This window comes from Sorex fumeus, unplaced genomic scaffold (assembly GCF_029834395.1).
Source record: "Sorex fumeus unplaced genomic scaffold, SorFum_2.1 ptg000029l, whole genome shotgun sequence".
NCBI classification, from domain to species: Eukaryota; Metazoa; Chordata; class Mammalia; order Eulipotyphla; family Soricidae; genus Sorex; species Sorex fumeus.
Window position 1 is genome coordinate 341,716 of NW_026606086.1, and position 63,621 is coordinate 405,336.

General features: G+C 56.5%; 1 protein-coding gene and 1 pseudogene across 1 annotated transcript; both read right to left on the minus strand.

The window, feature by feature from the left end:
- The window catches only part of LOC130024558 (CAP-Gly domain-containing linker protein 1-like), a 10,195-nt pseudogene extending 5,791 nt beyond the window's left edge, over positions 1-4,404 (minus strand).
- A 12,870-nt stretch (positions 4,405-17,274) lies between these two features.
- On the minus strand, positions 17,275-56,724 carry LOC130024562 (CAP-Gly domain-containing linker protein 1-like). The gene is given in 13 exon segments (XM_056115279.1): positions 17,275-17,315; positions 17,421-17,639; positions 31,661-31,727; positions 43,679-43,888; positions 46,206-46,913; positions 47,518-47,575; positions 48,687-48,790; positions 49,145-49,164; positions 49,167-49,341; positions 52,850-53,072; positions 54,221-54,345; positions 55,295-55,836; positions 56,572-56,724. Coding segments are annotated over 13 exon segments (2,577 nt in total). The 5' UTR covers positions 56,657-56,724.
- Between the last annotated feature and the right edge of the window lie 6,897 nt (positions 56,725-63,621).

Consider the following 63,621-nt stretch of genomic DNA (forward strand, 5'->3'; position numbering starts at 1 on the left):
ACACTCACTCCCTCCTCTTCCGCATCGAGGGTCAATGCACGGAGCAGAGGCAGCGGCAGGAAGCGCAGCCCCCAGCAAAGTCAGCCCCCCGGGACACACTCTCCATCGTGGGCCCGTTTCCCTGTGGACAATATCTCAGGGCACCCTTGCATATTCAGACACACTTTAGTGTTTATGACTCAGATAGACGTGAGGGGAGAAGCCACGAGGCCCAAGCTTTGAATTGAGGCACCGCAATGGACAGAAGTCGAGGCCACTCTGCATGTGGACAGCGGTGCAGAGGGACAGGAGGGAGCAGGGAGAGACGGAAAGAGCAAAGAAGCAAGATGAAGGGCCAAGCGTTCCCCAGAGTCTCTGGGCCCTGCTCTGACCCTCAGGCACCCCTTCAGCTACCCCACTTCATCCCTAAGGTGGCCTGAGGCCAGAGAGGAGCCCTGAGCACCCCAGGAAAGGCCCATCCCTGCTCCTGTCACCGGTGGTGGCTGGGAAGCCACTCGCCTGCCACCCGGAGCTGCTCAGCCCACGTGCTCCTGCTCCGCCTCTTGCCCCTGGGGCTGTGGGAGTCTGTGGGGGCCCGAGCACCCCGCAGTGGTGGGGGGCTTCTTACTAGTCCCGTGCGGCCGGGCCTGCTGCTCACGGATGAGGCCCCGGAGCTGACGGAGCTGAGCGAGGAGGCCGAAGGGCTGCGCTTCAGGCTGGCGGGAGTGGTGGCCATCACACGCCTCACAGCGGCCACCTTGCCCTTGGCCGGCGTCGTGGACGGGAAGCCGATCTTGGTGACTTTGTGAATGGGAGCAAACAAGCCATACTTGGGCTGACACTGGAAGTACCTGCGGACAACGAGGAGGGTGGGACAAAAACACCTTCGGCAAGAGACCAAGAGACACAAGCGCCGACCCAGAAGTCCACTGAGTCCCACAGTCTCACACCGCCACAAACGAACACGCTCCCACAGCCCCACATGCCCACCCACTCACACCCCGACAAACACACTCACACACGCACCCCAAACAACACTCCCACACTCTCACACTCCCACCCCAACAAACACACTCACACTCACACCGCAACAAACACACTCACACTCACTCCCCAACAAACATCATACCCTCCACCAGCCCACACTCACACACACTCACAACCCAACAAACACACACACACCCCAACCAACACTCCCACACATAAACACCACAACCAACACACACTTACACTCACACCCCAACCAACACTCCCACACTTCCCACTCTCACAGCCCAACAAACACACTCACACCCCAACCAACACTCCCATACTCTCACACTACCACCCCGTCAAACACACACACTCACACCCCAACAGACACTCCCACATGTCCACAGCCCCACACTCACACACACTCACTCCCCAGAAACACACATACTCACACCCAAACCAACACACACTCACACTCACACCCCACCGACACTCCCACACCCACACACACTCACACCCCAACCAACACTCCAACAGACCCACAGACCCACAGTAACACACATGCACACCCCAACCAACACTTGCACGCTCTCAAACCAACACTGATACGCTCTCACTCCCCCACAAACACGCTAACACCCCCACAAACACTCTCATGCCCACGCCCCCACCAACACTCTCACAGCCCCACACTCACACGCTCACATACACACTCCCTCATACATTGACACCCACACTCTCTCGCACGCCGCCCACCTCCACCACGCAAACCAAGGGCGATTCCAAGCAGCCTCCCTGGCATCTGAAGGGCGACAGCAGGCCCGGGGGGTTCCTGCGGCCCGAGCACAGCTGCATGTAGGGGGCCCCAGGCTGTCCCCACATCCCTGCAGGGTCCCCGAGTGCCAACGGAAGTGGCCCCGCCTAAGAACCAAGAGAAGTGGCCTGCAGTCCCCTCAGCGCCTCCCGGGCACCCTGCATGGCCCCAGGCTGTCTGGGGGGGCAGGGGGACCCACCTCGTTCCGGCCACAGCACCATCGTTCTTGCCCAGTGGCTTGTCCAGCTCTACGCCGCACCAATCCCCCTTGGCGAAGTCCGTCTCCCCGAGGAAGCGCACCACACCAGCCTCCATGCCTCCCACCTGCCGGAGGGATGGAGGGACGTGGGTCAGGCACCCTGGACTGCGCACAGCGCCCCCACCCCCGCAAACGAACATTCTGGCTTCAGAGTTGGGATTTCCTGAAGAAACCCCAAAGGTCAAGGTGCCATTTCCCCCCGCAACCCCTACAGGGTGAGCAGACACTGCTGCTCAGTGTCCAGGCAAGGCAGCGGCATTCACACCCACTCGCTGTCACTGGTGGCCTGGCTGACCAAACCCCCGGGAATCTCTGACCCAGGCCAGCCACCTGGTGTGGCGAGGGGGTCGCTGCCCCGTGGGTGTGGGAGCGGAGCAGTGGCAACCCCACCGCTGGAGAACAATTAAGCCAGAAACCAGCTAAAGGAAAGTGACTATGCTCGTATCTTAGCAGAGTTCGATTTTCCAGTTCTCCTTCACTATGCCTTGGCTTGACGCTTGGCTCCCGGGACACAGAGCAAAACAGAATCAAAGCGCTGGACAATGACGGGAATGCTGACAAACAGGGCTGGAGAACCAGGGGAAGGGCACTGGCTTTGTGTGCGACCACCCTGTGACGCCCCAAATAAAAACATCGAAAACCAGAGAAATAGAACCGATATCCAACTTTGTTCATTGGTTTGTTTTTGAGTCACAGTCAGAGTGCTCAGGGCTTACTCTTGGCTTGGTGCTCAGGGATCCCTCCGGGATGTGCTTGGGGGACTGTACATGGGACCAAGACTTAAACCCCGGGTCAGAGGCGTGCCAAGCATGACCCCTCCCCACGGCATGACCCCTACACCCTGTTTTGGCTAAACTGGTAAAACTGGCAGCATCCCCGCACGCATCCATCACGCTGGAAACTGCAGGACCAGGCGTCCCGGCTGCTCCTGCTTCCACCAAAACCGCGAGTCTGGAGGAACTGATGGACCAGACAGGCGAATGGACAGCCACCCGTGACCGCTGCCCTCGGCACTCACCAGCACCCGGTCCCCAAGCTTCAGCTCCCGCTCCCCTTTCTTGAGGGAGCCGGCCTCAGAGAGGTTGGAGATGGACTCGCTGGCCGTCCTGGTCAGGCTGCTGATGTGAGGGGTAGCCGGTGACTCCTTCGCGGGGGACTGGGGCACCTTCGCGGTGCTGGCAGGGGCCGGGGAGGCCGACAGGGGCGGTATGGCCCAGGCAGCAGGCGCTGGCTGCCGGCAGTTGGTCTCATCGTCGGCCTGCAAGCTCCTACTCAGCTTGGACGGCCGGGTGAAGATGCCCTTCAGCGGCTCACACTGGAAGTAGCGCACACCCGCCACCGAGCCGTCGTTCTTGCCGATGGGCTCGTCCAAGACGATCCCGGCCCACTGACCAGGGGCAAACTGGGTCTCCCCGAGGAACTGGATGAATCCAGGCTTGTTCCCGTTCACCCAGACTCGTTCCCCGACCTGGAAGTCGCCCACAAACTCCTCCTGCATCTCCGAGGAGGGGGCGATGGGGGTTTTCTCCCCAGGCATGGTCTTCTCAACGGGAGCAGCAGCTGGAACAGCAGAAAGGGTCAGAAGGGTCAGAAGGGACAGGAAGGGCCTGTGCAGGTCCAGTTAAAGTGTGCTTGGGGGAGAGGGACACCCAGCAGTGCTCGGGATACTCCCAGCCAATGACGGGGGCTGCTTGTGGCAAAGCCTGGCTGGGCCTGCCGTGAAGCGGACATGCTCACCTACCGCAGCATCCCAGGCCACAGTCATACTTTGGGCAGCTCAGGGGAAATCTTTGGATACACCCCCTGATACTACGGACCAAGCCAGGTGAAAGCTCGAACCCAGTGTCTTATTTCTGCTGTGTCCACTGGCCCATCTTCTTTTTATTTTTGGGGGGGAGCACCCCAGCCAGTGCTCAGGGCCTATTTCTGGTTCTCCGTTCAGTGTTACTCATGGTGAGGTTGAGGGTGGAGAGTCACATGGGGTGCCAGTTGCCCTCCCCACTGTACTGTGGCTTTGGCCGGCAATGAGGCCCTCTAGTCCAGGTGAGTCCACTTCCCTAAGCCTGTCCCCAAGCCCGGGCAAGGGAGCTAGCAGTTAAAAGGGAGCGGGTTGGTCGCCTCAGCTGTCACCGGTTGCCGTGACAGTAAACTCACAGAACGTGACACTCGTGTGTGAGAGCTGTCCCCAGAGCCATGGACTTGTCTACAGCTCAGGGAGCCCTTCCCGGGCGAGGACTCGGGATGGGGTTCCCGGGTGGGAATGAGTCTCCCTTGGCCTGGACTGAGCGCACTTACCGGCCGAGGGTGCCTTCAGGGCCCAGATCCCATGCTTGAGGATCTTGGTGGGGGACTTCAGCCCGCTGGGCCTCAGCAGACTCATGGTCAGGCGGTCAGACGCTGCCGCGGCCACTACCAGGCCCCGACCATCGAGCCCACTGTGGGGCCTTCTGAGGCACACTCGTTCTCAGGACTAAATCTCTGAAGAGCAGAGGAGAGAGTCTGTCTCAGGGGAGCGACCACAGCAGCTTCCGGAGCCCAGAGAGCTGCCAGTCTGGCACTCGCCACCCCGAGTGCGACCCCCAGTCTCCCGCACAGCCCCCTGAGCCCACCAAGTGTCATTCCTGCGCAAGAACTCAACCCAAAACAGACAAACAAACAACTGCCGATTCAGGGCCAGAGAGCAGAAGGGACAGGTACTTGCCCTGCGGGCAGCTGACCATCACGCCCTCCCTGCCATCACTCCCACCACCAAACACATTCAGGAGCCAGAAATCATCCCTGAGCACCGCGAGTGTCACTGACCCCCTCCCAGTCCACACACTGACGAGCCGGCAGGCGACTCAGCAGTGATGGCTGGTCTTCTGTGTGCGTGTGTGCGTATGTGTATGTGCGAGAGGCCCGGGGTTACATGTAGAAGCTAAGGCAAGCAACAGGCACACTTTTTTCTATGGGCTGAGAACTGCCAGGGAAAAGGGCCCAGCAAGACTGCGCCATGGGGGGCTGGAGAGCGATAGCACAGTGGGAAGGGCATTTGCCTTGCACGCGGCCGACCCAGGTTCGATTCCCAGCATCCCATATGGTCCTCTAAGCACTGCCAGGAGTGATTCCCGAGTGCAGACCAAGGAGTAAACCCTGTGCATCACCAGGTGTGACCCAAAAAGAAAAAAAAATTGCGCCAAAGGGGAGCGAAGGAGTTTTCGGCGTTTCCTACGTTCCTTGTGACGCTGCCCAAGTTGGATAACCACAAGGCAGTATTAACTCCATTTCTTAACCCACAGGACTGAGGCAGACAGGTAGATGGGGGAAGCGTCCCCATGGCAATGGAACTCCGAGGAAGTCAACAAAAGCTTCATGGCCACCAAAAGACCACCTGAGGGCACGGAACCCAAAGTCTGGTCAAAATTAACCCACATTAGGAGGCCCAGATCAGGCTGGACCCCCCGAGGGAATAGGAACAAAGCCCAGGAAAGGAATTTCTAAGAGGACCATGGACCACTCAACTCTACCCCCTTGGCAACCACCCTAGCAACAGACTCTAGGTAGCTAGAAACTCCCACCAGGGGCAGCCTGGGGAAATCCCTAGATTAGCCACCTTGAACTAAGGGAGGGCCCTCATGTGTGCCCGAGCCCAGGTACTGCTCTTGCCTACGAGGTCGGTCATGTGACGGGCTTCTCCCCTCCTGAGGTGTGGACTTTCGGACCTAATGCAACCTAGCAACATAACATGTTCAGTGGCTTTCTGCACCTCTGGAGAAGCCGCACTGTCTCTCGAGCGTGTTACTCCCTCCCTCCTTCCCCTTCCTAAAGGCCTCCAAATAAAATGTTTCTGCTTCATGCTCATCTCCTGAAATGCTTTCCTGCGAGGAGGACAAAGGCCCGGGGGCCTGAGGAGGTCGAGGATCGACTCCCTTGCCCTGAAAAGGGCAACCCCTCACTCCGGCCCAAGACCCCGGGAAGGCCTAGTGGGCGTCATGGGGCTGGCGGGGCTCATTGCACTCAGCAGTGCCAGCGCTCCAGCCAGTCCCGGGGGAGTGATATCTTCTCCTGTGCTTCTCATCAGCTCCCCATGAGGGCCCACTGACTTCAGAGTCATTCCATATTTCAATAGAGAAGTCCACAAGGGGCAGAGAGGCAGGACAGTGGGGAGGGCACTTGCCTTATATCCAGTTGTCCTGGGCTCGATCTCCGTCAGCACAGGGACGTTAGCCGGCCAGGTCACCCCTGGGCACAGCCAGGTATGGCCACCCCACCCCACCCCGCCCCCACCCCACCCAAAAATATATATATATATAACTAGTAAAAAAACTTAAACTAACTAAAGATTCAAAACTATCATACACTAAAGAACTGTTAGAGAAAAAAGCCGCCCCCACGCGGGCAGAAAGCCCAGAGACTCAGATTCACCTGTGTCACACTGCACTCGCAGCTTCAGTACTGAGCTCTGCCAAACAGGCTCGTGCCAGTCTCGTGTAGAGACTGAAAATGGCAGTTGGAGTCTAGAATGTTCTGAGGTAGAACTAGAATTCAGCAAGGAGGAGGGCATTATGGGCCATTCTTAAAGGGGCAGGCGCCACCCTTCGTGATGTCAGTGTCTGGCTGAGGCTCCGGAGGGCTGCCCTTGCAGACGTCAGCACTACATGGTCAATGAGCCTCTGGTCCCTGCGGGGCCCAGTTCTGGATCCCCGGGCCCTGTGAAAGTGGTTTCAGAAAACTTTTGACAAATGTTTGTCAGTTACAGATCTCCAACTGAGGTCATTCAGCATCCCCCGAGTGGGACCTGGACCCAGTGACCCTGCCCAGGGCCCCCCTCAGGAGCCGGGCCAGGAAATCTGTGAGCCGGGGGGGGGGGGGGGCGGAAGGGCAGAGCGACAGGGCAGAGGCCCTGAGCTCGACCCTGACAGCCCTGCTCTCTGTGACCCCAGTGCTGTGAGCAACACCGGCCGCACCGTGGCCAGGGAGTAGCCCATCCCACTAAGGCCGGAGAGCTGTACAGAGGAGTATGGCCTGGCCTGCTCCGGATGGGAGCACAAGCTGAATGAGTGCGGGTCCCCTCGAGGATGAGTGAGCGGGAACCGGGGAGTGGGGGGGAGGTGGTGAGGGCGGAGTGACCTAACCTGGGGGCTGAGGACGGGACATCTGACAGTGCTCAGGGCTGACTCTGATCCAGTCATGGGAGCTCATCCTGGCAGGACCTGGGTGGGAAGGGACGTACAGGGTGGGGTGGGGTCAACCACAGGCAAGGCAGGCTCTTTGGCCCTGGGCTACCCTTCCGGGCAAGGATACGTATTTTCTTTCTTTCCTTTTGTTTTTTGGGACACTCGGCAGTGCTCAGGGTTACTCCTGGGTCTGCACTCGGGAATCACTCCTGGCGGTGCTCAGGGGAACTATGGGGTCAGCCATGCACCAGGCAAGCGCCAAGTCTTCATGTCAAGGTGCCCACGAAACACAGTGTGCAACAAGGGACTCTGCAGAGAACATCAGGGCCAGCAAACGCTACTTGGAAATCGATCAATTCTGAAAATAACACAAAAAGATGCAAAAGGAGGGTCTGGAGTGAGAGCACAGTCGGGAGGGGTTTGCCTTGCTCACGGCTGACCAAGATTCGATCACCAGTCCTGAGCACTGCCAGGAGTAATTCCTGAGTGCCACGTCCGGCGCTGCGGGGCAGAGCCAGGGGAGGGCCGTCAGGGTGAAATCAGCACTCGAGTCACACAGCGTTCGTCATTCACGAGATGGCATGAATGCGTGCGTTTATTCAGAGCATAAGTACAGACTTAAGTATGTTTCCACAGCCCACCCAAAAGAAGGAAAGGGGATGGGACGTGGGAAAGTGGATGGGACAATGAGCAGAGCCATGCACTGTTGGTCAGCCACCTGGTGACCCTTTCGGCATAATGCTATTGGTCAGAACGACCTGCTTTGATATAGCTTTGACATAACTGCAAAGATTGTGCTGTTCCTCATACACCATTTACAAATCATTTATGAGGGTGCATTTTCCCCAAACTGAAACCTCCTGTACTGGGAAGTTGCCCAGCTTTGAGCAGGACAAAGGGGGAATGAAAAATCAAGCATTCTTTTACTTGGTCAGTAGGCAACACTGAGCATCACTGAGTGTGACCCAAAAAGCCAAAAAAAAAAAAGAGAGAGAAAAAAACAGCGCAAAAGAAAATGTGTTTGAGCCTCACTGTCTCCCTGAGACTTGAGCACTCAATGCTGTGTGTGAGCCTAGTAGAGTCTCCGGCCTGAACAAGCCCCCACCCCCCCACCCCCATGCTCCTGTGTTTGGACCCTGACCCTAAATCCTGTGATGGGACCACGTGTGTCCATGACAAAGACGCTAGCAGGCTCACGCCCTGGAACGTCCCTGCTTCACACAGGCGTGGCACACGGGTCCTGGCCTGCTAGCGGCCGGCAGTGATTCGGCAGGAAGCAGAAGTGTGAGCCTGAACGTGGGTCAAGTCCGTTCCTTCAGCTTGGAGGGGAGGAATGTACAAGAGGGGGTTTTGAGCACTGCCTCACAAGCAGGAGGTCCTGAATCCAAGCCCCCGGGGTCAACCGTGCACCTGGCACAAAGCCGGCACAAACCCGGAAGCTCTGCTGTCCCAGCACCACGCAGGAAGGGGGGTGACCCCAGGGGAAGGGCCACCGAGAGAGGAGGGGGACACCACAGAAAGGAGGAGTGAACACAGGGCAGGAGTTGAGGGCTGCAGGGCCGGGAGCACCGGGAAGAGAGCAGCCCTGGGGAGCAGGAGGACACGCAGGCGCCCTTGTCACTGGCCACTCGAGGCAGTCGCACAAGCCGTGTGCAGACCCACGAGGCTGACAGGACGCCAGGGACGGGGAAACCCCAGCAAGGATTTTTCTTTAAGTTTTGGGCCTTGGGGCCAGAAGTCTAGTACAGCGGGGAGGGCATTTGCCTTGCACACAACTGACCCGGGTTCAATCCCGGCATCCCATAGGGACCCCCGAGCACCTCCAGGAGTAAGTCCTGAGTGCAGAGCCAGGAGTGACCCCGGGGCACGTCCAGGTGTGACCCAAAAACAAAACAACAGCAGAGCAAGCGGAAGGGCACGGAAGCTCCGAGCCACGGAAACACCGAGGTTGGTGCCCACTCGCCCCCGCCCCCCGCCAGGTCAGGCCTGCCTGCGATCAAGGTGCCCGAGTGTCTCCAGACAGGATCTGCCTCAGCGGCTCGGTGCGTCATCTCAACCTATCACCCAACTCGACTGGGATTGACTCTGGTTATCTCCTTGTCTAGTTATCTTGGGCATCTCAGGGGCCAGCCGCCAATCTCCGTCCTCCCACCTGGCCAGGGCGGGATCAGGTGTCAGCAGCTGGGCCCTGAACACCCCACCTGCCCGTCCAAACACAACGCGAGCCCAAAGGCCAGGCTCGCCCCCAACTCGTAGGACACAACCAAGCTAGGGGCCCCGGAGAGCACTGGGCCCGAGGATGGGTCCCAGAGATCCCCAAATCTCCCTTGATCGACGGCCTGGCCCAGCAATCTGCATCAACCACCGGGACCAAGCTCTTTGCTTTCCTTCTGCTTGCTGAGCGAAACTTGGAGGGGAGGAACTCCAAAATTTTTTTTTTTTTTTTTTTTTTTTGCTTTTTGGGTCACACCTGGCGATGCACAAGGGTTATTCCTGGCTCTGCACTCACAGGGGTTACTCCTGGCTCTGCACTCAGGAGTTACTCCTGGCATTGCTCAGCGGACCATATGGATGCTGGGACTCGAACCCGGGTTGGCCACGTGAAAGGCAAACGCCCTACCTGCTGTGCTATCTCTCCAGCCCCGGAACTCCGAACCTTATATAGAAAACAATGTATTTCACAATGCCATTTCAGCCATTCTGATTGTTGGGGGGTAAATTCTAAGCAATCATGGTGCATCTTTTGTCGAAATAATGAAGGTAATCAATGTAGAGAAGAGTTAGTTAGAAATCATTTGCCTCATAGGCATTGGGTGGGTGGGAGGTGGGGTATATTGGGGTTCTTGGTGGTGAAAAATGAGTACTGGTGAAGGGTGAAGAAGACGGTGTTTGATCATTGTATGACCGAGACTTAAATCTGAAAGCTTTGTAACTTTTCCCACAGTGATTCAATAAATAAATATAAGAAGAAAAAAGAAAGAGAGAAAGAAAGAAAGAAAGAAAGAAAGAAAGAAAGAAAGAAAATTATGGAAAAAAATGTAAGGTGGAGTTCGTGCCCAATTCAATCAGCTAATCAGTGGCTGAATAAATAGCAGTACTCCTACATAAAAACACAAACCATGAAACAAAAATCACTGTACCTGTGAGGCGAGTGCATCAGCAGCCTGATGGCGCCTCCACACTTCCAGATACCCCAAAATTGCTGTTGTGCCTTTGGCCAGACCCCAAAAACTTGGGGCAAAGTTTACCAAGAAAGTAAATGGCCAAAAGTTATAAATGTGGGAAACACACCCACAAATCACCTCCGGCTCAGCTAGATCATTGGAGGCATGGCCTCTCTGGGTCCTGATTGAACTGCTTAATGGCCATGATCCCAGAGACTCAGAAACAAATCTCGAAACCCAGTGACTTTTGGCAGAAATGCGTCTGGTCCCTGCAGTGCTGGGCCCACGGTTTTCTGCCTTGGCCTGTTCCCTCTGGTGGCCCGGTGGCCGCCATCCTCCAGAGGCCACTGGACAGTCAGGCTTGGGACCTCAGTAACAAAACATGTTGGGCCTCACAGGATGGGGGTGGAGCCAGTCCTGTCCTCCCTCTCCCCAAGAGACCCCAAGTCATTGCCCACAAACGGCCTTTCTGGCTCCTGATCAAGCTGCTTAACGACCATGATCCCAGAGACTCAGGAGCAATTCTCGGGAACCCAACAGGTTTTGACAGAAATCCCTCCAGATTTAAGTGTTCAAATGTCAGAATTTCAAAATTGTGCGGCCAGTACTGCAGCCACGAAACATCATATGTTATTCATAACCAGCAATAGAAAACAAATTGTCTACTGTTGCCTTTTCAGCAGATCTGAGTGTTGGGGCAAAATCTCAAATAATAATGGTGGGTCTGGTGTCAAAATATTGAATGTGATCAAAGTAGAGAGAGAGTAATGTGGAAATCATCTGCCCCACTGGTAGGGGGAGGGTGTGGGATGGGGATATACTGGGGTTGTTGGGGGTGGAGAATGGGCACTGGTGAAGGTACGGGTGTTTCATTGTATGACGGAGATTTAGACCTGAAAGCTTTGTAACTGCTCTCACGGTGATTCAATAAATAAAATCATAAAAAGTGAAAAAAAAAGTAAGGTGGAGTTCATGCACAATTCAATCAGCTAATCAGTGGCTGGATAAATAGCAGTACTACTACATAAAAAAAAAAAAGAGAGAGAGAGAAATCCAGAAAAATGCGGCAAATCTGTACCCCAAGCACACTTCTCCCCAAACGATCCGTTTTCCCCCACCTGAGATAAAGCCGACACGCTATGGGTCACATCCTCCTGCCACTGACCCCCAAAACCCGACGCTCCCTCCTCCCACCCTGGGGATTGATGGCACAAACTCCATCTTTGTGTCACGCCGTACATGACACATTTGTCACTAGCACCTGATGACTCATTTCAGAACCTCAACAGAAGCCACAAAGATGGGGAGCACTGCTCAGGGAGCACCATGCAGGGGCTTCTCAGACCTTCCCTCTACCTCTGTCCCCCGCCTGTTCTGTGGAAGATGCATAGACAAATGGCCGGGGGTTGAGAACAGAGGAACCAAGCTGGGAGGAAGCGGGTGCTTGTGTTTTGTTTTCTCTGGTGGCCTCTAACTACGGTTCCTCTTAAGAGACAAAGAAGGCCACAAATAAGCAAACACTCTGACCTCGGTTAGCACCCAACTCTGATTGAACGCCAAGATCTGCTCTAAATGAACTTTGAAAGGGCAAGCTAAATATCTTTCAGGGAAGCAAATAACCTTAGGGGATTATCTGCTCTGGTACTAAAAATGGAAAAAAAGGTCTGTTTTGTATTTCTTGAAAATGTCAGCTTGACTCAAAGGCAGTTCTATTTCATCCCGCGGTACAAATGCTTCCTCCCAGCTAGAGCTTTGGCTCACGTCTGTCCAGCATTTTCTGGACAGGGAAACACCAGCCCTGGGAGCTGTGGCGTGATGGGCAGCACCACACACCTTTCTATGAGGAAGTTACATAAAAATCAGTCTTTCCAACAAAAAGGGAGAGTAACACCCAGGAATGGCTGAGATTAGTACCAGGAATTTTGCTCCATGAATGGAAGGCCAGCCACAGGCTCTAGGTGAAAAGGAAGCTTAGATAGAGAAGAGAGTACCAAATGAAGGGTGTTGTGAGGGTCGTCCCAGGGTGGGAGAAGCATGCTAAAAGTAGTCGATAGACCAAACATGATTGCCACTCAAAGCCTCTCTTGCAAAACACATTACCCAAAAGAAGAGAGAGAGAACAAGGGGGAATACCCTGCCACAGAGGCAGGATGGGACGGGGGGGGGGGGGCGGGGGATGAGGGTGGGGGGGGATGCTCGGACCCATGGGGATGGATGACGGGCACTGGTGGAGGGATGGGCACTTGATCATTGTATAACTGAAACCCAAGCACAAAATTTGTAAGCCTATAACTGTACCTCATGGTTTTTCACTAATAAAAAAAGGAAAAAAAAAATCAGTCTTTCGTTCCAAACAAAATGTCAGGAGCTGCAAACACAGTTCAAGACTATATATAGCCTGAAGGCACAGGACATATGCAAACGGCATCTATTCAATGTCATCAGCCAGCCCAGTCACCCACCTCACGCTGGCATTCAACTTCAAAATATCCAGATAGAGGAAATTGTCACATGTAAGGGGGAAAAATCAGAGTTAGCAAGAGCTCGAAGAGAAGAGCAAGCCGGCAAACAGGACTGAGAGAAGGTGACCGGAGGTGAGGCAGGTCTCTGGCCTAACCCAGGTCCTAGCCCCAGCTGCCCTGCAGAACCTGCCAGGGGCGACCTCACATGCCTCGGAAGACTCACGGGCACCCCACATGCTATAGAATCCCACCAACGCCCACAGTCGCTCAGTTCTGACTCACACCCGCCCTTCCATGCAAAAGACCCGAAGGAACAAGAATCCCAGGCCGAAGCTTCTAGTATTGGGGCTGGAACGATAGTTCAGCAGTGAGGGCATTTGCCTTGCATGCAGCCAACGTGGGTTCGAATCCCAGCACCCCACATGGTCCCCTGAGCACCGCCAGGAGGAAATCCTGAGTGCAGAGCCAGGAGTAACCCCTGTGCATCACCGGGTGAAAAAATTAACAATAAAAATATAACACCGTGGAGATGTGCAGACTGGGGGCGGGGTGCAGAGGGACACCTCCCAAAGAGTGGCCCAGAGTGAGCATAACATCCCCAAAGATTCCGTAGGATGGGTCCGCCAGGTCTGGGGTGCAGCCTCACACTGGAGTCTAAGCCACCCTGGTCAGGATGTCCAAAGAGTCCTCAGAAAAGGACCAGAAACTCTGCATTGGAGCAGAGTAGAGAGGATGATTCAGGGGAAGGAAAGCATTAGGGGGCATCTTTCGAACTGCTCAAGGGCCCAGGTGACTGTTCAGAGCGGGAACTGTGTCTGCCTGCGGACAGCTAAGCCGGCTCCTGCCCAGCCCTGCCCAGCCACGAGCACCCAAACAAAACATTCATTTTGAAAAACGGCGTATTACTACAGAGACACCTCTAACAACTCCCACCCGGCGAGGCTCGGGGGATACCCCTGTCTCTGCACTCAGGAATTATTCTGGTGGTGCTTCGGGGACCACATGGGATGCCGGGGATTGAACCTGGGTCAGCTGCGTGCAAGGCAAATGCCCTCTGAATGTATATAGCTCCAGCCCTTGCAATTCCTCTTTAAAAGCCCCTAGGGAATTATCTGGTGGTGTGTGGGTCCCTCCTGTCCTGAACTCGGGGCTCCCCAGGTGATGCTGGGGCTCTAGCCCGCTAAGCTATCTCCACACCACCCAGAATTCCGTAAGTAAAGTGAAAAAAGTAAAGGCCCTCCTGTTGTTCGTCCATTTGCTCGAGCGGGCCCAGTAACGTCTCCATTGGAGACTTTGTTGTTACTGAGTTTGGCATATCGAATACATCACAGGGAGCTTGCCAGGCTCTGCCTGGCGGGCGAGATACGCTTGGTAGCTTGCCTGGCTCTCCGAGAGGGGTGGAGGAATCGAACTCGGGTCGGCTATGTTGGCTGCGTGCAACGCAAACGCCCTGCCGCTGTAATATCGCTCCAGCCATAATTCCGTATTAAAAAAAAAATTGTTTACGTTAACCACAGGGGCCGATGGCACAGCGAGGCCCGGGTTCTTTCTCTTAAGGTGCTGCTGAGACCAACATGCTGAGGGAAAGGGTGCCCAGGAATCTGGTGATGCACCTGCGTTCTAGAAAGGTCGTGTCTTGAGACCAGCAGCAGCAAGCCACAAATCAACTCACACACCCAAGAAAGCAGGGAAACGCGGTCACATCTCAAACACACCTGCAAAAGCTTCCAATGGCAGAGGGCGCAGAGGCGCAGACAGGCACCGGAAGCGTTGGGGAAATGCACGGGTTCAGGCTAACTCCCTGGCTTGGCACTGGGGGTGACACTTGGCGGGGCTTGGGGGACCATATGGGGTGCTTGGGAACGAACTCGGGTCTGCCAGGGGCAAGGCAAGTGCCCTACCCACCTTACTATCTCTCTGGCCCTGGTACGCTGTTTTTAGAAGACATTATCAAGCCGATGTGTTTCCCCCTTGCATCTTCCCCTTCATTCCGGTATTTATTTTCCCTTTCCCTCCCTTTCTTGCTGAGGCTGAGGGTCGCACACTCTAGGTGGTGGTTACACACTTGGGGGGGGGGGTCCCCACTCGGCCTGCCAGAACTCCAGCCATGCCCAATTTTCCCTATTTCCAGTGAAGAATATGCCATAGGAAAAACATCCGGTTGAAAACTCACATAAATCAATGCTTTTGGGTCTACAGATACTCTTAATGGACTAAGCATGGAGAAACCTCACCGCACAAAAGAAAGAGCCAGAGTTCTGGCCCGGGCGCCCCTAAGAGCCAAGCTGACACTTCGAATGAGAAATTTTTCAGAAGTGCTCCCTGTCATAAAGATAGTAAACAAAACATATAAAATCATATTTGTAAACAAAAATCCACCTTTCAGAAAAAGACAACATTTAAAAAAGAAAATGTCCCGGGGACCCGACAGATAGTTCAGTGCGAAGGTGCTTCCCAGGCATCAAAGAGTCAAATATGGACCCCTGAGGATCCCCAAGAGTAATCCCTGAGCATCACCAGGTGAAGCCCCAAGCAAAAACCAAAGCAAAGCAAACAAATAAATATGTGCTGAAAATAACCAGTAGGAAACAGGCTGGGACGGGCATGTGGGAGAAACAGAATTTCCCGCACACCCTGCACTCAGCCGTGAGGTCACACTGCAGAACCTCAAGAGTTTGAATGAAAAATGTAAGCAATTTTATTTCTAAAAATGAGAATGTAAGATGAAAGTCTTCAGGTCTTGCCAAGACTCAATCAAGGGGAAAGGCGGGTCACGAAAACAAAATCACTCACAAACCTACGTTTCTTCTGCAGGCACCTGGGCAGCGGCTGCCACTCCTCGAAGTGGGGACCCGGGAGGATGTGCAGAAATTCCTCGATTCTGCGCCAACCAGGCCGGGAGAGCAGCTGGGCCAGCCGCATGCTGAGGGAGGCATAGCCGAGATGTCCGTGGGGTTCTGCGGAGGATTCGAGAGGGACACCTGGAGTCAACCAACTCCTCTCTGCCCAATGGGCCATGGGATCTCTTTTTGTTTGTTTCGGCGGAGGCCATACGCTGCGGTGCTCAGGGCTCCCTCCTGGTGCTGCACTCAGGGATCACAACCTGGGTTGGCCGCATTAAAGGCAAACGTCCTCCACGCTGCCATCCTGGATTTGACTTTGGGGAGGAACACAGTGTGCTCCAGCCTACCCTGCTCAGCCCTGCCATCTCCACCCTCTACCCAATTTCCCAATCTCTTCTCTCCTTCTCTCTCTCTCTCTCCCCCCCACCCCCGCCCCTACAGCTTTATGGATCAGACCTGGTGGTGCAGAGCTGAAGCATGGCTCTGCCCTCTTCCTTCTGGCCTGGCAGTCAGGAATCACTGCTGGCATGCACCGGGACCACATGGAAGGCTGGGAGTGAGTCCAGGTCAGCTGCATGCAAGGTAAGCGCCTTACCTGCTGTGCTATCACTCCGGCTCCCCCAAATTAATTTTTAGTGTGAGAAATGGACACAAAACGAATTAGGCTATAACCAGATCCCACAGCCACAGGAAAATAGAAAAGGCAGGTTGGTGGGTCCAGGTACTGCGACAGCCACATCCTGCAGCACTGGGAGACCATGTGGACGGGAGGGAGCCCAGGGCCCACGCAGGCCACACCTGACACTGCATGGTCCCTGCCAGGGATGTGGAGCTCAGCAAACTGTGCCTTGAAGCCACAAAAGCTAACGCTCATATAGCCTGAGACCTCAACAATAGCAAATCAAGTGTAAAACTTTTCCTGGGTCCAAGCTATACAGTGTGGGAGGCGCTTGCTCAGTGCCCGGCCTCCCCACAGAACCCCGAGGCCTGCCAGGAGCCAGCCCTGAGCACTGGCAGCAGGAAAGGAGGGAAATGGACACCATGACGAGCTCGGAACTGGAACAGTGAATGCCTGACACTTCTTATCCATAGCTTTATAAGTCACGGTGAGGAAATAAAAAATTGAGGAACAAAACCCAAGTGAGACAAAAGCAACTTCAGAAATACAACAACCATGGGGTCAGAGTGACAGAACAGTGGCGAGGTGTTTGCATTGCATGCGGCCAGCCTGGGTTCGATCCCCAGCATCCCATGTGGTTGCCTCAGCCCACCAGAAGTGATCCCTGAGCGCAGAGCCAGGAGTTAGCCCTGAGCACCTCTGGGTGTGCCTCCCCTCAAAAAAAAAAAAAACCAAAGAAAAACAAATACTGATATAGTGGAGATAACTCCTAAAAAAGATGAAATCAGGAAATCCATCCTTCAAGAGAAAAAGTGATTTTTAAAAACTTCCCCCAGAGTTAAAAAATTCAGCTTCTATCATTTTACAGATTCAGGTTTCAAAAGTGAGCTGAACCCAGAATAAAGGAGCAGCAGGAGGGCGTGAGGTGCTAAGGAAGCTGGGGGCCGGGGACTGTGCTCTCATTATCACTCGCTGTTCCAGCCTGCTTGGGCTGAACCCGGATTCCCTAGATGCAGGAGCTAGCGGAGATGCCACCACCGCCAGTGGCTGGGAGGAAGGAGGGAGGGACAGGTAGTGCAGAAGATGACTGGCAAAGGACCTGACACCAGGAGAGGGCCTGGCACCACCTTTTCCCGGGCGCCCACAGCCCACGTGCCGCCTGGACCCAGGCCCCAATTACATCAAAGGCGGCCAAGATGACCTTGGCCTTCTTGCTGAGCACAGCACCCACGGCGTTGAAGTTGCGGTCTCGGATCTCGACGTAGAGCTCCTCAGCTGAGTTCAGCGGCAGCTTCTTGGCCTCTGTGGGCAGTTCCTGCCCATCACCCTGCCTCTTCGGGACGAATTTCTCGGGTGGCAGCTTTACATAACCTGCACGGGAGGGGACATCCCAAGTGAGACTCCAGAGACTTCCTGTCAGGGGAGAGCACTGGGCTTTGAGTCACTAGATGCGCACGAGCGTAGGACGCTCACACTTTGGGGGGGCTTGGGGACCATATGAGGTGCCGGGGAATGAACCCGGGTCTGCAAGGGACAAGGCAAGTGCCCTACCCACATTACTATCTCTCTGGCCCTGGTACGCCATTTTTAGAAGACATTATCAAGCTGATGTGTTTCCCCCTTGCATCTTCCCCTTCATTCCGGTATTTATTTTCCCTTTCCCTCCCTTTCTTGCTGAGGCTGAGGGTCGCACACTCTAGGTGGTGGTTACACACTTGGGGGGGGGTCCCCACTCGGCCTGCCAGAACTCCAGCCATGCCCAATTTTCCCTATTTCCAGTGAAGAATATGCCATAGGAAAAACATCCGGTTGAAAACTCACATAAATCAATGCTTTTGGGTCTACAGATTCTCTTAAGGGACTAAGCATGGAGAAACCTCACCCCACAGAAGAAAGAGACAGAGTTCTGGCCCGGGCGCCCCTAAGAGCCAACCTGACACTTTGAAAGAGAAATTGTTCAGAAGTGCTCCCTGTCATAAAGATAGTAAACAAAACATATAAAATCATATTTGCAAACAAAACACAACCTTTCAGAAAGAGACAATATTTAAAAAAAAAAAACTTCGGGGGCCCAGATAGATAGTATAGTGGGAAGGTGCTTCCCTGGCATCAAAGAGTCAAATATGGACCCCTGAGGACCCCCAAGAGTAACCCCTGAGCATCACCAGGTGAGGCCCCAAGCAAAAACAAAAGCAAAGCAAACAAATAAATATGTGCTGAAAATAACCAGTAGGAAACAGGCTGGGAAGGGCGTGTGGGAGAAACAGAATTTCCCGCACACCCTGTGCCCAGCCCTGAGGTCACACTGAAGAACCTCAAGAGTTTGAATGAAAAATGTAAGCAATTTTATTTCTAGAAAATGAAAATGTAAGATAAAAGTCTTCAGGTCTTGCCAAGACTCAATCAAGGGGAAAGGCGGGTCATGGAAACAAAATCACTCACAAAGGGCTAACTGGAAAAATGCAGTGACAGACTTGACTAAGGGTGGAGTGGCCCTGCCTTCCACTCTCAAAGCTTCCTCCACAGCCACAGTGAATTCAGGGTGGGACGGGCACAAGGACAAACATCGAACAGCAGCAGAGAAACACCAGAAATCAACACATTTAAGGACAATTCATTTTTGAGAATTCAGTAAGGGCAACAACAATTTTAAGCCAATTTGTTGGAACAGGAGGGTCTCCATAAGCAAGAGGAGCAGCGGCCCGAGAGACAGCACAGGGGAAGGCGCTGGTCTTGCACGCAGTCAATCTGGGTTCTAGCCCCAGCACCACAAATGGTCCCCGAGCAAGCGCAGGAGTGATCCTTGAGCACAGAACCAGGAGTAAACCTTGAGCACTGCTGGGTGTGGACCAACTCCCATCTCTCCCCAAAAGGAAGAAACTGGACACTTCCAGGAATCACTAAAATGCCAGTGTGAGTGTCACCATCACAAAAGAGGCAGAAAGGAGTGTCAAGTTCAAAGGGCAAACACTGAACTTACTCTGAAGGCGCCCTCCGACTCCATGGAGAGAAGGTCCCCGTCGAAGGGAATGAGGTCCAGGCCGTACTCCTTCCTATGGATGAAGGAGCCCAGGACGCCCAGGTCCTTCAGCCGCTGCTCACACAGCAGGCTACGCCGGGGCACAAACAAAATGTGGAAATCTCTTGTGGGGCCACGTCTGTCTTCACTGCAAGAGAAGGACTGTGCGTTGTCCCAAGGCCCCGACGCGAGGACTGCTCCCCAGGGCCCCACGTGTGCCTGACAAACAGTGGGCTCTAAAGAGACGCTTATGAGCTAACCCCCCACTACCGACTCAGCCCAAGTTTCTAGTTTTCCTGCTCTCTTGATGTGATGCTTTTTCTGGAAACCGCTGACCTGTGCTCTGCCAAGGGGCAGTGCTGTTTTCTCTCGGGTCATTGATGGGACATGCAAACTCTCAGGGTTGGGGCTGGAGCAACAGCACAGCGGGTAGGGCGTTTGCCTTGCACGCGGCCAACTCGGATTCGATTCCCAGTTCCCAGCATCCTATATGGTCCCCTGAGCACCACCGGGGGTAATTCCTGTGTACAGAGCCAGGAGTAATCCCTGTGCATTGCCAGGTGTCACCCAAAAAGAGAAAAAAAAAACAAAATCCTCTCAGGGTTATTGCAATGGACATCTGTTTCTTGCCGAAAAAAAAATGTTTCTATTTAATCAAGCGATGTCTCTAGGAAAATAAATGGTGGCTTCACACCGTGCCCGATCTTGCGCAAATACCCCGCATGCTTTTAAGTCCGTCCGTAGGGGCCACGTCGATCAAACGTAATGCAGACTGGGCTGGTGCACTTCCTCCATAGATGCTGCAGCATTAAATTTTAGTCAGCTTCGTCTGACTTTGCTTATGAAATTTGAGCATATGGTATTCAGTACTTGAAAAAGAACCACTAGCTGTTTTTCTTTTTATAAAGAAATCTGGGTCCTTCTACTGAGACAGGCCGGAGCTCTCTACTGTCCTGAGATAGGGGGTTTCTGTGGTTTGCCCTGCCTCCACGAGCCCCAATCCACAAAGTTTCCCATTCTCTATTTATAGTTTTTGGGCCAAACCTGCAGGTGCTCAGGGATAACTCCTGGCTATGCACTCAGAAGTCACTCCCGGAAGACTTGGCGACCACACTGGGTTCCGAGGATCTATCCTTGTCTGGCTGCAGAGTATCCTACTCCTGACCCCCCATTCTCCTCCGACACACTCTCACATCTGTCCAAAGATCCACTTCCTAAAGCGCTGGCAAGCAAAGGTGTCCTGATGAGCACTAAAACCACTAGAGGAATGATTCCGTATGGACCATGCATCAGCTCTGAGATACCTAAGCACTTAATCACTTAATCACTTTACTTCCCATTAGTCGGCGATTTGCTCGAGCGGGCGCCAGTAACGTCTCCATTTGTCCCTGTCGCGTGCTAGTGTAGCCCAATGGCATCTGTTCGCTCCGGGAACATGAAGGGCCTCAAACCGATCGTTCATGATCTTGATGAAGAAGTCTGACCATCTGGAAGGTGGGCGGCCACGCGGTCTTTTTACATCCCGTGGAATCCAGTCGGTAACAGCTCTAGTCCAGCGGTCGTCTTTAAATCTCATTACGTGACCAGCCCATCTGATTTTCGGCACCTTGGCATATGAGACAGCGTCCCTGATTCTTGATCGTCGACGGATGTCAGAACTCCGGATTCTCTCTCTCATTTGAGTGAACGTGATATTCCAAGCATAGCTCTTTCTATTCTTCTTTGGGAGACCTGAATAGCGTTCTCATCTTGTTTGCATAGGGCCCAGGTCTCTGACGCATATGTTAATGCAGGAAGAACAGTGGAATCAAAGAGATGTGCCCGGAGCCAGAGGTTCTTCGTCCTCTTAGCTATTTCTTCGACGTTCTTGAAGGCGTTCCAAGCCGCTCTCTTCCTCCTGCGCAGCTCGGGTGCCAGGTCATTTGTCATGTTGACCTCTCGACCTAGGTACACATAGCTGTTGCATTCGGAGATGGTCGTTTCATTGAGAGCGAATGGGGCGTCAGGAACAAGGTTGTTTCTCATAAACATTGTCTTCGTAAGATTCAGCTGTAGTCCTACCTTTCCACACTCACGGTCAAAGTCGGCCAGCATTTGTGCCGCTTGACTGATGTTTGGTGTTATTAAAACAATGTCATCAGCAAAGCAGAGGTGGTGTAGTTGCCGACCATCTATCTTCACTCCCATTCCTTCCCATTCCAGTCGTCGCATGATGTTCTCGAGGGTGGCACTGAAGAGTTTCGTTGAAATGGTATCACCCTGTGCAATCAAGCCAAACGGTCCTGTGAGATACTCATCTCAAACTATTGCCTGCGGGAGACAGAAGCGTCCCGTTCTTTTAGTAAAAGCAATTTCAGTAACGGCCAACAACAGTCATTTGCAAACTCTGGACAAACAAAACTTGCAGTTAGCAATAGCTGACCACACTCATATTCCGTGGCCTGATGAAAAACAGCGTCAGGGCAAGGGGTGCTACTGGCCACGGAAGCACATTCACTGTCCTCCACAAAGAGTGTGTATGCAGTGTCCTGGGGTCAGACTGGGGTCATGAACCCCGTGGGTGAACTGCCAAGGAAACCGTTCAACCCAGCATGTAACAGGCGTCATATACTCCAGCGTCAATCAAATGAAAACCTCTCGTGTAGGTATTCCATAGGTATCTTAATTCTGAGAGAGTATTTGGAAAGCTGGGACAGTGTCATGTGCCCCTGAGAGAGTCAGGCCTCCAGCTGACCTTTGCCTCTACCTAGGCAAGGATGGTGTCACTGGGGCCCATGACGATTGCCAAGCGGCCTGTGAGCATTTCGCCTGTGCGACACCAGGGTCCTTTTTCCTCATTTGGCGTAACTGATTGCGCGAACCGGGGAGGAACAGGCAGCTGGGAGAAGTGGTACCCAGGGTAGCATGCAGCGCCACCCCACACACGGGGACAGCGGGGAGTGCCTGGACGCGGGGCAGAGATGGACTCGAGTCGCCCCCCGTTTTCCTTCCCAAAGCCGAGCCGCAGGGGCGGGGAGCGCAGCGCTCCCTCTCTCTCTGGGCATCCGGCACTTGGGGGCGCCCCCGGACCCAGAGGCCGCTGCCCGCCCTGGCCCTCAGCTTGCTGCCCGCGCACATGTCCAGGAACTCGCGCAGCACATTCAGGTTCACCCGCCTGCCGGCAGGTGCGCGGCCTTGGCGCCTCTGGGCCCCGCCGCCACCTGACGCCACGGTCACATGAAAAGAGTGACATCACACCCCTTCATGTCCCACCGTCCCATTAGGGGGGGCCTGGGGTGCGCCACCGAGCCAGGGCACAGGCCGCCGAGACTCAGCGCTCCCGGGGGCTGTACAGACACCCCAGACCCCCAGCAGAGCCGGGGCACAGCGCTGCCTCTGCTCCCTTGGAGGGACCATCCCAGGAACCTGGGGGCGGGGGTTTGGGACGAGGGCGCCCTGGCGTCATCTCCCCTGCACTGCCAGCTGGCCTTGCGAGGGCATGTTCCCCGCCCCGCACCCCCTGCCCCGGCTCCTGGGAGCGGTCTCAGGGGGTCCTCGGGTTCCCCTGGCCATCGCTGGGTCCTGCCCAGTGAGGGACCGACCAGCAGCCCCAGCAGGCCGGTCACTGGCTCGCGGCGCCCTCTGCTGGCCGCCGTGCAAACTGCACAGGTGCCGGGTCCTGCCTGGCGCGGGGGTCCCGCCCACCCGCACCCAGCAGCGCCTTGCTCAGGCCCACGTCCCCGAGTCCCGGGGGTTCCCTGCCCGCCCCTCGGGGGCCGGCCCGTGGCTGCGGAGCCGCAGGAGGGGGCGCTGCCCGCGCAGCGGTCCCTGGGGTGGCCTCCGGCCGGATGCCCGAGCTCCGTGGCGCCAGGTGGGTTGGCGGGGGCCGGAGCAGGGCTGGCGACTCCCGGCGGGCGACCCCAGGCGCCCGTCTCCCCGACGCGGGGCAGACCCCAGCCCCCGGCGGCCGCGGGGAGCGCAGAGCGCGCGAGTCCTGGGGCGCGGGCGCGGACCCCCGGCGCGGGGGTCTGAGTCCGGTGGCGTCTGTCCGCGGGGGGGGGGGGGGGGGGGGCGGCTGGACTGGAAGGCGGCCTCGGCGTCCGGCCCCTCGTGCGGGGCGGGGCAGGCGGGGGCTCCTGGCGTGCAGCTCCGGGACTGGCAGTGTTGGGCTCAGGCTTCGGGCTCCGCATCTCCCTCGTCGGGGGGCGCCCGGCCCAGCGCGGTCCAGGAGATGGGGGTCAGCGGCGGCCCAGACGGCCAGCACGTGCCGGCAGGGGGCTGTCCCCGCTGCAGCGCCCCCGCCGCAGACTCACCACGCACCCCCACGCCTGCTCGGGGTGCCCTCCACTCCAGGTGGGAAAACCCCCAGCCCACTGAGTCTCCTTGGACCTGCCGGCCACGGACTGCTGGTCGCAGGTCCTGAGGGTCCTCACGGCCCCTGGGGCCTCGACTTCCCTTCCTGTGCCAGAAATCAACCCAGAAGAGAGGCCAGTGTACAACTGCCCTAGAACCTATGCTCAACGGCTCCCAGGACTATTGCGGGGGGAGGGTCCCAGATGCTTTGATGCTTGCAGAAGTTTAGTGAAATTTTACTGACTGTGAGGGAGAAAAGGTCTTTCTTGGGGGTGGGGGCAGAGGGAGAGGCCCAAATGCCCAGGTGCGTTTGCCTGGCACATGACCCAACCTGAGTTCAATCCTTGGCTTCCCATAGGGTCCCTGAGCTCCACCAAGAGTAATTCCTGAGTGCAGAGCCAGGAGTAAGCCCTGAGCACTGCTGGGTGTGGTCCAAAAAAAGGGTGTTTGCCTTGTAAGCGGCCAACATGGCGACCCGAGTTCGATTCCTCTGCCTCTCAAGAGCCCGGCAAGCTACCAAGAGTATCTCGCCCACACAGCAAACCCTGGCTAGCTACCTGTGACGTATCATATTCGATATACCAAACACAGTAACAATTGTCACAGTCGAGACGTTACTGGGCCCGCTCGAGCAAATCGATGAACAGTGACAGTGACAGGGACTGTTGGGGCCACTCCTGGCAGACCCAGGGGGACCTTATGGGGTGCCGGGATTCGACCCCGAGTCTTCTGCACGCCAAGCAAGTGCCCTGTCTGCTGTATTGTCTCTGGCTCCCACACGCTTCTTTTAAAGAACCAAGAACATGGGGGCAGAGAGGCAGCACAGGGGTCTGCGCCACATGGTCCCCAAGCACTGCTGCAGCTGGGATGGCCCCCGCGACTCGCCCGCCCAGACTACAGCAGGGGCTGCAGGCGGGCCCCAGTCCAGAGGACCCAGGTCACCAAGGTCTCTGTGACCCCCATGCGGAAGCAGAAGAGCCCCCAGCTCTGACCCCAGGGCCCCATGCCCCCTCATCTCCCACCGTCCCACTAGGGGCGCCGGGGGTGCCCCACCGAGCCAGGGCACAGGCCGCCGACACTCAGCGCTCCCCGGGGGCTGTACAGACCCCCCAGACCTCCAGCAGAGCCGGGGCACAGCGCTGCCTCTGCTCCCTTGGAGGGACCCTCCCGGGAAGCTGGGGGCGGGGGGACGAGGGCGCCCTGGCGTCATCTCCCCTGCACTGCCAGCTGGCCTTGCGAGGGCATGTTCCCCCACCCCCACCCCGGGTCCTGGGAGCGGTCTCAGGGGGTCCTCGGCTTCCCCTGGCCATCGCAGGGTCCTGCCCAGAGAGGGACCGACCAGCAGCCCCAGCAAGTCGGTGAGCGGCTCGCTGCGCCCTCTGCTGGCCGCCGTGCGAACTGCAAGGTGCCTGGCCCTGCCTGGCGCGGGGGTCCCGCCCACCCGCACCCAGCAGCGCCTCTCTCAGGCCGCGTCCCGGGGGTTCCCTGCCTGCTCCTCGGGGGCCGGCCCGTGGCTGCGGAGCCGCAGGAGGGGCGCTGCCCGCGCAGCGGTCCCTGGGGGGCCTCCGGCCTGATGCCAGAGCTCCGTGGCGCCAGGTTGGTTGGCGGGGGACGGAGCAGGGCCTGCGACTCCCGGCGGGCGACCCCCGGCGCCCGTCTCCCTGACGCGGGGCGGACCCCAGTCCCCGGCGCCCAGCGAGGCGCACCCCGAGGCCACGTGACCTTCTTTACTGGGGGCAGCGGCGGGCGGGCCGCGGGGAGCTCAGGGCGCGCGAGTCCTGGGGCATGGGCGCGGCCCCTCGGCGCGGGGGTCTGAGTCCGGAGGCGTCTGTCTGCAGGGCCCGGGCGGCGGCGGCGGCAGGACTGGACAGCGGCCTCAGCGTCCGGCCCCTCATGCGGGGCGGGCGGCGGGGGCCCCTGGCGTGCAGCTCCGGGTCCGGGTCCGGGTCCGGCGGCGTCGGGCTCAGGCTTCGGGCTCTGAGTCTCCCTCATCAGGGGGAGCCCGGCTCCGCGCGGTCTAGGAGATGGAGGTCAGCCGCGGCCCGGGCGGCCCGTTGACAGAGCACATGGTCCCCAGCGGGGCCTCAAGATCACTCCTGTGCCTCAATCCCTTCATCCAGCAAGTGTGGAGAACAGAGGAGGGAAATCACACAACGCGCTTCACCTGCACTCCACCTGATGGGGCGGCAATGCTGGTGCCCGTCGCGGGACTCTCTTTTTATTTTTTTTCTTTTTGGGTCACACCCAGCAATGCACTGGGGTTACTCCTGGCTCATGCACTCAAGAACTACTCCTAGTGGTGCTCGGGGGACCATATGGGATGCTCGGGGGACCATATGAGGTGCTCGGGGAACCATATGGGATGCTCGGGGGACCATATGGGAGAACTGGCGTCAGAGACAGCAGCGCTGGTGCTAAGACTTCGGGGCGACCCCTGCCCGGGCAGCCCCTGGACATCGCGGGTGGGGCGCAGAACATTGGTTTTTTTTTGTGTGGTTGAAATAAAATAAAGGGAAGGGACCAGAGCGACAGCGCAATGGTTATGGCGTTTGCGTTGCACACGGCCGACCCGGGTTCGATCCCCAGCATCCCATAGGGTCCCCCAAGCACCGCCAGGCGTAATTCCCGAGTGCAGAGCCACAAGTAACCCCTGAGCACCTCTGGACGTGACCCCAAAGCAAAATAAATAAATAAAAGAAACAAAATAAATAAAGATAAAATTGGTCCTCGTCCCGCTTAAAAGTCTCACCTTCAAGGGCTGGGGATAGTACAGGGATTAAGGCATTTGCCTGCAGGCGGGATATGCTTCATATGCTTCAGCCCCTGCAGCCCCCCAAATAACGCTGATGAGTTTGGGCCAGGGAGAGGCGCCAAGCTTTGGAAGCTTCTGGAGCGTGGGAGCTGACTCCCACCACAGCTGCCAGGTGAGGCTCTGCCAGAACCGCTCACCAGCCCACTGCACTGCTGCTCGCTCAAAATTTCAAGATTGACTTAAATTTGTTTTTTCTTTTTAAAAATGTTATTTTCTTTGTGAAATTTTTAAATCCTAATGAAATACAGAGTTGATCATGGTTGGATTTCAGTCATATCATGTCCCAACACCTGTGCCTTCACCAGTGTACATTGCTCACCACCAATGTTCCCAGTCTCCCTACGCCCCCAGGCAGGCAAGGCACCTCTCTCTCCCTCCTCCTTTCTGCAGTGCTCTCTCCATTCCCTCTCTCCCTCTCTCCTCTCTCCCCCTCTCCCTGACACACGCCTTTTGGTTTACAATGCAGGGGGACCTTATGGGGTGCCGGGATTCGACCCCGAGTCTTCTGCACGCCAAGCAAGTGCCCTGTCTGCTGTAGTGTCTCTGGCTCCCACACGCTTCTTTTAAAGAATCAAGAAATTGGGGGCAGAGAGGCAGCACAGGGGTCTGCGCCACATGGTCCCCAAGCACTGCTGCAGCTGGGATGGCCCCCGCGACTCGCCCGCCCAGGCTACAGCAGGGGCTGCAGGCGGGCCCCAGCCCAGAGGGCCCAGGTCACCAAGGTCTCTGTGACCCCCATGCGGAAGCAGAAGCGCCCCCAGCTCTGACCCCAGGGCCCCATGTCCCCTCATCTCCCACTGTCCCGCTAGGGGCGCTGGGGGTGCCCCACTGAGCCAGGGCACAGGCCGCGGAGACTCAGCGCTCCCCGAGGGCTGTATAGACCCCCAGCAGAGCCGGGCACAGCACTGCCTCTGCTCCCTCCTAGGGACCCTCCCGGGAAGCTGGGGGCGGGGGGACGAGGGCGCCCTGGCGTCATCTCCCCTGCACTGCCAGCTGACCTTGCGAGGGCATGTTCCCCCCACCCTTGCCCCGGCTCCTGGGAGCAGTCTCAGGGGGTCCTCGGGTTCCCCTGGCCATCGCTGGGTCCTGCCCAGTGAGGGACCGACCTGCAGCACCAGCAGGCAGATGAGCGGCTTGCCCCGCCCTCTGCTGGCCGCCGTGCGAACTGCAAGGTGCCGGGCCCTGCCTGGGGGGGTCCCGCCCACCCGCACTCAGCAGCGCCTCGCTCAGGCCCGCATCCCCGCGTCCCGGGGGTTCCCTGCCCTCCCCTCGGGGAACGGCCCGTGGCTGCGGAGCCGCAGGAGGGGGCGCTGCCCGCGCAGCGGTCCCTGGGGGGCCTCCGGCCTGATGCCCGAGCTCCGTGGCGCCAGGTTGGTTGGCGGGGGGCCGGAGCAGGGCTGGCGACTCCCGGCGGGCGACCCCCGGCGCCCTTCTCCCCGCGCGGGGTGGACCCCAGCCCCCGGCGCCCAGCGAGGCGCACCCCGAGGCCACGTGACCGGCTTTCCTGGGGGCAGCGGCGGGCGGGCCGCAGGGCTCGCGAGTCCTGGGGTGCGGGCGCGGTCCCCCGGCGCGGGGGTCTGAGTCCAGAGGCGTCTGTCGGCGGGGCCTGGGCGGCGGGGGGCGGTGGCGAAAGGACTGGACGGCGGCCTCGGCGTCCGGCCCCTTGGGCGGGGCAGGCGGGCGGGCGTGGGCCCCTGGCGTGTGGCGCGGGATCCGGGTCTGGTGGGGGTGTTGGGCTCAGGCTTCCGGCTCCGCGTCTCCCTCATCGGGGGAGCCCGTCTCCGCGCGGCCAAGGAGATGGGGGTCAGTGGCGCGTGGGCGGCCCGCACCTGCCGGCAGGGGGCTGTCCCGCTGCAGCGGCCCGCCCCAGACTCACCACGCACCCCTACGCCTGCTCAGGGGCACCCTCCACTCCAGGTGGAAAAACCCCCAGCCAACTGAGCCTCCTAGGACCCGCTGACCAAAGACTGCGGGTCGAAGGCCCTGAGGGTCCTCACGGCCCCTGGGGCCTCGACTTCCGTTCCTGTGCCAGAAATCAACCCAGAGGGGCTGTGTGTGTGTGTGGCATCACGCCCAGCCGCTGCCAGGCACAGCCCTGGTGGCCACAGGGCCACGGACTGGCCCCACAGCAGAAAATCACCAAGATCAGCCCCACAGCCCCTGGGGCACTGCTTATGACTGTCCCCACAAAAGGAAGCAACTTAAGAAGTTATCCTTCAGAGCAACTGGTAAAAAACAAACCGGAAACACCCCCATAATCATGAAAGAGCAGGAAAACGCTTTGTTGTGTGGAAATGCCTCCATGTGTGGTCCTGTTCTGCTTCCATGGCCGCTGTCACTGAGCCACGCATTCACCACTGCAGTGACATACACACTAACACACACACACACACACACACACACCATCACAATCCACTCTGCGATAACCAGCTTGGCACACTGGACAGACAGCACTGTCTGGACTCGGCCAGCACTCAGCTGCTGCAGGGCTCTGTGTCCGCAGATAGACCCCATGCAGTTAGCTGCATCCCTGTCCTTCCAGAACGGGGCTCTATCCCCAGGGCTGTTTCCCCAGCCCCCGCCCAGGGACACTCCTGAAGGAGCCGGAGTTACCCCTCTTGCGGCCTGGGACTCCCTGTTCTGAAGAAAAGACACAATCACACTGTGGGAAACTTCTCAGACTGTATCCCAGCAGGAGCTACTCCCGGCTCAGTGCTCACTGGATGAGACAGGAGCGCGGATGGAACCGAGTGCTGGCTGTGCACCTGGCACTAGCCCCGTGAGCTTTCCTAGCCACCACTCAGATCTGAAATGCTACAGAATCTAACATCTGGGGCCAAAGCCCCATGACCTCGGACCCAGGCACCCCTCAGAAACGCTCTATTCCTCACGCCTCCCTGGGCGGCCCGAGCAGCGGGGCTGCACACCGCATGGCCCTCTGCACAAGGCCTTCGCCTCAGTTTCCCCGATGATGTCCTGGCTCAAGCTCACTTTAACCTTGGGCTGAAAGTCAGTGCCTGACATTTTCAAGTATTCTGACTTACACACAAAGGCCGCACCTTCGAAAACAGACACTTTTGAGATTGATTTTACTCAGCTAACCTATTAGTAAATGATGTCACTTCACTTACTGTTCTGGATGCCATAGATTTCATGTTCCTAGGAAAGAACATATACAAATGGTGAACAGAACCCCTAAAGCTTAGCAGCCGACCCTAACTCAGACATCACTGCAGGCAGCCAACCCGGGTTGGATTGCCGGCCTCCCACACCGTCCCCAAACACCACCAAGAGTCATTCCTGAGTGCAGAGCTAGGGGTAAGTCTGAGCACTGCCAGGGGTGGCCCAAACAAAACAGACCAACAACAAAAACTCAGGTGTTCTAACACTCCCACTCCAAAGCACAGTAGACTTTAGTGTTGAGTCAGAGAATGCAGGGGTTACGGTACATGCCTGACACATGACTGCCAACTTCGCCCCCTGGCACCACAAGGGTCTCAAGCATTGCCATGTGCATCCCAAGAGAGGCCTGGGATATCCCTGCCACCAGAGCGCCAAGCCTCATCGAACTGCTAAGAATCACCAGCAGGAGGTGCCCCGGGGCAGTGCTCAGGAGACCCGGGGCCAGGGAGATAGTACAGTGGGTAAGGTGCTTGCTTTGCATTCAGCTGACCCGGGGTTCTATCCCCAGCATCACATACTGTCCACTGAGCACTGCCAGGAGTGATCCTAAGTGCAAAGCCAGGTGTAAGTCCTGAGCACTGCCTGGCACAAGCCCCCAAATAAAATTCAAAACCACTTTAGGATAAAAATTTAGATTCCCCAAAGCCAGGTGTATAAATTCAGGCTGAAGTAACCAATCCTGTGTCTGAAAAACTTGGAACCACATGAAGTAACAATCAGAAGACATGCCGCTCCGTCAAGGAGAAGAGGGGGGTGCACACCCACCCTTGAAAGGTCCACTGAAGGCTCCTATGCTGCCCGAGCCCCTGAGCTGCTTGTGCCCATGTAGCCGAGCAAATGCGGTGCCCGCAGCTCTCCTTGAGATGGGGACTTTTGTGCTTTCCTTTCTAATGTTGGGATGTGTGTAGGGGCTCTCTCTGTCTTTCGAGAAGCCCACGGTCTCTCCTGAAATGTTACTCTCTCTACGCTCATCCTCTTCCTAAAGGTCACCAAATAAAATGTTTTTTTTTTTACTTCAAATAAATAAACAAAAGGTCCACAGAAGATAAAACATTTACCACTCATAACAGCGTCAGTGATTCTAAAAACCAGACAGCTCTGCACACCACTTACTCCAGAAGTGGAACATCATATTACTCTTGCTAGAGTCCAGAATGACAGTTTCAAAAAAAGTAATAATAACCAAAACCTTTTTACCTTTAGAAGTGAGTACTGTGCAATCAAGTCAAAAGGTCCTGTGAGATACTCATCCCAAACTATTGCCTGCGGGAGGGAGAAGCATCCCATTCTTTTAGTAAAAGCGATTTTAGTAACGGCCAACAGCAAACAACAGTCATTTGCAAACTCTGGACAAACAAAACTTGCAGTTAGCAATAGCTGACCACACTCATATTCCGTGGCCTGATGAAAAACAGCGTCAGGGCAAGGGGTGCTACTGGCCACGGAAGCACATTCACTGTCATCCACAAAGAGTGTGTATGCAGTGTCCTGGGGTCAGACTGAGGTCATGAACCCCGTGGGTGAACTGCCAAGGAAACCGTTCAACCCAGCATGTAACAGGCGTCATATAATCCAGCATCAATCAAATGAAAACCTCTCGTGTAGGTATCCCATAGGTATCTTAATTCTGAGAGAGTATTTGGAAAGTTGGGACAGTGTCATGTGCCCCTGAGAGAGTCAGGCCTCCAGCTGACCTTCGCCTCTACCTAGGCAAGAATGGTGTCACTGGGGGCCAGGACGAATGCCAAGCGGCCTGTGAGCATTTCGCCTGTGCGACAACAGGGTCCTTTTTCCTCATTTGGAGTAACTGATTGCGCGAACCGTGGAGGAACAGGCAGCTGGGAGAAGTGGTACCCAGGGTAAGCATGCAGCGCCACCCCGCACACGGGGTGTGCCTGGACGCGGGGCTGTAATCGTCCTGCTGAGAAGGACTCAGGTCACTCCCATTTTCCTTCCCAGAGCCAGGCCACAGGGGCGGGGAGCACAACGCCCCCTCTCTCGGGGCTGCCGACTCTGGGTGGCGCCCCCAGACCCAGAGGCCGCCACCCGCCCCGGCTGTCAGCTTGCTGCCCGCGCACATGTCCAGGAACTCGCACAGCACGTTCAGGTTCACCTGCCTGAAGACAGGTGCGCGGCCTTGGCTCCGCTGGGCCCCGCCGCCACGTGACGCCACGGTCACGGAAAATAGTGACATCACACCCCCTCATCTCCCTCCATACCGCTAGGGGCGCTGGGGGTGCCCCACGGAGCCAGGGCACAGGCCGCCGAGACTCAGCGCTTCCCGGGGGCTGTACTGATCCCCCAGACCCCCCAGCAGAGCCGGGGCACAGCGCTGCTTCTACTTCCTCCGAGGGACCCTCCCGGAAGCTGGGGACGAGGGGACGAGGGCGCCCTGGCGTCATCTCCCCTGCACTGCCAGCTGGCCTTGCGAGGGCATGTTCCCCCCAGAACCACCCCGGCTCCTGGGAGCGGACTCAGGGGGTCCTTGGGTTCCCCTGGCCATCGCCGGGTCCTGCCCAGTGAGGGACCGACCAGCAGCCACAGCAGGCCCGTGAGCGGCTCGCGGCGCCCTCTGCTGGCCGCCGTGGGAACTGCACTGGTGCCGGGCCCTGCCTGGCGCGGTGTCCCGCCCACCCGCACCCAGCAGCGCCTCGCTCAGGCCCGCGTCCCCGCGTCCCAGGGGTTCCCTGCTCGCCCCCCCCTCGGGGGCCGGCCCGTGGCTGCGGAGCCGCAGGAGGGGGCGCTGCCGGCGCAGCGGTCCCTACGGGGCCTCCGGCCGGATGCCCGAGTTCCGTGGCGCCAGGTTGGTTGGCAGGGGCCGGAGCAGTGCTGGCGACACCCGGCGGGCGACCCCCAGCGCCCGTCTCCCCGCGCAGGGCGGACCCCAGACCCTGGCGCCCAGGAGGCGCACCCTGAGGCCACGTGACCTACTTTAGTGGGGGCAGTGGCGGGCGGGCCGCGGGGAGTGCAGAGCACGGGAGTCCTGGGGCCCTGGCGCGGCCCCCAGGCACGGGGGTCTCTGTCCGGCCCCTCGGGCGGGGCGGGCGGGGGCCCCTGGACTGTGGAGTTGGGTCCGGGTCCAGCCGCGGCGTCGGGCTCAGGCTCCCTCCTCTGTGGGCGCCCGGCTCCACGCGGTCTAGGAGATGGGGATCAGCAGCAGCCCAGGGGGCCCACACTTGCCGCAGGGGGCTGTCCCCTCTGCAGCGCACCCACCCCAGACTCACCACGCACCCCCTCGCCTGCTCGGGGGCGCCCTCAATCCAGGTGGGAAAATCCCCAGCCCACTGAGCCTCCTAGGGCCCCCCTGCGACGGACTACTGGTCACAGGCCCTGAAGGTCCTCATGGCCCCTGGGGCCTCGACTTCCCTTCCTGTACCAGAAATCAAACCAGAGAGAGGCCAGTGCACAACTTCCCTAGAACTGATGCTCAATGGCTCCCAGGACTATTGTGGGGGGAGGGGCCCAGGCTTTGATGCTTGCAGAAGTTTAGTAAAATTTTACTGACTGAGGGAGAAAAAGTTTGCCTGTGTGTACATGCCAGAACCAGCGTATCATTGTGTCCATTTGAATTTAAAGAAACAAGTTAATAACTTTGGGAGATGGAGAACAGAAAGAAAAAAAGAACTTGTTGCAGCCCCACCCCACACCCCCCAAAAAAGAATTCTTTTAAACACCTAATCCCAGGAAGAAGTACTATTTCTTGAATAAATTATTACCAAGCAATGACAACAATTAAAACACACACAAAAGGACGTGTGTGGGGGAGCACAGGGTGGGGACGGACGTTCAGTCAAGACTGGGCAATGCCACAGCCTGGAAAGGACATGAGAGGGGACAGAAGTGTGGCTCGTGGGATGCATATTGGGAGAGAGACAGAGGTGCGTGTGAAGTGGGGGATCTCATTAAAGTCTGGGGTCCAGGACAGCAGTGGATGTTCGTGTCCTACTCAGTGGTTCGAATCTGTGTGCCTTGGGGATGGAGGGAATGTGCACCCCTGGGAGAAGCTGGGAGGGCCACTGGGTATTCCCTCCAACCCACCTTGCGGCAATGGGTCATGCATGTTTAGATCACATGCTCTGGGCCATAGCACCAGTGATGCGGGCAGGTGACACATTGAATGAGGCTTAACTTACAGCAACAAGCCGAGTCTCTCTGGTCCCCGTGTGAGTGGGTGAACGAAGAGCATGTTCCGAGGGTCAGATGCCTCCGAAAACTGAAAGGAGGAATCGGAGACTGAGGCCCACGTTAGAAATGGCAGAATGTATGTCTGGTTAGTGAGACCCAAGATACCCGCACACACATTACAGAATTCTCATGGGTTTACGGCAAACGGGAATTCTCACAGAGATGAAAAGAGAAGTGTGTATTTCTCTCAGCGCCTGGCTCACACTTACACTCCAGATCATTAAATAGAAAGCAAAGAATCTGAGACTAACAGAGATCTCCTGAATTCAACACCCAAGGGCTGGAAATACACCGGAAAGGGTGGACTTCTGTGCAGTTAAGCTATTACATGAGCAACACCTCGCTAGGGAATAGGATCTTGTTTAGGTGGAAATAAGAGCGTTTTAGTGGAAAGGAAATCTCTGATGCGACCCTGTGGGTCAGGAATCTTGACTTTCCTATGGCATGTGTTTGGGGCTGGGCTGGGGTCTACGCTTCACAGACAGGAGAGCTGGGTTGGTCCCCAGCACTGCATGGTCTCTGGAGGCAGGAATGACTGAAGAGCACTGTGTCCCCAAAGCAAAACAAAACAAACTTACTTGGCAACTGATCCCACCATAAGATTATTTTAAGAGTTCCTTCCTCTAAATCTAACACATACTTAGAAAGTCTGATTTTAAATGTTTATTCAAAGTGAAGGGGTTTAAGGAGGATGCGCAGAGTCTCCTGCCCCCACGCCGGGCTGTACTCGCCGGGACCCCTTGGAGGGGAGCAGGTTGAGTTTCCCTCCGCACCCCGACCAGGGCTCCGGCAGGTGAAGACCTCCACAACCAGCCACCACCATCCTGAGACCACTCTCCACAGGCATGAAGGTACTGGCAGAGGAACAAAGGCATGCGTGTCCTGGGGCTGAGATCTCCAAGCCTGCTCAGATTGGGGCTGAGCATCCTCCACTCAGATCCTCCATATTCCTGTAGGCAGGGGTTACACCCACCAACTGCCCCCCTTGTGCCCTGTAATCCCATCAACGGCCAAGACCCAGAGACTATAAAACCCAGTTCCCGGAAGCATCTTATTATCTCATTCTTTCTTTGGACAAACTGGCAGGCTACCGAATGTAACCTGCCGACACGACAGAGTCTGGCAAACTCCCCGTGGCTTACCCAATATGCCAAATACCAGTAACAATGAAGAGGCTCATTACACTAACCCTGAAAGAGCCTTGAATATGGCACTTTTTAAAAAATTCTCAGGGCTAGGTCAAAGGAGACATTACTGGGGCCTGTTCGAGGCAATCGACGAACAACAGGATGGTTGTGATCGTGATCGTGAGCAGATTCCAATTTTTTTGGGGGGAGGGGGTCAGACGAGAGATCTCTGGGGATCCTCCTGGTTGTGCACTCAGGAAGTACTCCTGGCAGTGCTTGGGGGACCATATGGGATGCCAAGGATCGAACCCAAGTTGGCCGTGTGCAAGGCAAACACTCTCCACGCTGGAATGTCGCTCCAGTCCCACATTCCCATTCTTTCATCAGGACTATCCAAATAGCCTGAGCCATCAGCTCTGAGACAGGAGGAGAGGGCAACTTCCTTGGCGTGTTCCTGACACAAGCCTGGAACATTGCACAATCACCTGGCAGCCTTTCCTCGAGTGGGCACGTGTGGCGACCCCTACATGGACACGGCCAAACAGACCCCGGCAGCTGCTCCTGCTGACCAGTCCTCACGGCTTATTCCTTTAGTCTCTTCTCAGCTCTGATTTCTACTGTGCAATCCACAAGTGGCTGGAGGACATCGGGCCTCTTTACCGATGCCCGAGTCACAAATACGTGGGCCCCTTTAAAGCCACACGCTTTAGATTTGGTGTCATGAGCAACAGAAGAGGGAGGAGAGCCGGAAGGGAGGTGTCCGGGGCCAGAAACCTTTCCAAAGGGATCACACTATCCAGATTCTTTCTTTACGACTTTCATAAGAAATAAATCTCAGTCATGATGCAAATGCCTTAAAGTGTTACTTGGCAGCCTTTCAAAATGCAAAAAAACAAGAACCAAATATTAGAAACTAAAAAAATATATGAAATTTATTATAACGTGGATAGAGTTTATTTAGTCTTTCCATCAACGACACAAAGATAGAGCAAAGGAAGCAGGAGTGGGAGGAAAAAGAGAGGGTGAGGTGAGCACAGCAGCGCGCGAGCGCAGAGACAGCCAGACATCAGCACCCACAGTGAGCTCAAGACCGCGGAGGCTGCCTCCCGGACACGCAGAGTTCCTGACCAAAGCCCGCACCTGACATTCTGGTTCTGGTATCTGTCCTTGGCCATAAGGGAAGTGGGGTGCGCCGAACAGGACCACCCCGCCCCCGCTCTGGGCTTTAGCAGTGGTCGGAGCAGGGCAGGACTGGCCCTGCCTTCCGCAGCTGGACCTGTTTTCAACCTGTCTGAAAACCTAACTTGGAGACAAGCTCCCGAAAGAAACGCTGACTTTCACAAAGTGCAGAGACACACCTTTGGCACACATCGCGTGCAGCTAAGCTGGAGATAACTACAGTCTGGGGAAAACCCGCAGCAAACCCAGGGGCTGGGTGAGTGTAGGCGACGTCCTCGCTCAGAGGCAGCAGTTCTGCGCCTCCATGTGGGAGCCCAGGATGGAGAGAGCCTCCGCCATCAGGACTGCACGCCAACAAGGCCCTTGGGGGCAGGCAGCGGTTTCTGCATGAACCCAGGGAAACTGGACCTAAACCCATCTAGGCTTTCAACCTGAGAGCAGAGCAAATTCCTTTTAGCAATTGATCTACCATCACACTCAGACCTACATCTGAATCCTTTACAATCTCTACCTGGTGATGAAGATCCTGGGATTAGCTACAATTGAGTTGTCTTCAGATTTCTGAATCAGACACAGCTTGCCATGATTAATGAGAAGAAACAGTTCAATATTTGTTTTAAAATTTTTTAATAGTTTTAAATTTTTTTACTCCCACAAAAGAAAAATAAAGTCATCATTTGTTCCTTAGATTCACTGAAAGTTTTTTTCCTTTGGGGTGGATGGGTGCACACCTGGCCATGCTCAGGGTTTACCATGGCTCTGGGCTCAGGGTACCACATGGGGTGCCAGGGATTGAACCCAGCTCAGCTGTGTACAAGACAAGATAGTACCAGTTCTACGACTTCCCCAGCCCCTGAAAGAATGACTTTCCATGGATGGCTGCATAAACTTTCCTGGGACATAGGGGGAGAAGGGGAAAAGAGGTGATGAGACAGCAGAGGGAAATGGACAAGTGGTTAACTGGGTCATTTATTTTTTAAAATTTATTTATGTATTTATTTTTGCCGGGGGTCACGCCCGGTGATGCACAGGGTTACTCCTGGCTCTGCACTCAGGAATTACTCCTGGTGTTGCTCAGGAGACCATATGGGATGCTGGGAATCGAACCCGGGTCGGCCGCGTGCAAGGCCCTACCTTGCTGTGCTACCGCTCCAGCACTAAGTTGCATGCCAAGACGAGTGTCTTAAAAAAACAAAACCAAAATGAAACAAAAAACTGCTTCCCGTTCTGATGGATGGTTCCTCCTCAAGCCAGGGGCGCCAGCCTTGATTCTGGGGGGCTGTGCTTTGTGGGGAGCGCGGGGGAGGATGGGACTCTGGTGTCTGTGTGCCCCCAACTTGGGAGTTGTCTCCTGCAAATAGCACCAGGGATGAACCGACCATTTGGGACCAGCTGTGGGGAGCTGGGAGGATGAGCAGATGGAAGGACCTGAGATGGGAGGCAACCGTGGACGCGCAGCAGACCCAGGCAATCGCCACTCAAGAGTACAGAGGAGGGGGTCTCCCCGCAATAGAACAGACGGTGGGGGTGGGGTGGGGGGTGCGCTGTGTCACAGGGAATTACAGCACAGTAGATTTCATGAGAAACGCATTTCCCTTCCTTGTGTCCTCCATCTTCGGCAGCCTGGCAGTGGACTGGCCTTGGGGATACTCCTGGCTCCTTGCTGGGGGCTGGGTGGAGGGAGGGAACTCTGCCTCCTGCAAAGCCTGTGCTCCCTGTGGCCCCAGACTTTAGAGCAAAGCTCAGATATGCTTAGGCCCATCTGCCTTTTTCCTTTCTTTTGTTTTGGGGCCACACCTGGTGATGTGATGGGCTTCCTCCTGGCGATGCGCTCAAGGATCACTCCTGGCGAGGGGAGGGTCCACCTGGGATGCCGGGGATCAGGGATCGACCCTGGGTTGGCCTCAAACAAGGCAAGTTCCCTGCCTGCTGTGCTATCCTGCACTTCCCCTATTTGTGCTTTTCATTCTGACTTTCGTTTGCATTTCTGCAGGAAGTTCAAATTCTGGGCTTATCTGCCCCACCTCAGTTCAAGATTTTTTCCATCCTGTTGAATTAAGTCTTTTTCTCCTGATACTCTGATTGAAGTTTTTGTTCTCCTGTACAGACAGACCTGCTGGTGGCACCATACCCCCAACCCAGTGCTTCTTATGGTTTACTCCTGCCTCTGCACTTAGCGATTGCTCCTGCCGGGCCACAGATGACTGGATGGGATTCCTCCCATTGAACCCAGATCAGCCACATGCAAGGTAAGAACCCTACTCACTGTACTACCTCTTTAGCCCAAGATAAACACTTTTAAGAAAATGGCATACAGGCACAGAGCAATAGTTGAGCTGGTAGGGCATTTGCTTTGGCCAATCTGGCTTCAATCCCTGACGTTCCGTATAGTCTGCCCAAGCACTGTCAGGAGTGATTCCTGAGTGCAGAGCCATGAATAAGCCCTAAGACATCACCAGGTGTGGCACAAACATAAAGAAACAAAAAGAAATTGCTGTATCAGAATTCCATTGTAGAAACTCTTTGACTTCTTTGACTCTATAGTTCTTGATTGCTAGCCAAAAATCTTTTATAAATAAACCGGAGAATAATCAGGTAACATTGGCAAAAAGAAATAATTTTATTCAAGTAGATATAGAACATTGTTTGCTGAAATTTTAATACTGCTTTACATAGTTTGTGAAACAATTTCAATCGTGTTTATTACTCAAAATGTCAATGGATTACAATCTTTCACTGGTGAGACACTTGATAATCTCCAGAGGAAAATACATCAAAAGCATATATACAATTATAGCAGTTCTTATAATACATGTAGCCCTGATGGTACATTATTTATCACGTTTAACAGAACTAGAAAACATTCAAATGAACATAAATAGATTCAGACTGGATGATAAACTTCTGATGGTTCAGGTCCTTCATTTAATTTTTTTCTGATAAGAAAATCCAAAATTATTAATGTTGAATTTCTCATCATACATTCATCTAAAAACACAATGGAAAAAAAGTAAACTTTGTAAAGACAGTAAATTGGTTATTGTAGGTGTTTCACAAGTAGCTTGCTATCTAACCCAGGAATTGCTGGAGATTTCTGCACAGTGCAGAGAATGAGGTGGCCAGGCCGAAGTTGTTGTTGTCGTAATTGTTGAGGGCGTCCCCGTTCCCTTTGAGAGCCGCCTCAGACATCATCTCCACTTTCATGTTGAGGTCCTGATTCTTTTTTTGGAGGTCCACAATCACGGAATTCAGGAAATCAATCTGTGTTCAAGGAGAGCGTGAGACGGTGAGCCATCTGCGGGAGCCATGGGAGCCCGCCACAGAGGAGGCTGGGCCCCGCTTCCAGTCCCCGAGCCAGGGTTTGAGGCAGCCAGAGCTCCCCTTTCCCTTCCTGAGCGCAAGCTCCCGGGTGCCCAGGGAAGACCCCAGGAGGAGATGCTGGTACCCCTCGGTTCCTCTCAGAGCAGGGAGTCAAGAGGGGTCTTCCCTCTCCTACAAAGCCAAACTCACTTCTTTCAAATGAATGGGGGGGGGAATCCCACTTTACAAAAGTAAGCATGACTGTAGGCACAAACATTCATGTTTCACTTGAAAACTGGCAGGCGCGTTGGGTCTGAGTGACAGCACAGCGGGAAAGGTGCTTGCCTCGCACGCAGCCAACCCAGGTTTGATCCCTGGCATCCCATAGGGGCCACCGGAGAGCAGCCAGGAGTGATTCCTGAGTGCAGAGCCAGGAGGAATCCTGGAGTATCGCCAGGTGTGGCCCCCAAAGAAAGTGTAAATAAAACCAGAAAAACAGACTGATTCTTTTTCTCCCTCAGGGCAAGTTCTGATGGCCAGTCTCTGAGAGTGCCCAGGCCATCCCACACTAGAGCCAAGGAACACAGATCTCTCTTCCTCCAGCTGAAAACAAAAGAAAACAAAACAAAACATGGAAATGTTCAGTTCCCAACAAGCCCACACAGGGTCCACCTGCACAGCCCACATGCAAAGTTCACTTCAGCCCACAAGTGCCCTCCAGGGCCACTGGCTGTTAAGTACAGAAGTGCAGGAAGTGAGGGTGTGCGGGAACTCCTCAGGGCACTGGGACCCAAATGGTCCCCTTCCTCGGAGAGGATTCAAACGATAAAGCGCTGCAGACCCGGGTGGGATGGAAGGGGGGTTGGGGAAGGAGAGACATCAAGGAGGCCCCAAGGCTGACTCCTGCTGCAGGCCAGACCCGAGCCTGGTGATGGTAGGTGCGGGCACCGGACTGCAGCCAAGTGTGCAAACCCCGGAGGACCACACCCAGCTGTCTCCCTTGACAGGAGCAAGAAGCAGGAAGGCAGCCCAGAGGATCAGACTCCCGCAGCTCTGGGCCTAGAGCATGCGCAAAGAGGCTGGAAAAGCCACATGCTGGTGGGCGTTTCCGTTTGCGACTGAACCTTCCTGGCAGGGAAGAAGCCCTCCAAAGTGGTGTTCAACTCTGGCAAAGTGAAGATTTGCCAATGTGATGGGAGCCCGAAGCCCAGGTTCTGGGAGAGCAGCAAGAGGAAGGGCATTGGAGGGCTCTGGCAAGGACATGACCCCTTGACTGAAGGGATGTGTCCTTGTCCATGGGGCCTCTCACTCCTTCAGCATCACCTCTTGTGCTGGCAGCGTGTGGGGGTGGGGTTCCGGCAGCATGTGCGGGGCCCCTGGTTCTCACGGGTGCCAGGGGAGCAAAGCCCCTTCTTCCTCAGCTTCCCTCTTTTTGGCTTCTGTTATTTTAATGAATCAATTAATTTGGGGAGGGGGCTTTTTGGGTCACAATCCGGCATTGCTCAGGAGTGACTCCAGGCTCTGCACCCAGGAAGTACTCCTGGCAGTGCTTTGGGGACCATATGGGATGCCGGGGATGGAACCTGGGTTGGCCATGTGCAAGGCAAACACACTACCTGCTATGCTATTGCTCCGGCATCATTCTCGGATATTTTAAATGGTAGATATTCCCCGACTCTTTTGAAGCATACACACATATATACATATGTACATGTCTGTGTATGTATACATGCTTATCTAGAACCTTTGTGGGTAGTCAGTTTGGTTTGTTTGGGGGCCACATCCAGTGGGGTAGGGACTAAACCCTAGCTCTGTGCTCAGGGATCACTCCTGGCTAGGGTGGAACAGCTCAGGCTGTCAGCAGTCACTCGAGCCCGGGAAGGTGGGTCTGTGAGGTCAGAGGGCACTGGCTCACCTAGCACTGCACTCAGGAATTACTCCAGGTGGTGCTCAGGGGACCATATGGGATGCCGGGGATTGAACCTGGGAATTCGGTGTGTAAGTCAAACACCCTCCCCGCTGTGCTATCACTATGGCCCAGGATATGGTTTCTCTCATGGCTGAGGCCGGGCCTACACAGCCCTGGTCACTACCATCACCCACCTTACTCTGCATCATCGCATTGGTGTTCCTGGTGTCCTCCAGGGAGGCCAGGGCCTGCAGGGACGCCTCCCGCTCGGCCAGCAGCTCGGTCTGCTGCGCCTCCAGCAGCGCCTGGTCTTTCAGCAGCCAGTGCAGCTGCCGCTGGAGCTTCGTGGCCTTCTGGCCCAGCAGCTCCTTCTCAGAGCCAAGGCTGTTCAGCTGCTCACGCAGGGCCGACTCCACGCGGGCGGCCTCCTCCTTCTCAGCTGTGAGCTCCTCGATCTCTTGCACCGAGGACTTCTGATCCCGAGCCAGCTCCTCGTAGGAGCACTGCAGCTTCTGGATGATGTTGTCCTTGTCCTTGGCCAGGGATAGGTTCTCCAGAACCAGCTTCTTGACATGCTCCTCCAGCTGGCCCCTCTCCTCCAGGCCCTTCTTGCACTCGGCCACCAGGCTGCTCTTGCTCATCTGCAGCTCCTCCACCAGGGCCTGCAGCCCCAGCTTGGCGACCTGCAGTGCGTCCTTCTCCGCACCCACCCTCTGGAGCTCCTCCTGCACCGCCCTGCCCTCTTCCAGCACTTTCTCTTTCTCCGCCTCGAGGGCTTCTCGGTCCAGCCGCTCCTGCTGGCAGAGCTTCTCCGCGGCCCACCTGGCCTCGATGACCTTCTCCTTATCCAAGCGAATCGCTTGGTTCAACAGCCAGAGCTTCCTCTGCTCTTCCCGCAGCGAAGAGTTTTTGGCCTCCGCTTCTCTGAGTTTCAATTGAAACCACCCTCTTTGTAACTTCAGAGAGAGCTTCTCCTTCGCCAGCAATTCATTCTCTGACCTCAGGGCCCTGCGATCCTCTGACATCAGCTCCATCTCTTCTTGTGTGGCCGAGCTTAATAAGCAAGTTAAGGACTGCAGAAACAAAAAGCGGGGAAGAATGGAAACCAGAATGAGATCAAGCAGGCACAAGCAAGCCAAGCACTTCATGTGGCCTAAATACCAGAAATGAAAATGGCAGAGTAGTCTTACCTGCACACGCGTGCATACGCACACGCGCACGCGCACACACTCACACACACACACGCAGGATGGAGAGGCTCAAACACAGTTAGCTTCTTAGGGTCAACATAACTACCTGCTTATTTTGTGGATGGGGGCCCCACACTGGCTGGTGTTCGGGTCTCGCTCAGGGTTCTGTGCTCAGGGATCACTGCTGGCAGGGCCGGAGGACCATATGGGATGCTGGGGATCAACCCCGGGTTGGCCAAGTACAAGGCAGCACCCTACCCATTCTACTATCAGCCGATTTGATTTTTGAAATGCCGTCTGAAATGATTCCTGACAGCTCCCCGGAAGGTGTAAGTACAGTTGGATCTTGACATTGGGGCATAAGATTTTTCCCCCCACTTCAATTCTTCTATTATAAAATCCATCACTCTGTCCTAGAAGGGATGCATTCAAAAACTAGTTTTCAATACAATTCAAAGAACTACAAAAAGTATTTTGTTTTGGAACTTTGTGCAGGAGGGGAAGGGAAAAGCAACCACTGCTTGTCAAACGATTTTCACAGGGACAAACAGAGGCAGGAAATGGACTTAGCCCCAAAAGTTATCCACTTTATAGAAAATCCAGACGAATCCACCAAGCTTTGGAGACTGAAGCCAACAGTTTTTGCTTGCCAAACACAGTAACAAGTCTCAAAATGGAGACATTAGTGGCCCGCTCGAGCCAATCGATGAACAATGGGAGGGCAGTGTTCGAAGTCATTTGGGAGGTGCCCAGGGGCTTCAGGAGGACTGGCCACACATGGGTCAGGGTTTCCCTCACCTGCTCTCCCTGCCCATCAGCAACGGGTTGTGCGTTTTCAATTCTGAGTCTCAATGCACACCACAGTTGAACCGCCATGTACTTTCCAGAACTTTCTGCAGCAAGGGCTATCTTCTCTGTCCAGCTCAGCAGCCATGAGCCGCAGCAGGCTACTGGTGTGTGCTGGGCAGCTGACCGCTGACGGCCATGTTACCGGAATGGGACTGACCTGAGCATGCACACGAGGCTGCTGGCCACAGAACTGGGCCAGCAGGTGGTCCAGAGAGGAGACGTAGCCCTGGCTGCGGTGCGTGGTGGAAAGCGGCCGGGCACCAACACACACACGGGGCACGGCCGCCATCAGCCGCGGCGCTGCCCTGCGCCCACCCACCTTGGCCTTGTCGGCTTGCGTCTTCAGCTCGGCCACCTCCCGCAGCAGGCTCCCGTTCTCCGCCTGCACCGCCTGCAGCTTCTCCTTCGCCTGCAGCAGCAGCTGCTGCAGGGCCTGCGGCGCCTCCTCGTGCTGCCCCTGGCTCTCCACGCTGGCCTTGGCATGCTCGGCCTGTAGAGCCTGGCACTGGCTGCGGCTCACATCCACCTTCACCTCCTGTGGGGAGCCGGGGGCCACCGTCAGCCGCCGGCCCCCTGCCCGCTCCCAGCACACACGCACACACACGAACAAACACGAACACACACACACACAACGCAAACACACAAACATACACACGCACACACACGGCCCCTCTGCTCTGCTCACCAGCATGCACACACAAACACACATGCACACACACACACGCGCACACACGGCCCCTCAGCTTGGCCGCTTTCGTTCAAGTTCTCCTGAAGACTACGAAGCGCTAGCCCCTTCCCCTGCAGCTCTTCGGCCAGGCTATCGGCCTACCAGAGTCCCAAGGATGGAGTGAATGGACCAAGGAGACAAACAGGAACGGGAAGGGGAAAACAAAACAGAAAACACGTATGAGAAGCCCATGACCCAACACAACCCCGAAGAACAGAGGCGTGAGGTGAGCGTGATTGCCTGAAGCTCGCGAAGCCAAGGCCTTGGCGCGGGCAGTTCTGGTGATGACTGTCTAGTGGTTATTGAAAACGGCCCAAACAGAGGCGTTTTCTAGACCGAACTTTGGCGTGACCAGAAAATAAGAAAGCCTATGAGAAAGACTGACTTTCCAGGGGCGGGGAGACGGCACAAAGGGCTCGAGTACACACCAGGCCCGAGTGGGAACTGCAGCACCACTGGGCGATACTGAGATCAGTCCAAAGCTGAAAAGCCCCACTACTGCTGGGCGGGAGGACCCCAGAGCCCAGATAATGGCTTGGCAATGAAGAAGGAAGTAAGCAAGGGAGGAGGGAAGCTAAGGATAGGAAGGAGGGAGGGAGGAAACAGGGAAGAAAGGGAAAGGGAGGGGAGGGAGGGAATAAAAGTTTATCTTTTTTTTTTCTTTTGGCTTTTTCGGTCACCCTAAATGCTCAGGAATTTCTCCTTGGCAGTAACCCGGCCAGCTCACTGAGAGTATCTCGCCTGCACGGCAAAGCCTGCCAAGCTCCCCGTGACCTATTCGATATGACAAACACAGTAACAAGTGTCACAATGGAGACGTTACTGGGTCCGCTCGAGCTAATCGATAAACAACGGGAGGGTAGAGACAATGACAGTGACCCTATGGGATGATGGAGATCGAACCCACGTGGGCCGCGTGCAAGGCAAATGCCCTTCCCACTGTACTATCACTCCGGCCCCCAAGATTTACTTTCTTTTCGTTTCTTTTCTGTGACTTTAAAAGTTTGAGGGGTTTCAATATGAAATTTAAAATGAGGAACCTCTAATCCACTAGACAGCAGTCACCCGAACTTGACGTTTGTTACATCTTGATGCGAACAAGTGGGTCAGCTATCCCCTGCTGTGTCCTAGGAATTGATTCCATTTGTTTCAGCTGGTGTTTCTGGAATGCCAGCCAAGGAGTCCTGAGTCCTGAGAGGAACTCCCGGGGATCTCGGGGCCCTTCTGTTATGTCTGTCAGTCCTGTCTACAAAGCCCACAGCCCTTCCATCTTGGCCAAGAGAGAAGTTTCTCCAACAAAGTGCCCAGCGCGGGGGGAGCCGGGGTGGGGGGGAGTGAGGGCACGTCCATGCCACCACAATCCTATAGGAGGAAAAGGGCATCTCTCGGGGCTCCTTGGTGAGAACTGCAGCTTCCTCGGCTTGGCCCAGATCTCACTGTCGCGTCCTTCCCCAGGGTCAGGGCTACCATGAGAGTCCATGCCTGTGGCCAGCAGGGGGCCATGCTGGAAGGCGGACTTGGCCCAAGCACCCCTTAAAGGCTGAAAGGGATGAAATCTCTGCAGGGCTGGGCGGGGGCTTGTGCTGCAGGGAGGGAGGGGCTGGCAATGAGAAATACCAAGATGGGCCACGTCACTAGCCCTGAGGGAGCTCAGAGGCTCAGAGGCATCGAGCACCAGCTGGGAACTGAGGCGCCTCGGGGAGAGGAGGGCAAAGCCCGTCACACGAGCAGGTGGTCAGCAAGGTCAGAGAAAGACCCTCGTGGCCTGACTCGAACCCAAGTGTCTGGGGGGACTCGGTGAGTATGCAGCGGGCCCAAGGGGTGGGGGGCAGAGGTCTGCTCTGGGGGCTCCTATCTTGTTTTCTCACTGGCTTCGTGTTTCAGAAAGACTCCAGACGGGCCAATGGGGGCCAAGGCTAGCACGGCATCCGGGTGGTGGGGACCAATGACAGCCCCAGAATCGTGCCGACACCTTCTCAGTTCCCTCAGAGGGAACCGCACGGGACGTGACCGGGAGACCTGTCAGCACCAAGCCGGAACACAGCGGCGAGCAGACTGACACACAGCATGCAGGGAGCGAGCGTGGAAGTGGGCGAGGGTGCCCGAGTACCAACCTGCAGCTCTCAGCCCGCTTTGCATTCTCTAACTCCTGAATCTGCCGCTCAGCCACCTGGAGCTGCTGCCTGAGCTTCTCCATTCCCAATTGACCTTTGGAACTGGCCTTCCAGAGCCCATCGAGCTGCAAGAGCTTCTGCTGGGTGGCCTCCAGCTGTGCCGTGGCATTGGCCAGGGCCTGGGCTTGCTGACTACACACGGCCTGCAACCCATCCAGGTGCTTTACCTTCGTCTCCGCCTCCTGCAGCTTGTTCAGGGTGTCCTCCATCTCCACCAGGTGCTGGTCCTCGATCTGCTCGAGCTTGGCCCGTGCGGCCTCCAGGCTGTTCTTCTGCTCCTGGGCCGTCCTGAACAGCCGCGACCTGAGCGTCTGCAGCTCAGAGGCGTGCGCTGCACGCTCAGCCGCCTGCTGGGCCTTCAGGCTCTCCACCTCCTGCTGGTACTCGAACTGTAGCCTCTCGATCTGCATCTTGAGCTCAGCCAGCTCGGCCGCCTCGGCGCCCACGCCCTGGCTCACGGATGCCTTCGGCTCGCCCATGGCCTGTTGGTGCGGGGTGATGGCCGTCTCCAGCTTGGACTTCCACAGGGCGATCACGTCCGCATTCTCCTTGTTGGCATGGTCCAGTTTGGTCCTCAGGCACTCGTTCTCCTTGGCGAGCTTCTCAGAGGCCGCCTGCAGGGACTTCACCTCCTTCTGGTGGGAAAACAAAATTTCCATGAACTTAAAACAGGAAGGAAGTAAAGTAAAGTAAAGGCCCTCCCGTTGTTCATCGATTTGCTCGAGTGGGCCCAGTAACGTCTCCATTGGAGACTTTGTTGTTACTGTGTCTGGCATATCGAATACATCACGGGGAGCTTGCCAGGCTCTGCCGTGCGGGCGAGATACTCTCGGTAGCTTGCCGGGCTCTCCGAGAGGGGCGGAGGAATCGAACTCGGGTCGGCCATGTTGGCTGCGTGCAAGGCAAACGCCCTACCGCTAAATTTTTCTTTTCCAAACTGACTCTTTGCTTCTTCTTGTTTTAAGGAAAATCTTCCAAAAAATGGGGTTCTAAAGGGTTTGATTTGTGCTGCTCGACTGAAAATCAAAGCTGAGGCAAAGGCATAGACCCGACTGTCAGAAGGAGAGAAAAACGCTCATCAAGAGCAGCCTCCAGCCCCAAGGAGCAGAGATGTGTCAGCCGGGCCCTGCCAGGTGCATGACCCCAGGTATCCCTGTCTGATTAGGAGTCTCCAGCAGAAGTGGTCCCGGCGGGGTCGGCCAGGCCGCCCCGCATCCTTGCCTGCACCCTGCAAGCCTCCGGGACCTGCCCGGGCTTTACCTCCAGGTCGCCTTTGGTGATGGACTCCTCCTCGACTCGGAACTGGAGGTCTTCCACTTTCCTGTGGGGGAGAGGGAGACGTTGTGAGGGACGTCACTGCTGCCCCCCATGAGGGCCACCATCTTGTAGATGCGCCTGACCCAGCCCCCGGCTCCACACACAGGAGGGCTGAGAGAGTCGGGGAGGGCCAGAGCGAGAGTACAGCAGGCAGGGCATTTGTCTTGCACGTGGCCGACCCGGGTTCAATTCCCAGCATACCACTATGGACCCCGGAGCAATGCCTGGAGTAATTCCTGAGTGCCGAGGCAGGAGTAACCCCTGAGCATCGCTGGGTTGACCCAAAAAGAAAAAAAAGAAAGTCAGCGAGTCCCCTCAGCTTCGAGCACTGGGTGGGACCCGCAGGCTCCAGGAGGAAGCTAGGCCGAGCCAACGCCAGGTGCAGTGTCATATCAACCCTTTCTGCCTTGCGGCTAACAGAGGTGGTTAAAAACTGACCCGCGGCGCCTGCCAGTCCCTCCCAGCCAGCGCCTGTCCCCACATTGGGACAACAACTGAGCCCCTGGGGGAGAAGCAGCCAAGGACTCGGGGGCCGGGGGCGGGGGGGGGGGAGGGGCTCCCAGTGACTGTCGAGTCGGCCTGTGGAGCTGAGGGGCTGAGCCAGGCACTGTCAGTGCCCCTGGGCACCACACTGCCGGGAGCCCATCTGAAAAGGCGGTCTCGGCCAGCACCCCGTGTCCATCTGTCTGGAGCCAGGCCTCAGCCCCGCGTCCGACTGTCTGCAGCCTGGCCTGAGCCCCATGTCTGTCTGTCTACACCCCGGCCTGAGCACCACGTCCGTCTGTCTGCAGCCTAGCCTGAGCCCTGTCTGTCTGCTGTCGTGCCCCATGGGTACTGTGGGTTTCCTCCCGCCTGGGATTTAACCACAGGGACTCCCACAGGGCCCCACTGGGTTAGGACAGTTCCTTGCCACCCAGCACAGGCCTCCTGAATACCAGGCCAGGTGGACACAGCAGGGAGGGTCGGGGGTGGCTTGGCTCCACTGAGCTCCCCCCCCAGCCCTCCCGGTGAGGCCGCGCTCAGGACTGGGCACCCGTTGGTTTCTGGTTCTCACAGCCCTGGAAGGCCAGGAGTGCCCAACCCGAGGGAGCCCCCAGCTCCGGGCACGGCCTCACCTCTTCTCCTCCTCCAGCTGGTTCAGCAGCTCCACCTTCTCCCAGTCGGTCGCTTCCAGCATGGCCCGCAGCTCGTCGTTCTTGGCCTCCAGCTCCAGGACGTGCTGTAGAGGCAACGGCGCGTGAGTGGCCTCGCCCGCCCCCAACAGCCCTCTGTGGGCTGGCATCGCCACCTGTCACCACGGCAAGCTGAATGCATCTCCCACCTAAGCTACGGCATTTCTGGAAGGCCAGAGGGGAAGCACACAACGAAAGCACCGGCGCGGACAACTCGGCACTCCCTAAACCCCCACAGGGCGAGCAGACGGCGCATGAGATCAAACCACGCGCCGGACACCACCGCAACGACGGCAGACGGGGACCCACGGCCTCTGCCTGCACCGCCTGCACCAAGCTCGCGCCCAGCCTCTACCGCAGGCGTCTCTCGGCCCCGGCAATGCCGTCTGCACAGATGTCACCTGGTCGTGCCCGTTCCGGCCAGGGCCAGCTCCTGCTCTATCTCCCCCATGTGGCTCATGGCCTTGGCCACCTCTGCCCGCTCTAGGTCCCGCTCGGCCAACAGCTGCTGAATGTGCTGCTGCTTCTCCTTCAGCGCCTCCTGGAGGGCAGTGGTGCTGGAGATCTTGTGCGCGTAGCGGGAGGAGGTTTCCGGGAACTGCAAAGGAAAAAGAGACGTGAAGGGGAGGGGGGCGGCCGACACGGGCATGCACATGGTGATCCTCGGCAAAGCACATGGAGCAGTGCTGCATCCTTGCATACGGGCCAGCGACTCTCAGCAGAAACCTCTTGAAACCTTCCCGAAGATCCTTGGACGGGACCTGGGTTCCACTGACCTCGGGCCTCGTGGGAATCCAGAGACTCTTCTGCAGAGCCGGAGGCAGCCCCCTCCACAGCCCGTTCTGGCCTGATCTTCCTTAAGGCTGAGCCCTTGGCTTGAGCTTGAGGCCGGATCCAGCATCTTCAGCCTTGCAGGTCTGTCAGGGTCTCCCATTGCAGCCTGTCCCTTCTCTCTTCCTCTTCCTTCCAGCTCACCTCGCTCTCCCGGGCACCCGCCCCATGCCTGAATAGCAGTAACCAGAGACTCTTGTCTCTGGGAATGGCCCCGTGCCCCCGGGGGTCACTGGGTGTGACCCTATAAAAGACCCCTGTGCCATCTGCCTTCGAAAATGGGGGATGAGAGGCTAGAATGATAAAGTTGCGGGAAAGGCGCTGGCCTTGCACGCCGCTGACCCGAGCTGGATAACAGGTACCCACCCCATAGGGTCCCGAGCCCACCAGGAGTGACTCCTGAGTGCAGAGTCCAGAGTAAGTCCTGAGTATTGCTGGGGCATGGCCAAAGTCCAGGGAAAAAAAAAGGAAAAAGTGGTGGGTTCGAATGTGTGAGGGCTCAAGCCCAGCGAGCAGGACAGCAAGGGCAGCTCAGGGAAAGACCAAGCACAAAGGGAAGGAGAGAAGAGGCAAAGACAGTGAGGAGGGGAGGGGAGTGGGCTGAAGGGCTGCGGGGACCGGGGGTCCTGTCCGTTCTATCCAGGGCTCGTGGTCACTCGTGGTCGCTCTGCAGACCCAGATCCCTCTCTGCACAACGGCCCCTGCAGGAGGGGACAAGGCGGGACCTGATCTTCATTCTTCGGGCACATGGTGGCGGGGGCTGCAGCGGCGATGGCCAGGACTTCCGCTCCTTCTGCCCGGCCATCCCTGTTCCATCGCCCTGCTGTGGTCCAGCCGCAGGTTCTCTTGCCGCTTCCCCGCATCATCTGAGCTGCTGCCAAACGCCTCCTGACCGAAGGGCCCAGCAGGGCCCAGGCTGTCCACTGCTGCTTTGCCTGCTGGGAGCTCTCGAGCCACCTGGTTCTGTCCGAAGAGCGGGATCATGCTTGCCTGTGCGTAAGGACCAGGCCGTGATTTCCCGATACACTTAAAGTATATCTGGTCCGATTAAATGCCCTCCCCAGGGCCAAAGAGTCTGTTGGGGGGGGTGGGGGAAGGTGCTTGCAGAGGTTCAAGATCCAGCACCATCAGGAGTGACGCCACCCCCCAAGCAGAGAGCCCGGAATAAGCCCTGAGCACCCCTGGGTGTGGCCCCAAAACCAAATAATAACTAAAGTTTCTAGGAGCACACGAGCTCTCCGGCCAGCCATGTGCAGTGCTCCCGGGAACTGCAGTCAACTCGGAATTCAAGGGGTGGCTGGGAAGAGCTTGGCAGCCTTGGGGGTCTAACAACAAGACCCGGGCTCAACCCCCCTCCACCGGGAGCAGCCCCCAAGCACCACGCCTGGAGTCCCTGAGCACTGCCAGGTGAACCCCAAAGAGCAAAAATAAAAACTAGGAAAGGCGGGAGGCGGTGTGCCCTGAGCCTCCTGGCCTGAGCGGGTGGAGCAGGCCAGACGCACGCGCTTCCTGGGCCTGAGACATCTCCCTGAGGAAACCAGCACAGGAGCGATGGGCTTCGTTCAGCCAACTATGGCGACGAGACTGTGAGGTTCAGGCGCCGGAGCACGGAGAAAGCAGCACCCCTAGCATAGGGGGAGGCACGTGCTGAGGGGCTAGGCAAGGTCGGGGCCACGAGCTGAACTCAGGATGCTGATGCCAAAGCCTCTGCCCTGCGCGTGGTTTGTGAGGCCCCAGGCTCCATCCCAGCAAGGCCAGGCCTTCTGTGGGAGCCTGGTACCTCAGAAGAGCAACTCAGCCAACAGACGAACAGGGAGGCCTCCACAGGGCACGCACGGACCCGTGTGCATGTATGTATGCGTGCATGTATGTTCGGGTGGGCATATCTACACGCACCTGTGTGCATGCGCACGTTGTGTTTATGCATGTATGTGCCTGTGTGTGTATACCCATAAGCCTGTGTATATACAGTATGCACTGCGTGTACATGTATGAGTGACTGTGTGTATGAACGCTTGTGTGTGCACTTATGGAATTATGTTGTCGAGGTATACTTCCGTGAAGTCACACAGAATCTTTCTATATTCCTGTCATAGACGCTAACGGTGATGTTCAGTTTAGGAGTGAGCTCCACCCTGCATAAAGATATGCAAGGCAGGGGCCAAAGAGCTGGAGAGCGAAGCCCCAGCGCTGCCCAGGCTCAATCCCGGAGGCCCGCCAGGAATAATCCCGAGCACAGAGGTGGGAGAAAGCCCTGAGCTCTGCCAAGTGTGACCCCAAAACAGAACAAAACAAGATATCGGGGGGAGGCTGGAGATACGTCTCAGGCGTAGGGCTCTTGCTTGGAGGTGGGAGGCACCGGCACAAGCCCAGCACTGCAAATGGCCCCTTGAAGCACTGTAGGGTATGGCCCACAGTCAAGCAGAAAAACAAAACCAAATTCCACAAACGGGCTGGTTCGCGAGGGAAGGAGAGGGGTTTCTGAGTCTGCTCTCCTCCTAAATGGTGAGGCGAAGGGAAGGAGGAGTCGGACGTGCGGATGCACGTGGGGCAGGGAAACCTGGTGGTGGTCGAGCAAGACAGGACTGGCCCCAGGCCTGTGCCCACGGCCCGTGGCCTCCTGGCTCCCGTTCCCGTGTCATCTGTTTTGTATCTTCCGTTGCACACACACTCACTCCCTCCTCTTCCGCATCGAGGGTCAATGCACGGAGCAGAGGCGGCGGCAGGAAGCGCAGCCCCCAGCAAAGCCAGCCCCCCAGGACACCCTCTCCATCGTGGGCCCGTTTCCCTGTGGACAATATCTCAGGGCACCCTTGCATATTCAGACACACTTTAGTGTTTATGACTCAGATAGACGTGAGGGGAGAAGCCACGAGGCCCCAGCTTTGAATTGCGGCACCGCAATGGACAGAAGTCGAGGCCACTCTGCATGTGGACAGCGGTGCAGAGGGACAGGAGGGAGCAGGGAGAGACGGAGAGAGCAAAGAAGCAAGATGAAGGGCCAAGCGTTCCCCAGAGTCTCTGGGCCCTGCTCTGACCCTCAGGCGACCCCTTCAGCTACCCCACTTCATCCCTAAGGTGGCCTGATGCCAGAGAGGAGCCCTGAGCACCCCAGGAAAGGCCCATCCCTGCTCCTGTCACTGGTGGTGGCTGGGAAGCCACTCGCCTGCCACCCGGAGCTGCTCAGCCCACGTGCTCCTGCTCCGCCTCTTGCCCCTGGGGCTGTGGGAGTCTGTGGGGGCCCGAGCACCCCGCAGTGGTGGGGGGCTGCTTACTAGTCCCGTGCGGCCGGGTCTGCTGCTCTCGAATGAGGCCCCGGAGCTGACGGGGCTGAGCGAGGAGGCCGAAGGGCTGCGCTTCAGGCTGGCGGGGGTGGTGGCCATCACACGCCTCACGGCGGCCACCTTGCCCTTGGCCGGCGTCGTGGAAGGGAAGCCGATCTTGATGACTTTGTGAATGGGAGCAAACAAGCCATACTTGGGCTGACACTGGAAGTACCTGCAGACAACGAGGAGGGGGGGACAAAAACACCTTCGGCAAGAGACATAAGCGCCGACCCAGAAGTCCACTGAGTCCCAGAGTCTCACACCCCCACAAACGAACACGCTCCCACAGCCCCACATGCCCACACACTCACACCCCAACAAACACACTCACACACGCACCCCAAACAACACTCCCACACTCTCACACTCCCACCCCAACAAACACACTCACACTCACACCCCAACCAACACTCCCACATTTCCACAGCGCCACACTCACACTCACTCCCCAACAAACATCATACCGTCCACCAGCCCACACTCACACACACTCACAACCTAACAAACACACACACACCCCAACCAACACTCCTACACATAAACACCACAACCAACACACACTTACACTCACACCCCAACCAACACTCCCACACTTCCACACTCTCACAGCCCAACAAACACACTCACACCCCAACCAACACTCCCATACTCTCACACTCCCTCCCCATCAAACACACACACTCACACCCCAACAGACACTCCCACATGTCCACAGCCCCACACTCACACACACTCACTCCCCAGAAACACACATACTCACACCCAAACCAACACACACTCACACTCACACCCCACCGACACTCCCACATCCACACACACTCACACCCCAACCAACACTTCCACACACCCACAGCCCCACAGTAACACACACGCACACCCCAACCAACACTTGCACGCTCTCAAACCAACACTGACATGCTCTCATTCCCCCACAAACACGCTCACACCCCCACCAACATTCTCATGCCCACGCCCCCACCAACACTCTCACAGCCCCACACTCAGACGCTCACATACACACTCCCTCATACATTCACACCCACACTCGCTCGCATGCCGCCCACCCCCACCACGCAAACCAAGGGCGATTCCAAGCAGCCTCCCCGGCATCTGAAGGGCGACAGCAGGCCCGGGGGGTTCCTGCGGCCCGAGCACAGCTGCATATGGAGGCCCCAGGCTGTCCCCACATCCCTGCAGGGTCCCCGAGTGCCACTGGAAGTAGCCCCGCCTAAGAACCAAGTGAAGTGGCCTGCAGTCCCCTCAGCGCCTCCCGGGCACCGTGCATGGCCCCAGGCTCTCTGGGGGGGCAGGGGGACCCACCTCGTTCCGGCCACAGCACCATCGTTCTTGCCCAGTGGCTTCTCCAGCTCTACGCCGCACCAATCCCCCTTGGCGAAGTCCGTCTCCCCGAGGAAGCGCACCACACCGGCCTCCATGCCTCCCACCTGCCGGAGGGATGGAGGGACGTGGGTCAGGCACCCTGGACTGCGCACAGCGCCCCCACCCCCGCAAACGAACATTCTGGCTTCAGAGGCGGGATTTCCTGAAGAAACCCCAAAGGTCAAAGTGCCATTTCCCCCCGCAACCCCTACAGGGTGAGCAGACGCTGCTGCTCAGTGTCCATGCAAGGCAGCGGCATTCACACCCACTCGCTGTCACCGGTGGCCTGGCTGACCACACGCCCGGGAATCTCTGACCCAGGCCAGCCACCTGGTGTGGCGAGGGGGTCGCTGCCCCTTGGGTGTGGGAGCGGAGCACTGGCAACCCCACCGCTGGAGAACAATTAAGCCAGAAACCAGCTAAAGGAAAATGACTGTTCTCGTATCTTAACAGAGTTCGATCTTCCAGTTCTCCTTCACTATGCCTTGGCTTGACACTTGGTTCCCGGGACACAGAGCAAAACAGAATCACAGCGCTGGACACTGACAGGAATGCTGACAAACAGGGCTGGAGCACCGGGGGAAGGGTGCTTTGTGTGCGACCACCCTGTGACGCCCCAAGCAAAAACATCGAAAACCAGAGAAATAGAACCGATTTCCAACTTTGTTCATTGGTTTGTTTTTGAGTCACATTCAGAGTGCTCAGGGCTTACTCTTGGCTTGGTGCTCACGGATCACTCCGGGATGTGCTTGGGGGACTGTACATGGGACCAAGACTTAAACCCCGGGTCAGAGGCGTGCAAAGCATGACCTCTCCCCACGGCATGACCCCTCCACCCTGTTTTGGCTAAACTGGTAAAACTGGCAGCATCCCCGTACGCATCCATCACGCTGGAAACTGCAGGACCAGGCGTCCCGGCTGCTCGTGCTTCCACCCAAACCGCGAGTCTGGAGGAGCTGATGAACCAGACAGGAGAATGGACAGCCACCCGCGACCGCTGCCCTCGGCACTCACCAGCACCTGGTCCCCGAGCTTCAGCTCCCGCTCCCCTTTCTTGAGGGAGCAGGCCTCAGAGAGGTTGGAGATGGACTCGCTGGCCGTCCTGGTCAGGCTGCTGATGTGAGGGGTGGCCGTTGACTCCTTCGCGGGGGACTGGGGCACATTCGCGGTGCCGGCAAGGGCCGGGGAGGCCGACAGGGGCGGGGTGGCCCAGGCGGCAGGCGCTGGCTGCCGGCAGTTGGTCTCATCGTCGGCCTGCAAGCTCCTACTCAGCTTGGACGGCCGGGTGAAGATGCCCTTCAGCGGCTCGCACTGGAAGTAGCGCACACCCGCCACCGAGCCGTCGTTCTTGCCGATGGGCTCGTCCAAGACGATCCCGGCCCACTGACCAGGGGCAAACTGGGTCTCCCTGAGGAACTGGATGAATCCAGGCTTGTTCCCGTTCACCCAGACTCGTTCCCCGACCTGGAAGTCGCCCACAAACTCCTCCTGCATCTCCGAGGAGGGGGCGCTGGGGCTTTTCTCCCCAGGCACGGTCTTCTCAACGGGAGCAGCCGCTGGAACAGCAGAAAGGGTCAAAAGGGTCAGAAGGGACAGGAAGGGCCTGTGCAGGTCCAGTTAAAGTGTGGTTGGGGGGAGGGACACCCAGCAGTGCTCGGGGCTACTCCTAGCCAATGACGGGGGCTGCTTGTGGCGAAGCCTGGCCGGGCCAGCCGTGAAGCGGACGTGCTCACCTACCGCAGCATCCCAGGCCGCAGTCATACTTTGGGCAGCTCAGGGGAAATCTTTGGATACACCCCGTGATACTACGGACCAAGCCAGGTGAAAGCTCGAACCCAGTGTCTTATTTCTGCTGTGTCCACTGGCCCATCTTCTTTTTCTTTTGGGCGGGGAGCAACCCAGCCAATGCTCAGGGCCTATTTCTGGTTCTCCGTTCAGGGTTACTCATGGTGAGGTTGAGGGTGGAGAGTCACATGGGGTGCCAGTTGCCCTCCCCACTGTACTGTGGCTTTGGCCGGCAATGAGGCCCTCTAGTCCAGGTGAGTCCACCTCCCTAAGCCTGTCCCCAAGCCTGGGCAAGGGAGCTACCAGTTAGAAGGGAGCGTGTTGGTCGCCTCAGCCCTCACCGGTTGCCGTGACACTAAACTCACAGAACGTGACACTCGTGTGTGAGAGCTGTCCCCAGAGCCACGGACGTGTCTACAGCTCAGGGAGCCCTTCCCGGGCGAGGACTCGGGATGGGGTTCCCGGGTGGGAATGAGTCTCCGTTGGCCTGGGCTGAGCGCACTTACCGGCCGAGGGTGCCTTCAGGGCCCAGCTCCCATGCTTGAGGATCTTGGTGGGGGCCTTCAGCCCGCTGGGCCTCAGCAGACTCATGGTCAGGCGGTCAGACGCTGCCGCGGCCACTACCAGGCCCCGACCATCGAGCCCACTGCGGGGCCTTCTGAGGCACACTCGTTCTCAGGACTAAATCTCTGAAGAGCAGAGGAGAGAGTCTGTCTCAGGCGAGCGACCACAGCAGCTTCCGGAGCCCAGAGAGCTGCCAGTCTGGCACTCGCCACCCCGAGTGCGACCCCCATTCTCCCGCACAGCCCCCTGAGCCCACCAAGTGTCATTCCTGCGCAAAAACTCAATCCAAAACAGACAAACAAACAACTGCCGATTCGGGGCCAGAGAGCAGAGGGGACAGGTACTAGCCCTGCGGGCAGCTGACCCTCGCGCCCTCCCTGCCATCACTCCCACCACCAAACATATTCAGGAGCCAGAAATCATCACTGAGCACCGCGAGTGTCACTGACCACCTCCCCGTCCAGACACTGACGAGCCGGCAGGCGACTCAGCAGTGATGGCTGGTCTTGTGTGTGCGTGTGTGCGTATGTACATGTGTGAGAGGCCCGGAGTTACACGTAGAAGCTAAGGCAAGCAACAGGCACACTTTTTTCTATGGGCTGAGAACTGCAAGGGAAAAGAGCCCAGCAATACTGCGCCAAATGGGGGCTGGAGAGCGATAGCACAGTGGGAAGGGCATTTGCCTTGTACGCGACCGACCCAGGTTCGATTCCCAGCATCCCATATGGTCCTCTAAGCACTGCCAGGACTGATTCCCGAGTGCAGACCCAGGAGTAAACACTGTGCATCACCAGGTGTGACCCAAAAAGAAAAAAAAAATGTGCCAAAGGGGAGCGAAGGAGTTTTCGGCATTTCCTTCATTCCTTGTGACGCTGCCCAGGTTGGATAACCACAAGCCAGTATTAACTCCATTTCTTAACCCATAGAACTGAGGCAGACAGGTAGATGGGGGAAGCGTCCCCATGGCGATGGAACTCCGAGAAAGTCAACAAAAGCTTCATGGCCACCAAAAGACTACCTGAGTGCACGGGACCCAAGGTCTTGTCAAAATTAACCCACATTATGAGGCCCGGCAAGCTACCGAGAGTATTCGATATGCCAGACACAGTAACAACAAAGTCTCCAATGGAGACGTTACTGGGCCTGCTCGAGCAAATCGACGATCAACGGGAGGGCCTTTACCTTTACCTATGAGGCCCAGAGCAGGCTGGACCCCCCGAGGGAATAGGAACAAAGGGCAGGAAAGGAATTTCTAAGAGGACCATGGACCACTCAACTCTACCCCGTTGGCAACCACCCTAGCAACGGACTCTAGGTAGCTAGAAACTCCCACCAGGGGCAGCCTGGGGAAATCCCTAGATTAGCCACCTTGAACCAAGGGAGGGCGCTCATGTGTGCCCGAGCCCAGGTACTGCTCTTGCCTATGAGGTCCATCATGTCACGGGCTTCTCCCCTCCTGAGGTGTGGACTTTCAGACCGAATGCAACCTAGCAACATAACATGTTCAGTGGCTTTCCGCACCTCTGGAGAAGCCGCACTCTCTCTCGAGCGTGTTACTCCCTCCCTCCTTCCCCTTCCTTAAGGCCTCCAAATAAAATGTTTCTGCTTCATGCTCATCTCCTGAAATGCTTTTCTGCTAGGAGGACAAAGGCCCGGGGGCCTGAGGAGGTCGAGGATCGACTCCCTTTCCCTGAAAAGGGCAACCCCTCACTCCGGCCCAAGACCCCGGGAAGGCCTAGTGGGCGTCGTGGGGCTGGCGGGGCTCATCGCACTCAGCAGTGCCAGCGCTCCAGCCAGTCCCAGTGGAGTGAGATCTTCTCCTCTGCTTCTCATCAGCCCCCCATGAGGGCCCACTGACTTCAGAGTCATTCCATATTTCAATAGAGAAGTCCGCAAGGGGCAGAGAGGCAGGATAGTGGGGAGGGCACTTGCCTTATATCCAGTTGTCCGGGGCTCGATCTCCATCAGCACAGGGACGTTAGCCAGCCAGGGTCACCCCTGGGCACAGCCAGGTATGGCCACCCCACCCCACCCAAAAATATATATATAACTAGTAAAAAAACTTAAACTAACTAAAGATTAAAAACTATCATACACTAAAGAACTGTTAGAGAAAAAAGCCGCCCCCACGCGGGCAGAAAGCCCAGAGACTCAGATTCACCTGTGTCACACTGCACTCGCAGCTTCAGTACTGAGCTCTGCCAAACAGGCTCGTGCCAGTCTCGTGGAGAGACTGAAAATGGCAGTTAGAGTCTAGAATGTTCTGAGGTAGAAGTAGAATTCAGCAAGGAGGAGGGCATCATGGGCCATTCTTAAAGGGGCAGGCGCCACCCTTCGAGATGTCAGTGTCTGGCTGAGGCTCCGGAGGGCTGCCCTGCAGACGTCAGCACTACATGGCCAACGAGCCTCTGGTCCCTGCAGTGCCCAGTTCTGGATCCGCGGGCCCTGTGAAAGTGGTTTCAGAAAACTTTTGACAAATGTTTGTCAGTTACAGATCTCCAACTGAGGTCATTCAGCATCCCCCGAGTGGGACCTGGACCCAGTGACCCTGCCCAGGGCCCTCCTCAGGAGCCGGGCCAGGAAATCTGTGAGCCGGGGGGGGGGGGGGGGGGGGGCGGGTGGGCAGAGCGACAGGGCAGAGGCCCTGAGCCCGACCCTGACAGCCCTGCTCTCTGTGACCCCAGTGCTGTGAGCAACACCGGCCGCACCGTGGCCAGGGAGTGGCCCAGCCCAATAAGGCCTGAGAGATGTACAGAGGAGTATGGCCTGGCCTGCTCCTGATGGGAGCACAAGCTGAATGAGTGCGGGTCCCCTCGAGGATGAGTGAGCGGGAACCGGGGAGTGGGGGGGAGGTGGGGAGTACGGAGTGACCTAACCTGGGGCCTGAGGACGGGACATCTGATGGTGCTCAGGGCTGACTCTGATCCAGTCATGGGAGCTCATCCTGGCAGGACCTGGGTGGGGAGGGATGTACAGGGTGGGGTGGGGTCAGCCACAGGCAAGGCAGGCTCCTTGGCCCTGGGCTACCCTTCCGGGCAAGGATACCTATTTTCTTTCTTTCCTTTTGTTTTTAGGGACACTTGGCAGTGCTCAGGGTTACTCCTGCATCTGCACTCGGAAATCACTCCTGGCGCTGCTCAGGGGACCTATGGGGTCAGCCATGCACCAGGCAAGCGCCAGTCTTCATGTCAAGGTGCCCACGAAACACAGTGTGCAACAAGGGACTCTACAGAGAACGTCAGGGCCAGCAAACCCTACGTGGCAATCAATCAATTCTGAAAAAACACAAAAAGATGCAAAAGGAGGGGCTGGAGTGAGAGCACATTGGGGAAGGGTTTGCCTTGCTCACGGCTGACCAAGATTCAATCACCAGTCCTGAACACTGCCAGGAGTAATTCCTGAGTGCCAGGTCTGGCGCTGCGGGGCCGAGCCAGGGGAGGGCCGTCAGGATGAAATCAGCACTCGAGTCACACAGGGTTCGTCATTCAGGAGATGGCATGAATGCGTGCGTTTATTCAGAGCATAAGTACAGACTTAAGTATGTTTCCACAGCCCACCCAAAAGAAGGAAAGGGGATGGGACGTGGGAAAGTGGGTGCGACAATGAGCAGAGCCATGCACAGTTGGTCAGCCACCTGGTGACCCTTTCGGCATAATGCTATTGGTCAGAACGACCTGCTTTGATATAGCTTTGACATATCTGCAAAGATTGTGCTGTTCCTCATACACAATTTACAAATCATTTACGAGGGTGCATTTTCCCCAAACTGAAACCTCCTGTACTCGGAGGTTGCCCAGCTTTGTGCGGGACAAAGGGGGAATGAAAAATCAAGCATTCTTTTACTTGGTCAGTAGGCAACACTGAGCATCACTGAGTGTGACCCAAAAAGTCAAAAAAAAAAAAAAAGAAGAGAGAAAAACAGCGCAAAACAAAATGTGTTTGAGCCTCACTGTCTCCCTGAGACTTGAACACACAGTGCCGTGTGTGAGCCTAGTAGAGTCTCCGGCCTGAACAAGCCCCCACCCCTCCATGACAAAGATGCTAGCAGGCTCATGCCCTGGAACGTCCCTGCTTCACACAGGCGTGGCACATGGGTCCTGGCCTGCTAGCGGCCGGCAGTGATTCGGCAGGAAGCAGAAGTGTGAGACTAAACATGGGTCAAGTCCATTCCTTCAGCTTGGAGGGGAGGAATTTACGAGAGGGGGTTTTGAGCACTGACTCACAAGCATGAGGTCCTGAATCCAAGCCCCCGGGGTCAACCGTGCACCTGGCACAAACCCGGCAGCTCTACTGTCCCAGCACCACGCAGGAAGGGGGTGACCCCAGGGGGAGGGCCACCGAGAGAGGAGGGGGACACCACAGAAAGGAGGAGTGAACACAGGGCAGGAGTTGAGGGCTGCAGGGCCGGGAGCACCAGGCAGAGAGCAGCCCTGGGGAGCAGGAGGACACGCGGGCGCCCTTCTCACTGGCCACTCGAGGCAGTCGCACAAGCCGTGTGCAGACCCACGAGGCTTACAGGGCGCCAGGGACGGGGAAACCCCAGCAAGGATTTTTCTTTAAGTTTTGGGCCTTGGGGCCAGAAGTCTAGTACAGCGCGGAGGGCATTTGCCTTGCACACAACTGACCCGGGTTCAATCCCGGCATCCCATAGGGACCCCCGAGCACCTCCAGGAGTAAGTCCTGAGTGCAAAGCCAGGAGTGACCCCGGAGCACGTCCAGGTGTGACCCAAAAACAAAACTACAGCAGAGCAAGCTGAAGGGCACGGAAGCTCCGAGCCACGGAAACGCCGAGGTTGGTGCCCACTCGCCCCCGCCCCCCGCCAGGCCAGGCCTGCCTGCGATCAAGGTGCCCGAGTGTCTCCAGACAGGATCTGCCTCAGCGGCTCGGTGCGTTATCTCAGCCTATCACCCAACTCGACTGGGATTGACTCTGGTTATCTCCTTGACTGGTTATCTTGGGCATCTCAGGGGCCAGACGCCAATCTCCGTCCTCCCACCTGGCCAGGGCGGGATCAGGTGTCAGCAGCTGGGCCCTGAACACCCCACCTGCCCGTCCAAACACAACGTGAGCCCAAAGACCAGGCTCGCCCCCAACTACCAAGCTAGGGGCCCCGGAGAGCACTGGGCCCGAGGAAGGGTCCCAGAGATCCCAAAATCTCCCTTGATCGACGGCCCGGCCCAGCAATCTGCATCAACCACCGGGCCCAAACTCTTTGCTTTCCTTCTGCTTGCTCAGGGAAACGTGGAGGGGAGGTACTCCAAATTTTTTGTTTTTTTTTGCTTTTTGGGTCACACCTGGCGATGCACAAGGGTTATTCCTGGCTCTGCACTCACAGGGGTTACTCCTGGCTCTGCACTCAGGAGTTACTCCTGGCATTGCTCAGGGGAACATATGGATGCTGGGACTCGAACCCGGGTTGGCCATGTGAAAGGCAAACGCCCTACCCGCTGTGCTATCTCTCCAGCCCTGGAAATCCGAACCTTATATAGAAAACAATGTATTTCACAATGCCATTTCAGCCATTCTGATTGTTGGGGGGTAAGTTCTAAGCAATCATGCTGCATCTTTTGTCAAAATAATGAATGTAATCAATGTAGAGAAGAGTTAGTTAGAAATCATTTGCCTCATAGGCATTGGGTGGGTGGGAGGTGGGGTATATTGGGGTTCTTGGTGGTGAAAAATGAGTACTGGTGAAGGGTGAAGAAGACGGTGTTTGATCATTGTATGACCGAGACTTAAATCTGAAAGCTTTGTAACTTTTCCCACAGTGATTCAATAAATAAATATAAGAAGAAGAAAGAAAGAAAGAAAGAAAGAAAGAAAGAAAATTATGGAAAAAAATGTAAGGTGGAGTTCATGCCCAATTCAATCAGCTAATCAGTGGCTGAATAAATAGCAGTACTCCTACATAAAAACACAAACCATCAAACAAAAATCACTGTACCTCTGAGGCGAGTGCATCAGCAGCCTGATGGCGCCTCCACACTTCCAGATACCCCAAAATTGCTGTTGTGACTTTGGCCAGACCCCAAAAACTTGGGGCAAAGTTTAGCAAGAAAGTAAACGGCCAATAGTTAGGTAGGTGGGAAACACACCCACAAATCACCTCCGGCTCAGCTAGATCATTGGAGGCATGGCCTCTCTGGGTCCTGATTGAACTGCTTAATGGCCATGATCCCAGAGACTCAGAAACAAATCTCGAAACCCAGTGGCTTTTGGCAGAAATGCGTCTGGTCCCTGCAGTGCTGGGCCCACGGTTTCGTGCCTTGGCCTGTTCCCTCTGGTGGCCCGGTGGCCGCCATCCTCTAGAGGCCACTGGACAGTCAGGCTTGGGACCTCAGTGACAAAACTTGTTGGGCCTCACAGGATGGGGGTGGAGCCAGTCCTGTCCTCCCCGTCCCCAAGAGACCCCAAGTCATTGCCCACGAACGGCCTTTCTGGCTCCTGATCAAGCTGCTTAACGACCATCATCCCAGAGACTCAGGAGCAATTCTCGGGAACCCAACAGGTTTTGACAGAAATCCCTCCAGATTTAAGTGTTCAAATGTCAGAATTTCAAGATCGTGCGGCCAGTACTGCAGCCACGAAACATCATATGTTATTCATAACCAGCAATAGAAAACAAATTGTCTACTGTTGCCTTTTCAGCAGATCTGAGTGTTGGGGCAAAATCTCAAATAATAATGGTGGGTCTGGTGTCAAAATATTGAATGTGATCAAAGTAGAGAGAGAGTAATGTGGAAATTATCTGCCCCACTGGTAGGGGGAGGGTGTGGGATGGGGATATACTGGGGTTGTTGGGGGTGGAGAATGGGCACTGGTGAAGGTACGGGTGTTTCATTGTATGACGGAGACTTAGACCTGAAAGCTTTGTAACTGCTCTCACGGTGATTCAATAAATAAAATCATAAAAAGTGAATAAAAAGTAAGGTGGAATTCTTGCACAATTCAATCAGCTAATCAGTGGCTGGATAAATAGCAGTACTCCTAC